The sequence below is a fragment of the Spermophilus citellus genome (assembly GCF_964194105.1).
Source record: "Spermophilus citellus genome assembly, chromosome: 1".
Lineage (NCBI taxonomy): Eukaryota > Metazoa > Chordata > Mammalia > Rodentia > Sciuridae > Spermophilus > Spermophilus citellus.
Window position 1 is genome coordinate 270,903,552 of NC_138182.1, and position 72,089 is coordinate 270,975,640.

At 38.8% G+C, this 72,089-nt stretch overlaps 1 protein-coding gene across 5 annotated transcripts; it reads right to left on the minus strand.

The window, feature by feature from the left end:
* Positions 1-2,102: 2,102 nt before the first annotated feature.
* On the minus strand, positions 2,103-57,614 carry DAB2 (DAB adaptor protein 2). 5 transcript variants are annotated; one of them, XM_081283319.1, is made up of 16 exons: positions 57,229-57,614; positions 42,598-42,654; positions 26,252-26,444; positions 24,794-24,933; positions 23,927-24,025; positions 22,029-22,160; positions 21,382-21,466; positions 20,943-20,965; positions 20,668-20,721; positions 20,194-20,256; positions 14,753-15,406; positions 13,588-13,750; positions 9,118-9,744; positions 8,457-8,566; positions 7,789-7,856; positions 2,108-6,510 (listed from the first exon to the last, which is right to left on the minus strand). In XM_081283319.1, exons 2-15 carry the CDS (start codon positions 42,625-42,627, stop codon positions 7,794-7,796), a joined length of 2,436 nt encoding a protein of 811 aa, XP_081139445.1. In that variant the 5' UTR covers positions 42,628-42,654; positions 57,229-57,614; the 3' UTR covers positions 2,108-6,510; positions 7,789-7,793. The 5 variants fall into 5 exon arrangements, with proteins under 5 accessions (XP_081139448.1, XP_081139449.1, XP_081139445.1 ...); XM_081283322.1 differs by lacking the exon at positions 14,753-15,406 and having other exon boundaries at positions 2,103-6,510; positions 57,229-57,612; XM_081283320.1 differs by lacking the exon at positions 20,194-20,256 and having other exon boundaries at positions 57,229-57,613.
* Between the last annotated feature and the right edge of the window lie 14,475 nt (positions 57,615-72,089).

The following is a 72,089-nucleotide window of genomic DNA, read 5'->3' on the forward strand; positions in this document are numbered from 1 at the left end:
TGTCCCTCAAAAGCTCATATGTGAGACAGTGCAAGAAAGTTTAAAGGAGAAATGATTGGGTTAAGAGTGTCTTAACTGAGTCAGTGAATTAATCCCCCATGGGATAAACTAAGTGATAACTGAAGGCTAGCAGGGTATGGCTGGAGGAGTTGGGTCCCTGAGGGCATGCCTTTGGGGTATATTTTGTTTCTGGCAGGTGGAGTCTCTCTCTGCTTCTGATCATCATCTGAGTTGCTTCCCACTTCCATACTTTTCAACCATGTTGTTCTGCCTCACCTCAATCCCCGAGGAATAGGGCCAGCAGTCTATGCATGGAGACCTCTGAAACTGTGAGCCCCCAAATTAACTTTCCTCTTCTACAATTGTTCTGGTCAAGTCTTTTAGTCAAAGCAGCAAAAAAGCTGACTAATCTACAACTGAAACAGTACTCTTTTGAGCTTAAATTGAAGGAACATTAAAACTTTGTAGACTGTGACTTGGGTTCCGAGTTCCCTTTCAAACTTTATTATGAGTAATCCTCATACTGATGCCCAGCCACCAGTCTTCTGCTTTCTGTAGCTTCCACCTTGTAGGCTGCTGCTTTGCCATTGGCTTTGCTGATGTGGTCCTGTGGGAAATGCAATCCATTGCCAACTTCCAAGGCCCTCTCACCAGAGGGAACTTCACATGAAATCTGGATCATACCTCAAGTCTCAGCTGTCTAGAGAGTCTGTCTTATGATTTGGATGTGGAATATCTCCCAAGGGTTTGCGTTTTGAGGGCTTGGTCCCCAGTACAGCAATGTTCTGAGGGAGGGCTCTTGGGCTGTGGTTGGGTCACAAGAACTGTGACCTCAAGAATGGGTTAATCTTGTGATGAGTTTGTAGCTAATGGCATTATGGGATGTGACTCAAACTTCAGGTGGGCTCTAGATGGAGGAAGTAGGTCACTAGGGTGTGATCCTGCCCCTTCCTCCTCCTTCTCTCTCTCTCTCTGTCTCCTGGATATCACAAAGCGAGCAGCTTTCTTTCTACCATGAGGTTTCTACCTCACCACAGAGTTGAAAGCTGGAGCCAGCCTACCATGGATGGAATGAAATCTCTGAAACTATGAGCCAAAATAAATATTTCCTTCTCTAATTCTTTTTTTTTTTCAGTTATAGCATCACAGTGATGAAAGCTGACTAACCCAGCCCCATAGCTGGTTTTGTGCTCTGCTATTATCCTTTTGACATCCTTGATAAATTTATTTTGAACATTTGTTTTGGAAGAAAATTCTAATGGGAAAACACAGCTTGTCCAGGGGTAGAGAAAATATGTCCAACATACCTCCTCTTCTGTGCTGCCCCAATCCCACACAGGTTTGTGTAGCCCCTGAGCACAGAGCAGGCCGGAGGACAATGTGTAGGAGTTCCGAGACTCCAAGTGAGAGTGAGTGTAGGTGGGTTATGTCTGTAACTGCGTGGGGTGCCATGGGTCAGGGTTGGGCCACACTTCCTGTTTGAACCAGGACCTGCTTCCAATACTAGAAGAAACACGAATAAGTGATCAAGAAACACTGATCTGTTGCTTCCCTACTGTGAATCAACCAGTTACATTAGAAATGATGGCACAGAAGGACAGAAAAGGGTAAGGCAAACTAGAATTTCCTTTCATTTTTCCAGTCCTTGGTTTCTCACAGTGACCTAAAGGTAGAAACTATTGTTAGAATGTACACACGTCAGGAAGTGAAATAAAAAGTTGATGTGTAGTTTCTACTATTTTGTTACGAATAGAATACATATGCAAAAGCTTGCATATATTAGTTACGAAATATAAACAGTATAATTTTGATGATTCCACATGTGAGCTAAAAATCAGTGGTAAAATTCATATTAATAGTTCCAAATTTTGATTTCACTTTACTTAGAACATTAATTAGCAAACAATGGTGAGAAATAAATGTTTGTTGTTTAAGCCACCCAGTCTATGGGATTCTTACTATAGGAGCTTGATCTAGGACACCTACTAATCTCAGTTCCTATGAGCCTTTCATTTTCATTCTTAATGAAGACAGGCTGAGAACAGCCTACATGTGTCCAGGGTTGTTTTTTTTTTTTTTTTTTTAACAACAACAACAACAAAGACAGCTCCTCCAGCCTCTAGCCCTATCATTTCCTACTAGCAAGGACCTAACCCAATCTCTCAAGACAGTGAAGGAAACAAGAGGCAAGTATCACATTAACCATTCCTTTATTTTCCTATTAGCTCCTAAGTCCAATATTCTCATCTCAGATTACCCTTAAAACAAAACAAAACAAAACAAAAACAATAAAACAAAACAAAAAACTTTGATGATCAACCAGAATAAGCAGACAGAGAAGGCAGTCTGGGACCCACCTCAGAAATAGCTCTGACTCAGATCCAGTCCAGTCAGGCCACCCTCTAAGTTTTAGAACAGTATTACTTTCTCTTTTTCCCCCCAAGATAATAGTAATAATTAAAGTTAACCAAATTAAGAGAGAATTGATAGACAACTCCGCAATCAACATCTTGAGGAAAACATAGTCATGCAGATTTTTAGAGTCAGGCTTTTAAAAATATAATAAACCTTTGGTCCGCAGCTCTCATTGAGGTCTCCCTGAAGACTGGCCTGTGTATGATTTCAGTACAAGCTAGAGTTTTAGTAATTAAGCACATACTTCCAGCAAAGCAAGGGCAAACAAGGGGCTGGGTCACTCATTAGGTGGAATAATAAATGGCTGGCCTTCATCCATCAGCATTGCTGAAATTAGGACTTGTTAACAGAACTGCTGTTGGTACACAACCTTGTTCATGACCACATTTGGTAGATCAACTTAGAACATGAATTTTAGTTATTTTTAGAGGAAAGCAATTAGTTAGTTAAAAGCATGCCATTTCCCAGCAAGATTTAGGTAATTTTGCAATCTTCTCTAATGTTAATAGCTTAAATATTTACCAGGGGCTTTTGGGCAGTTCCCATCTTTCATTGGAAAACTTTGTACTGAACCTCTCCATATGGGTCAGAGTCCTCACTCAGCAGGTAATTCCAGGATCAACAAAATTCCTGAGTTAGCTACATCCTCTGTTTTTTTCCCTTTCTTGCTTTCAGCACAGGAAAGACTCAGAGTCACCCTGTTTGGCTCTCTGTAGACGCCACAGGTAACATTTTGTGGAAGGAATCAGAAATCACTAATTGAAAGGATCTCCCTGCAACCCATTTTTACTATAAAATAACCATGGAAAGCTCTCCTTAGGAGAAGGAACAGATGGCAGTCACTTTAAAGCATCGATGCCAGTCTAGCATGAGATGTGACAGGAACAGGTCGACCTCACAGGATTATGGTACCAATGGAATAAAGGCACTTTGTAAAAATGGTGAAGTACTTCACACACAAAAAAAGTTCAGCTTTTAACTTAGATGTATTTGATGCCTAAATGAAACCTCTTTCTAGGATAACAGAGTTCCCTCAAAATGTAGTACTTCTGGCACACAGATATGAATACCATTGCTACTAAAGAGACTGAAGAACAGATCTATCCCTGCTTTGGGAGACACTTTAGTAAATGCCCCTTCTGCCTGGCCAACAGTGGTTTCTAAACCTATCCTGAGAAGAATGTCCTCCTCTTGCATACACAAGCAAGGATTAACCTCCAGAAAAATCTCACGAATTCAGCCCCATGGAAATAGCACCCAGCCTCAACTAGTTAGACACATGGAGAGCACCTGGAGAAGCAAAGTAATAGGTGCAACACATTCTTATCAACATCCTTCTCCAGTTCATCCTCATCTCCTGGATGCTGTTTTTATGTGGATTTTGTTCCCCTACATTCCACCTCACTCTTGTCAGAAAGAGACCAAGTGCTTCAGATAAGGATAAAAAAAAGGCACTACTACCAAACATCCCATAATAGGATGCACCAAAAGATGCCTCCTCCCTACACGTGTCTTATTATTTACAGAAGTTAGGTGCGACACTAAGACATCTACGTCCAAGCAAGGTCTACCTTAGGATTTCCTCTTTCTTCTTCTTTTTTAATTAATTATTTTTTTGAAAAGCAAATTTCTTTTTAATATTTTTAGTTGTCAATGGACCTTTATTTTATTTATTTATATGTGGTGCTTAGAACCCAATGTCTCACACATGGTAGGCAAGCACTCTACCACTGAGCCACAATCCCAGTATCCACTTTCTCTTTCTTGTAGTACCATTGGTTATGTTTTGTTTTTGTAGTGCTGGGAGTTAAACCCAGGGTCTTACCTATGCTAGGGAAGTTCTCTACCACCGAGCAACACCCTAACCTATTCCAGGTCTTCTGGAAATAAATGAGAGCCTTGAATCTTGCACCAGTGTCTTAGGGTGTCCCAAGAAAACACCTGATCGTTAGCCTGCCCACATCACACTGCAGGTCTCCTGAGGAGCTTGAATCTGCCTCACTTGGTCCCCACAGTTGTATTTTGGTGGGGTCAAATAGGACTAAATAAACTGTGAGCAGTGGCAAAGGTTAAATTGGGCCAATACTGTACCAATAATTTTTTTTTTTCTTTTTACTGGACATCAGTGGAAGTTGTTCTGTGCAGGTCTAATCTACTGAACTCCATTAAACTCCCAGGAAGGGAGTGTGTGGAGGCCTGAGAGAAGAAAGTGAGGCATTGACAGAGAATGGATAAGAATTTACTCCTGGTTCAATTTCATGAATTTATAATTTTAGTCATCTTTGTGACAATCCAGAATGTACTGTAACTAACATTGACTCAACTTTCATTGGTACACTTTAAGTCTTAACCAGCACAGACTATCAATATTAGAATATTAGGTTATAGAACCCCCAAAGAGAGATTAATTAACACATGAGCTTTTGCCATTCCAGTTTATTGAAATGAGTAAATTTATAGCTTTATTTGCATACAGAAAAGTGCACAAGAAAACAAGTATGTACAGAACAGTTGTGTGGCTGATCATCATTTTCAAAAAAAAAAATTCAACTACCTAGTTATCTCCAGTTTAGCATGTTTAGGTATTTGGACTTTTAAAGTACTATTTCAAGTCTGTGTTTATATGACTCAGTAGGAAGTCAGACAGAAATTTATGCCATATATAATCAGCTATTACCATTAAACATAAAACCACAGGACTTCAGCTGGACTACTTGGGGCTAATCAACAGAAGCTCACAAGGCCACCGTGTTGCTTAAATCCTGATCAGCTGTCCTCTTCTTCCACCTAAGGTAACATTGTATGTGGTTGAGTAGGACCCACAAAAACCTGAGCATTAAGGTCCAAGAGATAACATTTAAAAAATCCAACATAAATCTTGTTTTGGCAAGAACAAACCCTTCAGAACTGTGCTAATAATAGGACTGAAAATGAACTGGGAAATTTTCCAAGGTTATGAGGAGGAAAAAAATTGCAGACATTAGATTTTTGATGATAACCCCCAATACTTGTCCATCACCTTTTCCCCTGCTATTTATCTTCCTACTAACAAAGAGACTGTGGCTTCAAGAAAGTTTTCCAGTTACATGATAAAGGCCTAGCATGGCCCCCAGTAAGAACTCAGTGTGTCTGGCACAGTTACTGCTCTTCAGAATACTGTCCTTCACTGCTGAGTTGAGATCAATTTCTCTTCCACATTAACTGCTCTTCTGGAATGTCAGCTCAAGAGGAGGGTTGCCCCGTCCACAGGAAGGATACAGGTTATAACTATTTGCAATTCTACTTTCTGGGACTAGCAATTACCAAGGAGAAACACAGGCCCCAGATCTGTGAATCATTCTTTCTTTTTTTGCCCATTAAAGTCTTTGCTTGCAAAAGGGAAGTAATGGTACATGAAGCCAGGAAAAAAAATAGACATGAAAGACCATCAGAGAAAGAAGGCAAAGAGAGGTTAATTATATTTTCCCCTCGTCTGCAATAGCTAACAGGAGATTAGGAAAAAGACAATCTTGGCCTTGGAGAACCTGATCTTTAGAATGAAGAGAAACTATTATCTTTAAAAAAAAAAAAAGATCCTTAGATATATAAGGAGGAGTTGGACTTGCTTCCATTTTATTTTAAAAATTATCTGTCAGAGATGGTCTGAAACAAGGGCCTTGTCCTACTAGAATCTTTAGGTTATAGAACCCCCTAATGACTTTGTGCAGCAAGGACTTGGAAATTTGCTGAAAACAGGGTGTGATATGAGGGACTGTGGTGGCTGCATCTCCCAACCAGAGTGAAGAAAGTAGAATGTCCTGGAAGGTTCTAGGATCACGATAGGCAAGGACTCAGTAGGGAAACTACTTCATTTACATTTAAAACTATAGAGTTTGGGAACTTAATTTACTTAAAGCCATAGATTCAGTTTAGCTTTAGCCTAGACAGAAAGTGAAAGGCATTTTACAAGTGGAAGAGGCAATGAGAAATAAGGCAACAGATAATCCATCAAAGCTGGGACAAGGACAGAAGTCAGGACGCATCTGGCTATTAGCTTTGTCCTTGACTACGAAGGCCAACCTTTATGTTCCTCTGGATAGTCAGCATTCCAAGTTCCTAAAGAAATATGGGGAAGAAAAAAAAAACTTGCAATTAGAAATTTTGGATTGAAAACCATGTATTAAATATAAAGTCACTGCATCTCCTAGGGCTGATGTGAGGATGGAATAAGAGAGTAAATACAGAACATGTGATGACATGATTAACATCAGTGCTCAAACAACATCCGCTATTTTCTCCTATGACCATTCTCCCCATGGACTCTGCTAATTTAACAGGTTGTTATTATTATCCCTGTTAATCACTGATTGTGCCTTTAATCAATTAAACTTCATCATAGGTGTGCATGTAGAGGAAAGCACATAATATACATAGGATTTGGTGTTCTCCATGATTCCAGGCATCCACCTGGGGGTATTGGAGAATATCCTGTGGGTAAGCAGGGATGAGGGAAGAATACTGTTAACCTAATCCTATTGTTGACATCACATTTAGGATATTATCTATTGAACATAATCTAATTATAGATGGATCAAGAAATAGTTTAGTGGCCTTGTTTGTTTCCCCTTCATTCTTTATATTGTTTTATCCCAACCAGTTTTACCCTACCTCCTCTAAAATGGAGATACATGTCTACCTTCAATCTTTCAAGATCAGAACCCAGTTTCTGCCATTTACTATTGAAAAAATAGTAGGTTACACTGAGTCTTCTCAGGGATTTGGTTGCAGGTAGTTATTCCTAACACTTGTCTACAATAAAATCCACTGGAGAAGACGAATCCACTTTCTCACTCATTTCCTCTTTCACTGCATCTAAAGGTGATATTAACAGCTGTCACTGCTTTCACAGTTAATCCCATCAGGCTACACTGCAGGCTAATCAAGATTGTCACAAAGAAAGAAATGGTATCTGTTTAGCAGACTTGTTTGTTGACTTCAGAAAGTCATTAGAACTTGAAGCTTAGAGGAAACAATGTTATTACTAGGATACTTTGTAATCACTTCAATATGAATGTAAAAAAAACCCTAGAAAACCCCAAATATATGTTATATTAAGTTTTACATACAGAACTGAAATATCAAAACTATGAGATGAAATAGAAATTCATTTCCCATAATTATATTATGATTTTTTTAGAATTTTGCTCTCAACTTCCAAGTCTATCGTTATTGAATTAGCAACCTATAGCTTTCCATGTCCAGTATTTCTAAATTACAAATATTAAACTCTTCCTAACTTTAAAATCAAAATCACACCCTTTTTTCCAATGTCATCCTCTCTCACTGTTCCCCAATCTTCACCATGATAAACTTAAATAGCCATTTTCTACTTACATAAGTTAGGCAAAAGGATTTCCAAAAGGATCCCTATGTACATCAGAACATTTGGGTTGAGAAGCCACCTAAGGAGAAAAACCATCCAGGCAACAAATACAATTATAGTTATAAGACAAAATAAATAAATAAATAAATAAATAAACAAAACTTATCATAAGATTTCTTAAATTCCTTTAGAAATCACTTAGGTCATATACCAATCAGACATTGTACAGGTTTACAATTATTTTGTGCCCCTCTGCTTGTAGAGGGTTATATATGTTATTTATTCATAATTAAGACTCAGGTAAATTACATTTGCTTCCCCCAATGGGAAGTATTATTTTATGAGCTATAAAACCATGGGTAGGAAATAAAGATTTTAAATTTTTAAAAAGTTTTAAAAATAGTACTTTGATTTTCTCCCCAAATCCTTTCAGAAGCTAGATTGAATGAAACATGAAGGATGTTCTCTATTTAATAGTTTCTAAGTAGTTCCTGTAAAAGTAGTCTTACCCCAGCCTGAATAGATGGTTATACTGCAATAGTTCTCAGAATTAAGTCTTAATGAAACAGGTTTTATCACCAAAAAGCTATTATGTATTATTAGACATAATTAACTTTGGAGGCTGTAGCTTAATGTTACTTAAACTTCGGAGCAATGACTTTTAGGAATTGATACTTACAGAGGGTTGTGATGAACTGAAGGGATCCTTAGAGAAAGGGTTCTCAAATGCATTGTTAGCAGATTTGGTAACTGGCAGGGTACCCTGTCTGGGAGATGGCTTTGGTGGTTCTAGAAGGTGAAAAATCCAAGCAGTCAGTAGACAAATATAACACATAGCCTCCACAGTTACTATCTCTGAAATTTAGTTCCATACTTCTGAAATTTACATCAGTGGATTAAAAATCACCACCAAATACTAGATCTCTCAATGGTTACTAAAGGAAATTCACCCTTATCAGAAGAGAAAGCTATGTGTATTATCTGAGGTGGAAGAAATTTTGTAATTCTCTTGTTGAAGGCCCTGGAATATTGATGAGGCTTTATTATACATACAGTCCTCCAAATTCCACAATCCATTGCATTTTGATAGCTCTTGGCAGGTCTTTTAAGAACTGTCACTAGAGGGCAGCATTATACTATCCCTTAGAATCTGCCTAGCTAAATGATTGGCTCATAAATAAATAAATAAATAAATAAATAAATAAATAAATAAATAAATCTCCATAACCATTGAATATCAAAAGAAGCCAGAGTAGGGCTACTGGTGGGTGGGGGAGGTCTCTTCTGAGTGACCTGAGGAACCCTTATAGGTACAGTTGGCAGAGAGATGAGTAGCTTACCATTGATCTTGTTCAATAGTTGATTCGCATCAAAATCATCATGGTCTGCATTCTCCTGAGGAATGCCAACTTTATTGTTGAAATAACTAGAGAAGGCACTTGAAGTCCCAGAGGGAGGCTGCTCTCCCTTCCTGGCGGGCACAGCAGGTGGCTGCCGCAGTTGGAAGTCCTTAAACATTTCTTTCACTTCCTTGACTTCTTTATCTCCAAGTGGGTCTAAGGCGGTGAAGGCATCACTAGGAATGTCCTTTGGAGGGCCTGTTCTAGGAGGTGGCTGAGGAGGAGTGACCAGGGGAGAGGACAGCATAGAGGAGGATTGAGCAGACATAGCAGGAGGGAAAATATTGCTCTGAAAAGGGTTCCCCAAAGGACTTGTTGATGACCAATTGTTGGGTGCCACAGCTGTAGAGGAGCCCCAGATGGCAGGGGCTGGAGGGGTATTTGAGGCCCCGAAGGATGAAGGCTGGGTCCAACTTTGAACCACTGGGCTTGCACCAAAAACCATTGGCTGGCTGAAACCTGTAGGTTGGCCACCCATCATGGCTCCTGGGATCATTGACGTAGACTGACTGAAGACCACCGAGGGGTTCCATAGTCCCGCCTGGGCAGGTGTGACTGGCACACCACCTGAAAGAAGAGGGGGAAAAATACTCCTCAGGAGTCAAGCCTGGAGAGGATTCCTGAATTTAAAAAGCACGACTCTCCAGGGAGCATTTACAGAGCATCCCCAGGGCAAATACCTTCATTAAGCCTTGAAGCTAGCATGGAAATAAAGATTAAATTACTCTGAAGGTTAACTAGCTAATACAGCATAACTAGCATTTGAGTGCTGGTTGCATTTTTTAGGTTTACATGGTCTTTCCACTATGTTTTCTACCTTCCTCATTAGAAGGATAATACAATCCACAAGTACTGATCGTAAATAAACTGATATATCTGAAACAACTAGGTCAGAGCCTGTCAATAGCAGGAACTAATTTGTTGAGTGAACATAATTTGTGTTCACAAACCACATTGATTATTAAATAGTTATTTAAGATAATTCATTGGACTCTCTGAGTCATCAATTTGACCTTTGCATTGAGCAGCTGGTTTTTGTCTGGAGACTTATGGAAACCAGCTATCACGTATGTGCATAAGGCCCCAATGTGCGTTCATCCTGAAGAAACCATTTCAAAGTTTCCTTGCTTTTTATTGTTGACACAGCTATATAAAGGGAAGATAAAATTTAGCTGATGCCAAGATAGTTTTAGACTTTTATATGTAAAGATGGAGGAAAAGATATTACCCTAGGAAAGCTGTTTCAAATAAAAGTGTTTCCTGCCATGTGTCACTCACTAAACCTTGCCAGACTATTTAAGTGAGAAAGGGAGGAGAGAAGACAACAGGAAACAAAATGCTCCCCTGGTAAGAAATGGCCTGTGTCAGGGCACGTGATCTTGGGTCAATGGCTCCTTTGCTTGCGTCCTTGCCGAGGTCATTGGGAATTACTTAAATCACAAAAATCCAAATCTCTTAAATTTCACTGTCTCTTGAGAGACTTATTCCTGCATCTTGTTCTAATATACAGGGCATTTTCTTTTCTGCCTCTGGCCAAGTATATTAATGAATAAGTCTAACTGTCACCACTGAAAAACACCCTCAATTCAGCCTCATACTTTTTCATGAATGATGCTGATGTTCTGCTTTTGAAACCTATTTGCTTTGAGGTTTGGAGAATAGCATTCTTTACCTATGAATTTTCTAATCCAAGTAAGAAAAGGCCATTAAACTTGGGCGAGGAATACTTTTGCTTCCAGAGTGATATATACTTTAAAAGAATGTTATTTGGGGGTGATGTAGCCAGATATTCTCACTTAAATCTTCTTAGTATTTGCATCTTCTATGCCTAGGAATGTGGCCATCTGGCCAGAAATAAATTCATTGTTCTCACAGAGTGGCAGGTTTCAGAAGAGGTTCCTTCACTTAATCAATGTTCTTATTTTCAAGGATAAAGAATACAATTAAAATTGGATAAAGAATCAATATTCTTATTTTCAAGGATAAAAAAATACAATTAAAATTGGGGTGGTCACAGTCTGTGACCATAGGGACAAGTTCAGGCACATGGGTACCAAACCCAATACCCTATCCTCTCACTCTGCCTCATTGACAGGAAGGTGCAAGACTTTTTGTTGTTGTTGTTTCCTAAATGGTATATTAATTCAAATTCTAATTTAACTGACACATAAGTTAGACTTTATAACAAATCAATGGACAGGTTCTCTTAGATTCTATAACATAGGCCCTAAAAGCAGATTTAGTTTGAACAATAATTGCCATTGTTTTAAAAGAAATGTATTGAAATTTCATTAAAGGAAGCCAGAGTCCCTCACTAATAGTATCTACCAATTAGATGTGCAAGAAAAAGGAAGTCAAATTTTATCATCTTTTATGTTGAACCACTTCCCATTCCTTAGGAAAACTCATGGCTTTGGTCATAGATCATGTCAGTGGGAGTGGTGTTTATAAAAGAGAGAAATATGATATTTGCCAGGAATTAAAGGCTCTCCCAGGATATGCTTATGCCAGCCTTCATTTCCACCCACCAGATTGTACACAATTGTGTTTCCGAAACATTTATGGCCCAGCTGGAGAAAGTAGGGACAAGAACTAAAGAAAAAGGGCGTGTGGGCATGAAACACTGATTTTATTACCTTCTGAAGCTAGATCAAGACACAGGGCAGCAAGTCAAAGCAGAGGGCTCAGCTTTGTATAATGCCCTCTCCCCACCCCAGCTCCAGGGGAGACAGTCCCCCAGCTGGGTCTAGCGGAAGCCAGACCTACAACCTTCCATGGTTTGGCGGAGTATCTCTGCTGGTGGACAGGGGCTATACTGTAGAGCTCAGTTTGAGTTCCATGTCCAAACTTGGAAGAATCATCAGTATTCTGCAGTTGTATACCCCAAGGCCTCAACAGGGGCACCTAGCCAAAAAGCTTCACTTCGTCTGAATAAATTAACAGTTATAGGGTCCAGCTGTATTTTCAGGCTGACTTGTTAAATATTGGCTGTAAAAATTCCTCAGGGCATTGATATTAGACTACAAAGCCCTGGGATGTGATCTAGTCACAGCACTGCATGCAAGTTCTCTGCCATCCTGTAAGAGACAAACACCTACCTATTCCACTTGAGGGTGTAGGAAAAAGAGCAAAAGAGGAAGGGGAAGACCCCCAGAGACACAAAGTGTTTAGGGAGAGCCTCTTGATGGTGTCAATGCCAAGCAGAGACAGACCTGGAACACATTGGCTTCTTATACTCACATGGATTTCAGCCACTCACTACCCTCTTTCTTGCAATCCCCCTCCAGATATGATTAAACAGATTTACTGTGGTAGATCTAAAATATTTTCCTTTTCAGTTAGGAAAAGAGGGGGAAGAGAGAGACAGAGAGAGTGGGGGCGGGGATAGAGGAGATCTTGGTGACTGATTCTGCAGGAGGCAGAGAAAGCCAAGATCCTGGTCAAATTTATCAAAGGAGAAGGAGAGTTCTTCTTCATTTATGGTCCCTCACCACCTCTCAAGCCAGAGACTATTTGCTGTTTGTAGAGGTGCCAAGAAACAGAAAAACAGAGACCCCAGAAGGACAGCAAAGACTATTGTTGAGGTTTCTGAAAATTGTACCATAGAATCTGAAAGAGCTGGAGGCTGTGGATGAAGAGTAGTGGGACCAGACCTCATCCGGTGTTTTTGCATCATCCTGTAGCAGAGAGGCTTGGTGGCTCATAAGAGCCAAGGATACCTTTATGAACAATGGCACCAGCATGGCCTAAGAATCTGATAAAATTCTACCTCTTTTGTAGCTGTTCTCCTTCCAACTTCAGCTATCCACTATTTACCTCTGACTATTATGACGCTTGGCTAGCAAAATATTAGCAAGGTGGAAGTATTCCAAGACAGATCAGGATGTATGCCTAGGAGTAGAGCCTAGCCCAGAACCTGGCCTTTGATATATGACTACTTTAGACTTAACATCTCTCCTGGGGCACATAATGTTTTAAAAGGGGATGCAGGCATGAAGAGGTGATAGGTCTGCAATCTGTTATGGGATGTAACATGGAAGACATGCACGTTACTATGGCAGACAGGCAAGGCTCTTGCATCTCTTCTCCTCTGTATCACTGAAGCTGATCTGAGCATCACAGTCTCTCACAACTGTCTTCCAGGAGCCATTGCAAATTAATTCAGGTACATGCAATACTGAAAATGGATTTCTTATCACATGCCAACTTCAGAAGCCACATTTCCGTTATAAGACAAGAGTATCAACTGGGAATGGGTGGCACAGGAGTAAAAGTGGGAGAAGGGCTGCCTAGGCGGTCTAATCTTTTATCCATGGAACCCTGTATGAATAGGAAGGTCCTTCCTTCTGTACATTTATTTTATGAGTGACAGTGACAGAGCCACACCTAACTCTATGTCTAGGCACCTACCTAGACCCGCAAGTGGCCCCACTGGGGCAGGAGAGCTTGTTTTGAAGAGGTCCAGAGGGTTGGTCTGTGGGGCTGCAGATTGTCCTGTGGGTGACGTCTGGCCTGGAGGTTCTGAGACCGGAGGATCAAAGATATCTGATGCAAGCAAGTCATTTGCTGAAGACTGACAGGGAGGGAGGAGGAAGAAGAATTATTCAGCATCAGAGAAATACATCTCTGCTATGTCTTTTATTCTTCACCCCAAATTTGAGATCCACAGGAAAAAAAAAATGTTTTCCTATTACTGATTAAAAATCAAATAAAACAAAACAAAAAATAATGGGGGTGGGTGGATAAAAGATACAAATGGCTGCAGTGGACTGACTATTGAGGTCTAGTGACTGATACAATGTAGGATTTGTGAAATGAAACATTTTACTCATGTATACATTTGTATCACTTTGTTCTCCTTGGCTAGAAGCTTAAAGCTGGGAAAAGAAAGGACAAACTCCAATTAAGCATCCTAAAAAACTATGATCATTCTATTGCATTTAAATCAGCCTACATAGAGACGATAAAGTCTTAATTATTATGCAAACCTACATATTCCTATGAGAGTTTCAAAAAGATACCTATAGAAACTACATTTTCAATTGCTACTGAATGAAACTGCTTAATGGTGCTGGGAATAGTACATACTTAAGTTTCTTCTAGAAAATGGGTTAGGAAACCAATGTTTAAAAGAGGAGACAAGCTTGAAAATTTTATCCCACCACCGTGGACATAAATGCAATAGGCTGGGTGTGCAGGGCAGGTGTTAGTGTGGGGAAGAAACAAAGGGAGTAGCCAGGACTCTTGCCCTCCCATCCCAGAACATGATGATCAAACTTACCAGAGGTATAGAAGCATAGCAGCATTAAAAAATGGAAAAACTTGTGTTTAGTTTTAGTGTTAAGAGACAAGACATGCAAATGGAAGGCAGGGTGTGACAAACACTGCTGAGAAGCTTAGAAAGACTGGCGATTAGAGGAAAGTATTCCTGGAGAACCGATCGATGTGCCTTATCCCACCTTCTAGTTTACAGCCACACAGGAAACTACAAGACAGCAGGAAAGCACTTGCATCACACCACCCTCTGGTACCGAACATGCATTCTGCTAATGGCTATGTGGAGAAGACAATTCACCTTAGCAGTCCTTCTGCCTCTTCCTGGTTTGGTACTTTGTGGAGGTGGGATAATGGCTATGGAGTCATGTGCTGAGGACTGGACAGAGCTTTCCAAGTCCTGTTTTACGCCATTCGGTACAGAGAGTCCTTTGGGAGGGCTTCCCACGAAAGGGTTTGGGGAAGATTTGATTTGGAAGCCGTTCTGTTCTCTTTCAGATACCCCATTTTGAGTTCTCACCGCTGGCTGGGTTTGCGTACTTGAAAAGGGCCACGGGCCTGCCTGAGCTTCCTGTTTGCCAGTCCGGTTAGAGATTTGGTCAAATTGCTGACCAAAGTAATCAACATCCCCATTCAGGGGCCCATTACTCAGTGGAGTAGACAAGCTACTCAAATTCTCTTTCTTCTGATCTGGAGATTTGAGAGAATCAAACGAAGAGGGTGTCGATTGGTCTGGCTGTGCAAAAGGATCATCACGGAAAGGATCAGGATTGGGGGTGGGAAAGAAGTTGAGATTGGCAGAAAAGGCATTTTCAGGCGAGAAGGATGCCTGAGGCTTTGGTCGAGGAAGAGAGCAGGAGGTGGTGCCATTTGTTAAGAACGGATTTTCTCTTAAAGAATTCTGATTGGTGTCGATTTCAGAGTTTAGATCCACTAACAGGATATCTTTGCTTTCCTATCACATTTGGAAAGAAAAAAAAAAAGAACATGTGTTAGTCCATGTTAATACTTCAAACGAGAAAACTACATAAAATGACCAGGACTATCAAGATTCCCATTTGAATTTGGTCTCCATAAACTGATTGACTATGATCTCCTCCCATTAACTCCTAGAAAGTGTTTATTAGCTGTGCACTGGTGTGTGTGGGGGGGTGTGTTCCCTGCCCCTCTCTCACCCCAGTCCCTTTTCTCTATGCCTCAACTTTTTTGGCCCTTCATGAAGTGAGAGCTCACCGTTGCTTAGTTCATGTGTCTGCTCAATTTAGTTCATACCCACAGCTGGGCTGAGTTCATTTCCAGCATTGTTTCAATTCATGCCTAACTTGGTGTCTTAAAGAGTATTGATTGTGTCACTCTAAATGATTACCTGAATATGCTGAGCCTAAGTGTCAGAAGTAACTTCATAAACCTGGCCCAGCTTACCTGATGTATACATGGTCTTATCTATTGTACCTCCAGAGTCATTAGCATCACATCTCCAAATAAGTGAATTCACTGGTTAATGCATTCATGTTTTATAGTCCTGGTTATGACAAAGTTTGTAATCTAATGCATTTCCCTATAATTGGTCCATTTCTCTATAATTGGAGAGAGGTGGTTCCTTTACTATCACAGCCAATTGTTATGCCTCTTTAAATACTGAAGGCCCTTATTGAAGATGCCAGTCAAGGTGGGCCCCTCTTTCGCACCACCCTAGTCTCTTCCCTGTACACACTCTTATTGATGTATATCGTTCTGTGAAAGTTACACTCAAGATACTGGTTTCATCTCATGTATCATATATTAACCTCTAGTATTTATACATTTTTTTTCAGAACGTGGCTTCCAGTTGTCTGTGTGATGGCAGTAATCTCATCTATTGAGTGCAAGAACAATTAATGTTTTGCTTTTGTATGAGTTAGAGATGTAGATATAAGACTTAATCTAGAAGACAATAGAATGCCTAATTCTATTTTAGCTCAATTCTTTTTCTGGTATGTTGATTTTATTTGGTTTCTCTGCTGTTATATAAATGTCTTCTCAACATAAAAGCAGCAAATATGATGAATTTGACATATCTTTATTTGAACCAATGACATAAGTAATTATGATTCACCTTGGGATAGGGGTCTCAGTCTAACAGCCCCTCTTTCTGACTGATTTCAGCTTTTAAATTCTTAATTGTGCTAGCCATAGAAGATCATAAACAATAAACTTGCCCAGCTGAAGAGCAAGTTAGAGTTGACATTTAGCATTACTTTGGGGAGAGTACTAAATATTTTGACCATTGGGACAATAACAACTTTAAGGAAATATTAATTTCTCAAACTAGTAAGAGCAAAAAGGGCTCAAGAATGTCTCCTTGGCTTTTAGAGAAAAGAATACATTTTTACCAGTTGAGATGTTACCTTGTGGCCATAGAAAAGACAGCAAAATTAGAGCTAGATGGTATTTATCTTTTGGCTCCCTTTACTGTAGGTATAAAAACACTATTTCTAAAAGCCATATTTTTCCTCTTTGTAACTAGAAGAATTTGTCACAAGAAAGAGCTTGTAATTTAATATAAAATTTAATCAAAGAAATGGATTGGAAGACTTCTTAATGAAAGGATCTGTAAACAATCAAAAGGGAGGATAAAATGTATTTCAGAAGCTTGTGATTTCAATATTCATTCATTATGAGCCACCTCTAGGTGAGGACAGTTGGTGTTCACAGCTGGTAGAGTTCTCCTTTTCAATTATTACTTCAGAAGAAGTTCTTAGGACACCAATCGGGAGCCACAATGTTAGACTTCTGAATAGTCACCCTACAAGTAAAATGTATAAAGCTCGCCTCAGGTTGGGTTTGCTGTTAATCCAAGATTGAGAGTCTAGTCCAGTTAACAGACCACAACCTATGAGTGGACTATTTGTGATCCATCCCTTCTCAGAGCTTCATTCATGCTAAGTTGGACTGTCAGTCCTTCATCCACCTGGCCACCGTGGGAGCATCTGAGACAGGCCTGGATCTCTGAAGTGAATTACAGTCCCTATTCTTAAGGAGCTATAAGCAGGTGGGCAGACAGTCAGGTGTATGCACCAAGACCAGTTTTTAAAATGAGTTCCACAGCTCTCCTCCAGGTAGCTAATCTCACCTATCACACCAGATTGCCAAATTGAGGGCTTCCCTACTATAAGCTTTTGGTGCTATCCTGCCTCATCTGTGTTAAAACATACTTCCTTAAACCAATTTTCAAGATGATCCACAGTAAGACCCAATTTGATTCTGGCCCAACACATTTTCCCTACATGCTTCAACGACCCAACTTAAATTCAGATTCTTTTCCCATTGATCTTTATATTTCAGTTTTACCTGTGTCTTCCCCAGAGCACCTTAGGAGTGTATACAAATGTATAAGTGATACTAGAATGTTGCACCCCGATCCTAGATCCTATCCCTTGTACCCACATTTAATCTCCTTGATGGTGCATCATGCCTGGTTAATCTCATACTACCTGTTTTTTTTTTTTTTTTTTTTGTAGTGCCAAACCCAAGTCCTTGTGCACGCAGGGCAAGCACTCTACCAGCTGAGCTATATCCCCAGCCCCCACCTGTGCTTTCACATGGAAAAATTTTAAAGTTAACAAACACAAACTTCCTCCCCTGCCTCCTCTGATCTCCCTTTTTCAAATAGTATGAAAGCATAATGCTCAAGTGCTTTTCTTAAAAAAAAAAAGAAGTATTTACTAAGGGATGATGCTTAGTTTGCAATATGAACAAATTGCAGAGAGCTCCAGTCACCTCTAACCACTAATAAAGTCTAGGTGACTTAGATTTCTTTCTCAGTATACATCATCCAGAGCATTGTTAAGAGTTAAATATTTTTTGAATATGCTGGTTTTACCAAGTACAGATAAATCTGTGACCTATGAATACAGAGTCAATATGTAAGAGAATGTCAAATTTTAACCAGAATGTTAGCCCTGTTAGAAAACTAACAGGGGTTAGCTTTCTCTTACTTATTAGCTACCATCTATTTTGATGGTATTTTATTATTTTAATTTGTTGCTAGTTTAACTAAAACTTGAATTTCTACAAATGAAAAGTTCTTAGAATGTAAGAAGTCTAATAAGAATGAGACACAGGATCATCCATGTTGTTTTTCATTTCCCTTTGCGAATATTCCAGAAGTCTACCAAAGTAGATTCAACAGTAAGTGCTTTCTTGCCTCTTCCTCTGCAATTCCACATCATATCTTGAGTGTTCTACTCTCTTTCAATATCTTGTTTGAGAGTTACACTTGAAAAGTAGGTTGCACAAGTATCAATTTCCTTTGGGGAGGGGACTACTAATAGTGGAAAGAGCAAAGTTGTTTAGGAATCCAAAGGATCTCAGAGCTATGAAAGACCTTTCAGGGTCAGCTAGCTTAGGATTTCAAAAAGTTTATCTGTAGAACAGGAATAAATGTTATAAAGAATGAAGGGCTCTATAGACAATTGAGGCAGGAAAATGACTTAAAAAGACATTAAGTGGATTTCTCCATTGCAGGCTTCAGAAAGTCCTTAAGATGCTATGGTGCAGTGAGATTCTTACATGGTGAGGGCAGAGAGGAGTGCACGAAGGCCCTGCTCCCATACTCCTCTCACTTGGGTGCTTATGGAGTGAAGATTCACAGGCCTGGAATTCTCTGCAATACTTGGGAAGTTATTGGTATTTTATTATCTTAACTTGTCACCCTTAATTAAGAGTGGCCTTCATTTTGTAGACCTGTCTGATAATTTCTTCATATGAGAAAATCCTAGCTAGATAATTTTTCTCATCATTCTAGACTAATTCTGCTTGTCCAGTTATTGCCTTCTCTTTCTTCATATCCAAGTCTAGAATCTCCCTTCCTCAGAAGCAGTACTTGAACCTCTAAATTTGATAAATACCCTGTAATTAACATGTTAATATGCTTTGTGCTTCATTTTTTAATGTTGGTCTCCCTGATAGACAGCACATTTTATGGTACTGTGCATTTTACTTACTGCAGTGCCTCGCAAAGAGCAAGTACTCAAGAAGTTACATAAACAATGTAAGTTGCTAGAAGTCATTTGAAGTTGCATCAATCATTTCATTTGAGATCTGTTTTAGAAGTTCTGAAGACCAGGGCTTAAGTCTTGGTTCTGCACCTCTTTATTGGGTACATAATGTTTTTTTGTTGAATCATCATTTTCTTATCTATAATATTTGGTACATATCTAAATGGTTGATACATATTGATTAATGTTGAGAAGATTTACATACCATAATGTTCTATAAAAAAGGGAGCAATTTTCTAAAAAGGACATTTTTTGGTTGAACATCACTGAGCCTTTTATTTACTTGAATTCTTACATCACAACAAGCTTTTGCTGCTACATTGCAATTGAAAAGAGTGGATGAAAGGCCAGGAAGCTTCATGATTAATCATCTAAATAGACAGACTTCCTTCAAGTAGGGTTAAGTCAAGGATTATATTCAGCTTCTCCTTCTGATCCTATGTCATACCAAGAAGGGTTTTATTGCCTGACCTCCTGCTCCTTCAATTGAACCTTTAAGCAATGTTAACATACGAATTAGTGCTGATAGGTTCCCACGGTGACTTAAAATTCAAATTTTAATAGTCTCTTACACTTTGTGTGGAAAAAAATCAGTCATCACCTTTTTAGTTTCAATAAAGATGCTCAAGATTTCTGGTAAATTACCAATTTGAATTAGAGATGTCATTTCCATTACATTGCAAATTTAAAAACAAACACTTACTGTTGGACTATTTAGGTCAGGAGGTGTAGACATGTCCCCAAACAAATCCATGTGGTCCACACCCTTAAAAAAGTATTTGGATTAGATTCACATGTGTCTACTAAAAAGATTACTTTGTATAGTGTTGTAATAGTCTGTCTCCTAAACTAAGATTTAGGAAAATAGTTGTCACAATTTGATTTTCATTTAACTCACACATATTTGATATTATATTATTTAGGTCAGGAAATGTAGACATGTCCCCAAACAAATAGATCTGGTCCACACTCTTTAAAAAGTATTTGGATTAGATTAAGGTGGTCTACTAAAATGATTATATTGTATATTGACATAAATGTTACACTAATGTTTATAAAAAGAGTTGTTGTCATTGGATTTTCATATAGATCCAATTCAGAACTGGTATTAGCAACATCTATAGGAAGGAGAACCCATGTTCAGGTGAGTCAGAATCATAAATTATCACATACATACCAATTTCAGTTTGGTCCCTTGATCATCAAGATTCATTAAGGTCTCACTCCCATTCTGAAAAAAATGGGAAATAGTTAAGGGTTTAATTGATGAATTTTCCTTTTACTGTATTGGCTTATTATGCAGTTATGACTTTGGCACTGATCATTTAACTATATGTTTTCCATGACCAAGAAGTCACAAATGCACAGTAATAAGGTAGAAAGGGAGAGGATTTGGGCAAGGAGCAAACAAGGGCTTATACACAATTCATAAGTGGTGGAAATTCTCTTTACCTCTATGGCTTTGTTGGCTTCTTCTGCCTGAAAAAAGATAGAAATTCAGAGACATTAGTATTTGTGGTTAAGAAGAGTTAAATAAAAGAACAGATATACTTTCAGGCTTATGAGCATAAGGCAATTAAGTCTTGCCTATTTTACCTATATCCCCTCTTATCTTACAGAAATTACTGAAGTACTAGATTTAAATTGAGGAGCTAGATTTGACCTAGGTTGTCCTGTGTGATTCCTGTGACCAACATGAAACTTGTAGGGATTGGAAATCAGAAGTACCTGTCTATAAAATTCACCCATTGCCTTAGTGGGAAGAACCTAAGTTCTATGCTTTGAAGAGTCCTATAAAAGCCCCATCTACAGATAGGTCCTATATACATAGTCCATTAAACATGATCCTGAATGTGGTTACAAATTCCAAGAAGCCTGTCTTAAGTAGGACTTGCCTTTTTCTTCTCTTCTTCCTTTTTCTTTACATTGTAGATTACTTGAAAAAGGTCTTTAAGGTCAATGACTAATGGCTCAGCCTAAAGCAAGAAAAACAACAACATTGTTATCAGCATTTTATTCTTAATATTTTCTGTGTTATCTCCATCAATTCGGTTTAGTATTGGTTTCTTAAAACACACACACACACACAAAAACCAAACAAACGAAAAACCTCCTATTCCCTTCTCCTAATATATAGGGAGTCACCCCCACTCCACACCACCATTACACACCACCATTACCCTTAGATACATAAAGGAAGCAGGGCTAGTGAGTATTTAGACAAAAGAAGAGGTGCCATGACTATTTTCACAGTCCCTTCAAGGTTTCTGGGAACAACTCACTATTGTTCTAAAATCAGCATTGACTTTAAAAGAACGTCTGTTCTCACAAACTTTGTGCCACATGGGTATCAATGACTATTTGTTAATCCAAAGACTCTTTAATGATACTAATGCTCTGGGTCATTATTTTACTCTGGGTCATTATTTTACTTTCATTCATTTGATTATTCCCAGCAAGTTTTCTAGTTCTGTGACAGATACTTCTCTGCTCCACAGAGGATCAGTCCCCAAGGATGTCTCAAGGTTCACAGCTTACCTGTTGCCCAGTTTTTATGGCAAAAAACTGATGTTGGCCTTCTCCTCCACACACGTAACCAAACGCCCGGTTGTCTGTCACGTCACGAGCAATGAAAGAAATCTTATTTACTGGATGCTCATGCTCTATCACCTGAAAACAAACATAAACAATGATTTATTGAGTAAACTAGGGCTAGGGGTGTGACCCAGTGATATGAGAATCTATTTCTAGGCATCAGACACAGCATGTATGAACAGGTTAAATCATCTGTATAAAGACTTTTTAGTCTCTAGGTAGAAAGTTAGAGCTACATGAATCCTTGCTAGAAAAGGCCCACAAGGAAGTAGGAACAGAGAACAAAAGTGGGAAGAATTTTCCTTCTTAAAATACTGAAATTGAATATTTCAATCCCAAAGGTTTGATGCCACACAGCAAAAAATGATTGAGGATAAGGATACCAAGAACCTCTAAAGGAAAGAGGGAATGTGTAACCCTTAAGCCAACCCAAGTAGGTCTGCTTTCTCAATTCAAAATCAAACTTATATCCCCAGGGTTCCTTGGACAACACCTCAGAATGGCCAAGGAATCATTCTGTATAGTATTAGAATAAGGATCCCCTGGTTTTTTTTTCTGGAAGTTGTCAAGTGCTGTCATCAAGTATTGATCATGGACTTGTCCTAGATGGTCTATGTCATTATCCAGAAGTACATGAGATGGAGAGTTCATTTCTCTTGACCCTTTCCAGCAAATGCAACAGGATTTGGCTCATCATGTATATTTATATATGGCAGTATGTGTCTTTTGTTTCCAAATGCCTAAGATCACCAAAAGATCATATTTTAAGGAGAGACAGAGAGAGAATGCTCATGAGTGAAACCTGCCTCCATTCTCTGATGGGCTTGAGGAAACAAGAGTTCAGAGTTGAAGGAAAAGGTTGGGCATTTATTTCAGAGGTAGAGCACTTGCCTTCTAAGTGTAAGGTCATGGGTTCAATCCCCAGTACCATGGGGTGGAGTGGGGGGAAGGGTTGAAGAATAATGATGGAGATGGTAATGTCAGAGGATCTGAGCCCAGCAGGCTGGGTGAGCATGCACCAGGGAGCCTAGCTCTGAGTGTGATGGTGGATTTTACAGACTAGACAATGGGCATCTCCAGGAAGGGGTGAATAGTAACTAGAGGTCTTCCCACAGTGTGTTAATACAAATACAGTATTGTACACCAATGAAAATGGGCTATAAACAATATTTTAAGTGGATGAATCTTATGTTGAGTAGGAAAAAGAAATGCCCCAGAAGACTTGAAATAGGATAGCTTTTTGTTCAATAGCAAAACTAAAACAAAACAAGCACAATTGTTCACGTGTCATGGAAACAGTAGCAATATCACACACACTCACACACACACACACACTCACACACACACACTCACACACACACACTCACACACACACACACACACTAAGGAAGGTTACTTCTGTGAGGGAAAAGACAGGTGGGGAAAGAAAGCTAGATGTGTTTTTAATAATATTTCAGCTTTAGTTTAGTTGATAAGTTCACATGTGATCAATATATTAAAAATCAAATGAGAGCTTTGCATAGACCCATGAAAAAAATTACAAACCAGGAATTAGGGTTCATCTAGTTCTGTATGTTTGAGGTCCAAATAATGTGGTATTTATGGCACACCTGTGTTCATAGACTTAGATTCACATCTCTTATAGGAAATAAATTCCAATACAGGGTATCTTGACTCCACCTTCTATTCTGTTTTCTGCTTATTATTTCTGGAGAAGTAATACTTTTTTTTTTTTAAATAGAACTTTGAGAAAGAAAAAAAAAAGGAAGCTGAAATCCAAGCAGCACATAATTTGTCACACTCAGGTGCTCAGGTAGTTGTCAGCGAATGTGAATTCTTACCCCAGTTTTCTCATCAATTATTTTTATCCCAGAAAGGGAAATGTTGACCCAGATCCTTTGTTTGTGTTGTCCCTGAGACCGTCCAGCTGCTGCCATGCCCTGATGAGATTGAAAAGACAAGAAAAAAAGAAATTTAAAATATCCTGCAGTGCTTAATATTAAAAAATTAAAAGATAGGGTTGTTTCCAACTTGGTTTGCCAGCTATGATAGGATGAGGTGCCTTTCATCTGGGATAAGAGGATGGAGTCAAAGACCATTGAGCAGGCATCTCTCAGCTGGGCAACTCAAACAAGTCACTGTAGTTCTCCTGGTAAAGAAAAGGGGACTGGACTCAAAGATCTTCAAAGATGCTCCTTCTAAGTCTTATATTGTCTAATGAGTATTGCCTGTTTAATCATGTCTACATAGTGACATAGTACTGAATTTAAAAATTTAAAACTCTGCAGGGATAACACTAAAGAACACCAATTTCTAGGTAGGGTCCTGAATCTTTTCTGGACACTTTCCAGGTGAAAAACAGGGTATCCCATACCCTCTGCACAACATCAGACCAGGCACATCCTTGCACACAGGTTCTATAATCAGTGAATGAGAGAAGACTGTTGGGCTTGGTTCATTCAAGCACTGAGTCAGCCAAAGTGAAAGGCATCCAGATCCCTGATATCTTTGATGAAACCAGGTCTCTAGAGCAGTGCTTGAAACGGACCAACTAACTCAGGGTTTCTCAGAAAATTAGACACAACCGGATCACTGGTGGGATTAAAAAATTTTCAAATCACTGAGATACAGGTATCATGAGCTTTGAAAATAATCCTCTCTGCTGGTCATTTAACATAAAGAAGACAAAAGCATTCTTCTCCTTTTACCTTGAGTTTCATCATGGAGTCTTGGCTCATCTTATCCCCTCGTGCATCTGGCACATCATCAATTCCAATTAGCTTGGCCTTGTATTTCACACCATCACCTTTGAACCTTGCCAAGAGATACTCATCTGTCTTTTCAGAGCCTGAGGAATGAAAAAAATATAAGATAAAATTTTATTTAAATACCAGTCCTGGGTAAGACCAAATGTGCTCTGGAATCTCCAAATTTTGAGAAGCATTAATCTTGATTATACTATAATTTATCTTAAGTGGAATATTTTATTCTGTCTTATTCTTTCTTCTTTTGAGCAAAATCATGCTATGTAGTATTGAATATGGAGTTGGGGTGGAGATAAAATAAATTCTGAAAAATAGAAAATTCATGAGGGGAAACCATGGGAATATGTAAAGTGAGAGTTGGACTTCTTCATCTGAGTCTTTTAAAATTATTTTATAAGGATTCTATTTTTTAGTGAGAAAAATAATTTACTAACATACAATTTACTAACATTTTGAACTATCAATAAAAAGGGAAATATAAGTAATTTCCCTTGATAATAATTAAGGTAATTATCCCATAAAGATATCTTATTTTGCTCCTTTTAAAACACCTGTGCAGTCTCATTCCCAGAACTAAAGGATAGTAGTAAAAACCAAGCAAGTCATGGCATATTCTCAGGCTCTGAATGATTAAGAATGCTGTAATTTTTTAAAAAAAAATTATTCTGATTTGTTATACATGATGGTAGAATGCAGCTCATTTCATATTACACATATAGAGCACAATTTTTCAAGACACTGGTTGTACATAAAGTACTTTCACACCATTCCTGTCTTATTCAGGCACTTAGGGTAATGATGTCTAACTCATTCCACCATCATTCCTACCCCCATGCCTCCTCCTTTCCCCTCCCTCCCCTTTGCCCTATCTAAAGTTCCTTCATTCCTCCCATGTCCCCCCTGCCCAATCACCATTATGTGTCTGCATCCTCATATCAAAGAAAACATTCAGCCTTTGGTTTTTTGGGACTGGCTTGCTTCACTTAGGATTATATTCTCCAATTTCATCACTTTCTGGTGGTACTTTAGATCAAAAGAAGAGGGTCTAACAAGATACACATTTTGATTTTTAGAAATAGCGACTTCAATAAAACCAAGTGGTTGGTAGATCATTGAAAGGTAACTGGTGGTTGTATTACTAACTGAACAAGATCCATGAAAGTTTCCAGCAGGACCTAAGTTGGTGCAATCACACATCTGAAGACCAGTCTCATTACACATGAGGTGAACCTATCCCTTCTGCCAAAATACACCTTTGCTGTTTAGGGAAAACTGAGACTACGCTAATGAGGCAGTCAGCCAAGAGGCAGTACTCATGGTACCCCAAATCTCACATTTTTTAAAAGGCAGAGGTAACCACCTCTAGTTCCCTTTAGTGGCCTCCGGAAGACTTTTCCATACCTTTCTTCTTCTCCTTCTTCGACGGTGCTTTTGGTGCAGCCTGTTGGTCAGGCTGACCACTGGTTGTGCTCGTTTCTACTTCGTTAGACATGGCAAAGAAGGACAGCAGCAAACCCAGCACCAGTGGACACTTAATGACACCAGGCGATCCCCGATGGAGAGGTCTCAAATGAACATAACCTACAACACACACCTGTGGGCATATAATACATATGAGGCATGATGAAGTCAGAACACAGAAAACCCAGAATCACTATAGCTAGTGATTCTCCTTCACAGCTCTGTGTACTCAGGTTATTCCTTCTTCTCTGTTAGCATGAACTCTGAGAGCAGGGAAGTAGGTAGTAGGTAAGTATGTTTAACAAACCTTTCCTTAAATACTTGGTATCTGTTAAAATTTAATGATTATCTAGCTGAATAGCTTGTATTAGAACTTCAGCATAAAAATCTAGTATTTAAGATAGGGATCAACAAACTTGCTGAGTTTCATAGCAAAACAGAAATACACTGAATGCAGAGTCAGCTAAGATTTTAACTGGTTTTAAAATTGAGAATTGTGAATTTAATTCATAAATTTTTATCTACATAGACAGTGACAAGAGTGGGGTTATGGGCTGGGGATGTTGCTCAATGGTGGAGTGCTCAGAGGGCATGTGCAAGTCTCTAGGATCAATCCCCAGACCACACACTCTTGCCCACATGTGCACACACACAGAGTTATGAATTTATCTTAATCATATTGATAAGTATTTTTTTAAATACTAGGATTTTGCATTTGATCTCACTGATCTCCAAACACCACACTTTAAAAGGTGTCCATTTTTGACACTGACACATGTACCAGAGAACGAATGCGTGCCAATTGTGCAATTCACTGACTTTAAATACTTATATGCTATTATTTAGCATTACTATCCTCAAATAGTTGTATTATATGCTCTCATAAAGTTTTCCCATGCATCATAGTTTAGATAAAAGAGGGAAAAAAAGTAATTGCAAGCCCACAGAAATGAACTAATGTTTCAAAAATTTCTTTGACTTCTCACTAGCCAAAGTGTCTATACAACTCTAGGGAGAGCTAGAGTATGAAGGTCAAGTGCAAACCAAAGGCAAATAAAAGTCAGTCATTGTTCTATAATCCTGTAAAGACTACCTCTGAGCTAGAACCACCCTAGCACCACTACCATGAAATCACTCTTCATTCTGTGTCTATACTGCCAATTGATTTGAGCATTTAATGAAAAGGTCAAACCCACTGCATGGGAATGTATGCTACTTGTTAGACATCTTAAGGCAAAAGGTACACCTCAGGTTTTATTCAAGGGCTAAAAAGCCCTCTTCATAAATTTCAATGTGTTTTCTTGGAGGTCAGCATTTACTTCTTCCCCCTTTGAGTTTTTAAATGACCTTTATAGTTTTAGGAGTATATACATATGGATTATATGTATATAATCCATGTATGATCAATGTTATCTGAATTGTTTCATTTGGAAATTTAGTAGTTAATTTCGCTCAAATTCATCTGACTGGTAGGGAGACAGTCTATTTATAGTTGCAAGTCTTACATAGTAGAAGACTCGGTCTTACTTGGGCTGGACTTTTGGATGTCTTGATTGGTTTCAAGATATTTTGGGGCATTAGGCACTATTAGTTTTTTTTTTTTTTAATTATATTAACTCCAAAAATTTCACAGCAGCTTTATGAGCGTGATGATCAAGCATTATTTCATTTTCCAGAGGAAAAGTCAAGGCACAGAAATGTTAGCACCCGCTAAAGTACAGAACCAAGTTTCTGGCTCATCAACTAGCTCAAAGCAGAGTTCTTTAACAGGCACCGATGAATCTCATCTTAGAAGCCATACTGTAAACTGGGTGTAGTGGTGCATACCCATAATCCCACCTACTCAGTAGGCTGAGGTGGGATGATCACAAGTTTAGGGCTAGCCTGGTCAATTTAGTGAGATCTTGTCTCAAAATAAAATTTAAAAAGGACTGAAAGTGTAGCCCAGTGTTCAGTAGAAGAGTGCTTGCCCAACATGCAGGAGTCCCTGAATTCAATCTCCAGCGACAAAAAAAAAAAAAAAAGTGCCACATAATAACTATAGAGATGCTCTGTTATATATCATAGTAGATATGTATAAGTTGTAACTCTGAACATATGGAATGTGACCTTATTTAGGAAAGGAATCTTCGCAATTATAGTTAAGATTCTGGAAATGAGATCATCCTGCATTTAAGAATTTCCCTAAATCCAATAGCAAATGCTTGATTTTAAAATGTGCAAGTCTCTAGGTTCATCTGTTGCCCCAGCTCCTTGGGATCCCTTGAGCTTAAGAGTTTGAGATGAGCCTGAGAAACACAATGAGAACCCCATCTTCAGACAGTAAAAATAAAAATGGCAGAAGGAGATTTGAGGCACAGTGTCTCACAGAGGAGATGATATGAAGATAAAGGCAGAGACCAGGGTGATGTATCTACATACAAGGAGAGCCAAGTATTGCCAGCACACACCAGAAGACAGAAGAGGAACATAGAATGGGTTCTCCTTCAGAGCTTCCTGAAGGAACCAAGGCCATGATGTCCTGATTTTGGATGTCTTACCTCCAGGACTGAGAAAAAAATTAGCCACCCAGCTTGTGATAATTTGTTATAGCAGCTCTGGAGAAATAGAACACTTCCATTTTGGATGCCTTGATTGGTTTCAATGGTTTCCAAATTGGTTCCTTGGAGACATGGTAAATAAATCCCCTGGACATACCTATATCCTTCAAATTCTGGGCCAATAATCATTTTCTTAATTCAGAGATTTTTTTTCCCCCAAGAACAGTGGATATTTGCCCATGTTAACCATGTCAGAAAGTGAGATTAAGTTCTGATCTAATGAGACATAACAGTCTTCATCTTCTCTTCCCCACAGTGAGTCCTCACTTTAACACATTTCTCAGATCTCATGTTAGAAATAAGGGGAATACTTCAGTGAGACCTAGTAGCCCCTCTGATTATCATCTAGTAATCTGTTTTGGAATTAAAAATCTACAATTGATGACCTTGCACTCTCTGCCTTTTCCTATTCCCTTCTCTTCAAGGATTCCTTATCTCAACTTTCCTCTAGGGTTCAACTATAGTTGCTGATGTGTCTCCTGACCAAATCAAACTAATTTGCTTTCAGTACTTTTGAGGGTATACTTTAGCATATATCAGAAATGAGGCTATACCTATGAATGAGGCTATTTCCCCCCTACTCTTTGCTCTTATGTTTGGCCAATTAAGATGACATGGATTTTTATTTTTTTTTAGAATTAAGTTTCTCTAAATAAATAAACTTGAAAGCTTTCCACTCAATTCTGTAGTAGCTCTCCCTTGAATTTAGGACAAAGATTTGACTTTTTCATTTTTTATTTAAGGCTCTTAAATATTTTGCTTCACCTTAATTTTTTTTTTCACTCCTGTATACCTACCTCAAGTTTCTCATTTCTTTAGAATGGTTTATGGTTTTGACTTGAATTTTCTGAGATGCCCCTTACCCAACATCTGTCCCTCCTCCCCAGTTATTTATTTGTCCCTAAGGACAATAGGTAAAACCTAGCTCTTAAGTTTCCCCCCTTCCCTCTACACACACATGACCATCACCTTATTTTCATACACGTCTGTCTACCAGTTTGTCTACCCTTGAACTGTCATCTTCTTGAATGTAGGAGACTCATTTCTCATTTCTCAAAGTCTGGCATACAGAAGCCATTGTGGGAATGGTAATAAGGATGGTTGTAGGCATGCATATTTTCTTGCTTGCTTGATATTTATATAAACATGTATGCATTACTTATTTCTTATCTTTCCTTTTTAATATAAGGTTTTGTCTTTAGGTAGCAGATTATTCAGATAGGACTATGACTAAATTCTAGAAATGTTTAATGTAGCCCAAAGGTACAATTTTTTTTTTTAATGTAGCTTCCTGGTTTGGGGACAGGGTGAGAATATCTTTCTTTGAATGAAGGATAGTTTCAGATTGTTAAATGGAAACACTTGCTTTGGTGCAGAAGGAGTGGTTCAAATGTGTATGTTTTCAAATGTATATGTCTTCTAAGGAAAGAGACTTGTCATGGATGCTGAATAGCTGAAGGGGTGGTCTGTGCCAGTTATTAAGTTGGCTTAGCTTCAAAATCCCCTCCTGTACCTTGCTTTGCGAGGCTGGACCTGGGACTCTGCAAACATTTTTCCTTTGCCATCTGGCTGCATGTGAGCTGTGCCAACAGCTGCTAGAAAGAGACTGCCAAGCTGGACAAGGGACCCACACATTTCCATCTGCATCAGGTGGATTTCTCCTCATGGCCCAAAGCTCCTGTGAGTGTGATTCTTAATTCTCACAGAGGTTCTTCACCCTAGCGGCAAGTTTCTTCCTATAGCAGTGGCTGAATACAGTTTCAGCATTTCCTAGACTTGCAGAACTAGCCTCACAGTGGTCTCCTCTGAGAGCATCAGTCCTCTGTTGCTCTCTTTCCAGCACCAGCATTCCAGGTCTTCAGAACACAGGGACTCCAGCTGTAGCTGAGTAGCACCGCTTCTCTTAGTAGCAGGCCAAGGAGACCCTGTCTTCCAAGTTTATAAGCTTTGATGATTCCAGCATCTTCCTTTTGATCTCTAGCCCTTAGGGTGGTGGTTATCTTTTGTATTCTGCTTATCCAGTGATGATTTTATGCTCCCCCTTTACCTTCTCAGTCATTCAGCTGACAATTTCACACCTGGTTAATAGTAAGATACTTTAAAATAGCTGATGTGGACTGGACTCTAACTGATACAATGCTAAAATTAATCTGTTTTGATTTTATAGTTGAAGAACTATTCTTCAGGGTAATCTAAATATTATGAATCCAAGTGTGTAATTTAAGAATACTTCCCTCTTCCCCCACCTCTCTCTCTCTCTCTCTCTCTCTCTCTCTCTCTCTCTCACACACACACACACACACACACACTCACTCACACACACTCACACATATATGGGATCTGAACTGAGCTACATCTGCAGCCCTTCCTTGTACGCTTTTAAAAAACTACATTGTTTGGGGGATTTCAGGGCTATATCCTATTCTTTCTTTTGGGGATAAACTAGGAGCATTTGTGTAGCAATTCCTTCAAGTCTATCTTGCTCAAGTCAGCATTATGGAGAATTCAACAAACACACGTGGGCAGCAGAGGCAAGATGGCTAAGAACTGTGTGGAATCATTGGCTGAAAAAGTAATCTGGTCCTAAGGCTGGAAGCCTGATATCATACTTCAATCTGGTCCTAAGGCTTCATGTTGGAAGCCTGATATCATACTTCCTTGTAGGAAATTAATTCTGACAAGAAAAGAAATCAGAGGGGGAAGTATATGGAATTAAAGGAATTTGAGAAGTGCCACAAAGCACTTTGACAGACATGGGGAGGGAATACCATCACATGGGTTTATTCATAAAAGTAATATAAGACATAACAGCCACATAACTCAAGACAGGTATCAAATATAGTGTTGGCAGACTGGTCCAAAAGAAAGGGTTTAAAAAGTAAGAGGTGCCATCCTACTATAGGTCTATACAGCAAGAACTTCTCAAGGAATAAGGGGGGAAAAAGAGAGAAAAACTTTCTTTGGCAGAAATTCCCTGAAGAAAATGGATGTGTATTTTGAGTTGCAATTACCAAGTGTAAATCTTCATTGTAAGCTATGTAGTTGAAAGTGTATCTCTCCCTACAATCATCAGAAGGTAGACTGCCCACATGCTCTGAGACTCAAAGATGAACTCCTTTCTAAAAGAAAAACATTCAAAATATTGAATGATTTTAACAAGTATGCATAGTCATGCATATATTGGAGGGATACATGTTCACCCTCTCCCAAGAGGCCTTCCTTACCATCTGTTAGTTAGCTTTCCATCACTGTGACAAACTACCTTTGAAAAACAACTTAAAGGAGGAAAAGTTTATTTTGGCTCACAGTTTCAGTGGTTTCAGTCCATTTGGCTCCATCACTGATTCCTGTGGTGAGATAGAACATCATGGTGGTGAGCATGTGGTAGAGGAAGAACTGCTTACCTCATGGCAGGAGGAAAGCAGAGTGAGGAGAAGAAGGGGCTGAGGACAATAAGTACTCTTCAAGGACACACCCCCACTGACCTACTTCCTTCAACTAGGCCCCACCTCCAGAAGTTTCCACCACCTCTCAATAGTGCCACCAGCTGGGAACCAAGCCTACAACACCTGAGCCCTTGCGGGGTGTTCCAGATACAAACTCCAATACCATCTGACATGCCGTAGGTGGAAGAAGTCTAGTTTATAGACTTAGATCCCTTTGGGAAGAACAATCAAGCTAAATTTAAAATTTGAATGCAAAATCCTTCCAACAGTATTATAGAGTTATCACTTGTGCCTATAAAACCTTTAAAAGATTTATAATGAACTGATTTTTGGAAAGGGATCAGACCTGCAAAAGGGATCTGAGGGCCAAAGTATGTCCTAATAATTTCCTTCGATTACTTTCTCAAACTAAGGAAGTGTTGCAGAAAGTATCTAGATTAGGTTAAATTACACTTTGTTTTAAAGCTGGAGTATGATAAGAAATTTCTCATAAAGGGGAACGAGTGAGTGTAGGACAAGGAGGAAGTATACAATCTTTCATTTGTTGGGTTGAAGCCCAGGCCTTTCTGATCAAGGAGCACAAAATCAGTCAGGAACCACACAGAAGGGAGTCATCATAAGACAGGGATTACAAAGCAAAGCTCAAAAACATATACAGAGTCACATGAATAGTCCTCCATCTAAACAGAGCTGGTTTGTTATTCTAGCTCTCCAAGACAGGCTGTTTCCCTTCATTATAAGATGAAACTGAGAAGAAGGATGAGACATCTAGAAACAAGCGGGACTCTAATGTTATTCTATATCCTTGACTCCTTCTTAAGTCTTCAAAATAAAATAGAAAGCTCTAAATGAAACTTTACTAAATCAATAAACTTTGCTTCCATTTGAGTGAAGCTACCTAACTTAGATTTTGGACTTAGTTCAAACTTCCCTGAAAAAATGTGGGGATTTCCCCCTTCCATGACACCAGAGTCAGATGACCAGAAGAGATTTTGGAGCTTGCAACATCTTCCTTAGTTTCTGAGAAGGCTCTGGGAGATGTATACCAGAAGACTGTGTGAGTCATCTTGGAATGTCTATGTCCTTTGCACTAATAAAAAGCCAGCTAAGGTTTGTTTAGCTCTTAAAGTGATTCATGGAAAATATTTAGTATTTGCACCCTAGAAAAGCTAGAATGGTGGACCATGGTCAACTTGGACATTGTAGGAACAAATTTGGCTGACATCTTTTTCTATCTGCTCATCCTTCTCACCAGTGCGACTGTACTGCTATCAGCAATGGTACTACTTGAATAATTCCAGGGTTCCGAAACAACATCATAACACAAGTTTGTCAGTCCCCCACCCCCAAGCATTCCTTCTATCCTAATTATATTGAGCAGGCAGGAACTGGCTTAGTTGGTCTCAAAATGCTGATAAAAGGATAATTTAAGTTAACAACTTAATAGAAGCCATTCCACAGATGGTTACATCTGTTTTTTAAAGTTTAGAGGAATGGAATAAACACCTAATACTGTCAGCCTCCATATCTTCTGGTTTCCATCTTTGGGTTCAAAAATTGCAGAGTAAAAATATTCAGGAAAACATGGCATCTGTACTGAACATGTACAGACACTTTTTAAAATTATTATTCCCTCAACAATGCACTCTAACAAATATTTATATAGCATTTACATTGTATTAGGTATAATAAATACTCCAGAGACAATTTAATATATAAAGGAAGATTGCATGGGCTATATGCAAATACTATCCTGTTTTTAGAGAATTGACTTAAGCATCCAAGGATTTTATTATACAAGGAGGGTCCTGGAACCAATCTCCTATAAATACAGAAGGACAACTGTATACCAAGCATTTACAACATTTATCTTGAAAGCTCTATCAAACAGTGTCCCTATTTTATAAGCAATGAAATGGATGCAGCAACAAAACATACATCCCTAATAAGCTGACAAGTCCAAAACTGAGTATAATCTGTGCTCCCTTTTCTATTATATGTTTTTCTTGTCCTTTTCCCCCTTATTCCACTAGTTTTAACCTGTATTTTCAAAAACTCAAAAATCTCATTGACTTTAACATGCCAGTTAAATTTTCAGAAGGAATCACATAAAATGACAGAGGGGAGGAAATTAAGGAGACATAAGAACAAAGCCACATAAATATCTTTACTTAGGGCACCCAGTACTTTGTACAGGACAGAGGACATGTTTTCTTGTTCTTTGGAACATTATGTCTGCCTTAGCTGAATGCTGAATAGGATGTGTGAAATATTAACCTTTAAGACAGACCTCAGGTCCAAGAGGGCAGCAAACAGCCTTCACCACTATCTTTGCAGTAATCTTTTGAGAACAAGACACATTGCTTGAAATAGGGTAGCAAAGTTAGGCTATTTCTGACACTTTCTGCAAAGCCTTCTTCCCTTAACTATTTGGATTCCTAAGTGTTTAGGAAGGTATTCTATCCTGCAAAGGTAAAATTGAGCAGAAATAAGATTTTTGCAGGATATTAAGCTGGTAAATGCTGAAAAGGAGCCATTGGAGTATATTATTGTAAGTGCTGACACTGCTCAGTAACAGGGGCCTCAGTAACAGGGCATGCTTGTGTCAATTGGTTATACATGGTTATGAATTTACAGTGAGTATATATCATTGTTTTTAATTCTTGGAGTACATCCTGCAAGATTTATCATTTAAAACACTGAACCAAATTTTTTGCCTATTTTTAGAACTAAGTCAGACCAGAGTTGAGTTCCTCAGATGGCTAATTTGGGGAAAGGGTGAGATAGCATAGCAGCTAAGAAGCTTGGGAGTCCCATCCTCCCAGGACTCACTATTGTCTAGCTCTGTGGCTTGAGGTGACTCACTCAAAGTTTATTTTTTCATCTTCTAAATGGAAATATAGCTTGCTGATCTGTTAGGAAAAACCAATAGGAACTTAAATAGGGACTCCATGCCTCATGTAGGAAGTGCTTGATAAATGGCTTCTCTGGTTGAACCACAGGTAGGTTTCATGGAAGCCGGGCATGTGTTTCACGGAAGCTGCACTGCATCCAACATAGCTTTTCCACTTCAGGTGTTTAAATGCTTTCAGAACAAGAAACAATGAATAAATGGCTATTGAGTAGAAACACGGGGAGGAGTAGGACTTCATTGATTTATCCAGTTGAAAAAGTGAGACGGTTTGCCAAAGTGAGAATCACCTTCTTCCCAACTCTGTGTTCAGTGCCTACAGAATGTAGGTCCTGATGGGAACAGAACTTGGGGAACACAATCTTCTCTAAGTTACCTCTCAGAGGAGATTTCTGATGGACCTTAAGTTAAACCCATGTCTACATCGTTGTCAAGGAGACTTTAGATCACCCAAGAAACTTTTACTGGGAGTTATTAAAACACTGAAGTCCATGCACACCCAGACTAATTAAATCAGAATTTCTGGGGAAAGAAACATCATATATTTTAAATATTTCCATGTGATTCCTTTATACTGACAAGTTTAAACTCTCATGATCTATAACAACTCTTTGCTCCCTTAAGGAAATACCAAGTGGGTCAGACAATTATTGAGTTGAAAGAAATCTAGGGAATAATTTAGTCAAAAGATTAGGAGGGTTGAGGGGTGTAGCTCAGTGGTAGAACTCTTACCTAGAAAGCACAAGATCCTGGTTCAATGCCTACCATAGCAAATAAACAAATTAATTAATATTAGGAAAGAAAAGATTAAGAAACTGAGGGTTAGAAAAAGTGTATGATTTGTCTAATTATTAAATAGTAGATTTAGTACCAGGAAATATTTGTTACCAGGAAACATCTACATCTTAGAATGAGACTCTCCTGTTCTATTCTTGGATATTATATATGTTAGTTTTTAAAACTATTTTTAAGCAGACTGCACAAAGCCCAACATATGGAGGCTGAATGCCTCTAGGTCTGGTAATGTAGTTCATTCATAGTTTTTGCATGAAGCCTTGGGTTTAATCCCCAGTACACCACACACACACACACACACACACACACACACACACACACGAAGAAGAAGAAGAAAGAAAAATGCCCTCCATTTAGTAGCTGAAACACAAAAGAAGACAGCTTAGCAAGGTATTTTGAACATGGTATTTTTCCTGAACCAAAACAGAAGAGGGATTTTACATGGTCTAACCATATGTCATTAGACATACAAAAGTCTGGGTAGCATAGTTGGTCAAAGTGGCCCATTGGTTTAGCTGCTTTAGTTAGGTCTGAGATATAATCTCAGATCAGAGAATTTAAATTTATTTTGGTACATTCTCTATTATTCAGTATTTAGACCCCCACCCAGGATGATAGAAAGTCTAAGTTCTGGAATTGGCAACTTTCAATATCTTTGACTCATTATGACCTTTTTAAAATTAAGAATATCTCCTACTAGAACTTAAAGAATAGTCATTATCATGATGAGTGTTCAGAAGGAGCTGAATTTTACAGAGGCTTTAGGCACCCACATCAGGGTCTATCTCTAGATTAGGCAGTACACCCACTCACTGGGAATATCTGGCCAGTGTTCACAAGTTGAACTGAAGAATTAAGTTTATGATTAGATCTCCAATTGTATTTTACTCAATTTTTTTTGAGTAAAAGACTCTTGTTTGCATGATTAATTCCACTTGAATGGAAAAAGGTAGTATAGTTTTTATAATCAGAATAGGCTCTCACTTCCTAGCAGAGCTGAGTATAAGTTAATACACTTAAATGAATAAAAGCTGGGGTTGATTCTAGAATCCCTTTTTACATTCTCTGAGGTTCTAAGAAAGAGTGGAGGGTAAGAGCAGGAAGAAAAGACTATCATTAAACAGAGACATGAGGCGGGAGGGAAAGGGAGAGAAAAGGGAAATTGCATGGAAATGAAGGGAGACCCTCATTGCTATACAAAATTACATATAAGAGGTTGTGAGGGGAATGGGAAAATAAACAAGGAGAGAAATGAATTACAGTAGATGGGGTAGAGAGAGAAGATGGGAGGGGAGGGGAGGGGGGATAGTAGGGGATAGGAAAGGTAGCAGAATACAACAATTACTAATAGGGCATTATGTAAAATTGTGGATGTGTAACCAACGTGATTCTGCAATCTGCATTTGGGGTAAAATTGGGGGTTCATAACCCACTTCAATCTAATGTATGAAATATGATATGTCAAGAGCTTTGTAATGTTGTGAACAACCAATAAAAAAAAAAAGAGTGGAGGGTAAGTGTTGGCATATCCCTGGGGTCTTCCAATATGTGTGCATGGACACCTGAGCTTGTGGTTGAATTGACAATAGAAAGTACACTCATCTTTTCTTGGATATCCCAACCACTCATTGTGGGAGAAGAAATTAAATTCCACCCAAGTTCTCAAGTATGAGATCCTGTAACAGAATAGAAAAACTGGAATCCAACTTTCTCCTTTAACTCACTTCTACAAAGAGAAGGAAGTGACGACATTGAAGTTTTGGCTTATGGGAACTGCAGAGGTTCGAACAATCACTCTTCTTTTGTTGCTTTGTATTGCTGGTATAGATCTCTGGGGCTATGCTCTGTCAGGGTGACCCTCACATTAGGCACTATCTGGACATGGCTCAACTAGGCTATGGTACATTCTCTCTGCATATCTCCGCTGAGCTGGATAGGATAATTGGGATGGAAAGGATAACAGGGGGTTTCTGCTCTAGTATAAAGTATACTCCAACACAGCTTTACCAGACCTTCGCACTTCAAGATTATGAGGCACTGACTTCCTTCATGATCTGGTATTTGTTCCTTTATATGCTATTGTCTCTTTTGTAGGAAGAGAGATTGTCAGGGTAATGAATTCATCATTGAACCCAAGGTCATGTTATGTACCATCTTGAGCTGAACATCTCATTAGCTCCTTCTTTTTCTATTTAGACAGATACCAACTCATTTACGGAACAGGACAATGAGTGATTCCCATTAATTCTGAGGAAAGACTATTAGGAACCCATTATTCTAAAAGAAATGATAATATGGCTTTTTGAAGGGTGAGATGGACTTGGCAAAGGCTTCCCTGCCCCATATTCTTTGGGCTTTAGACCTTGTATGTGGCTGGGAACATGGTGAACAAGTTTGTATAGTGAGGCAAAGCATTTCTGGGAAATGGCCAATGGACTGAAGTGGTCTAACAGGAGATGTGGTGGGTGGGGAGAGCCCTTATGGGTACAAGATGAGCAGTTTATAAACTACTAAAGACTGAACTCAAATGTCAGGGCTCTCACTTAATCCAGACAAGAAGATACCTTGGCACTTTCAGCCCAGTACACTGACTAGTGGGTGGCATGTGTGAGCACACTGAAAGTCCTGCTTGACCCGAGGGCCTATGCGGACGTGATGGATCTCTGCTAAACCCTTCCTCCCACCTCCCATCACACCCTGAGACATTACCCACAGGGCCAACCATGAGCAACACCTGCCTTGGTCACCTTAATTCCTTCTTCATTGAATGAAATTCACCAGGTTTTTAGTAGAAGCTCAGTCAGCTGCACTAAGTGGCTATGATAATGCTGGAGACACCATGCCACCGTGACGCTGGCAGAAGGGTTCCCTTCAGAGTTTGTATGTCTAAGTTTAAAATGGAGTAACCAGGAATAAAGGGGAAAAGATAAGGGAAGGGAGATTTGAAAAGCAAAAAGACTCATAGATAACTAGAGTAGGTGAATGGGATAAATCAATTTAAAAAAATTAAAAACTATATTCTGTATTATTAGATGATAAAGTATAATGTTATGCTTCATGATCTTTCCCTTCCACCCTACATCCAAGGGAAGAAAATGTCCTAAAAAATGAGAACAATTAACATGAAAAATTTTAGAGTTTTTAATATTTAAAACAGATTAAACTACTGACAGAGAAGTCTCCATAATTTTTTTATTACAGTGTTGTTGGGGCAGTGATTCAAGGATAACCATTGTGGAATAGATTAAAAAACCAGTAAACTCATGAGCTTTACTTTATATTTATTATCTAAATGTACAATGGATATTATGTTTAATCCTTGCAGGGGAAAAACACTTTGTTAGTCATGGATCCATTTGATTACTAAGCCAACAGTCCAACATTATTTATACCTTTTCCAACAATCCCTCATGCCTTCTCTTCATACAGTTATGCAAATTGACCAGCAAGTATTTGTTTTTAAGGCTATCCATCCTAAGTTAGGTTAGATACATCTACCATAACAAACTCCTTTTCCTAGTTTCAAGGTAGTTTTTAAATGAAAGCATATAAAATGGTAGTAATTTGATTCCTAGAATATCCAAGTTTTGCTTTTTGTTGCCATATGAAATCCTGATTTAAGTCCACATGGATGTGCTGTGTATTTAGCATATGGATCTCAAAATACAGTTGTTCATTCATCTGAGTCCCTCTTGACTTCACCTATGATGTGTATGCAACCAATCCTGAGAGTTCAACATGTTTTACTTTATACTCAAGTATCATTATAGCAGTCAATATGAAAGTCTATGAGATATGAGAAGAGTTTAAGAAAGCCTGTTACTTAGAAGCATCTGTGTTTTAAACATTAAGCTGTACACTAGTAGCATTATTTTATGATATATACCACACCAGGGCATGTTAAAAGCAGGCAGGTAATCTTAAACTTTTCCTCTTGCAAAAACCAGTGCAAGAAATACTGCCTGATATTTGGTTTCTTCTTTAATGGTGTGGCTGAATTATATAAAATTCCAAAGTGGTTTCCCTTTCCAGGCAGAGCCCCACATTTATATAATCCTCAAAGGCTTTCCTTGAGTGTTGCTGTACCTTTATACAACTCAAGTTTCAGAGACGTGCTGACTTTTGAAGAGTTTAAAGGAAGGAGAATCCAGCTGCCTTGTAACATCAGCACAGAACCGTCAAACTGGGATGTCTATAGTAAACGTGTACGTACAGGTGGGACTTAGGTTCTATTGCATTTCTGCATATAGATCAAAACTCTGAAAAAAAAAACCATTCTTGGATTTAAATAGACTAAACATAAGATCAGGTTAGGTTTTCTGGTTCTTATATGCCATCTCTAGATCTTAGGTGGCATTTTTGGTAGAATATGCCCTTTGTTTTGGTGTTCAATTACCCTTAGGGTTGGCTTTAACCTTCCATGAGCAACTTACCATTGGCTCACATCTCCATGTCTGATACAATCTATTCTAGTTAGACAAGATTTTGCAGCCAACAGGACATTTAGGTTTCATCTCCAAGAATATTGGTGGCTTTGCTAATTCCAATGTTAAATGATAATTTTTAAATCATTTACTTCTGTCTTGTGTACTCAGTATCTCAATTATCATTGTCAGGATGGCTCTTCATGATTTCACTGATTTGTTTTGGAGCAGGCCTGGTTACTTTCAAATAAGATGAAAGAAAACAAAAACATTTAAAAATATCAAAGGTGATGGGAAAAGTGGTGTGTGCCTATAATACTAGATACTTGGGAAGCTGAGACAAGAGAATTATGTCAGCCCAGCAAAAGAAAATAAGTTAAAATAAATTAAAAATAAAAACAATTAGGGACTATCCACTTACTTATTGAATTTCAGGTTGACAAAGAATCAGAAACTCAATAACGAGCCCATTCTTCCCTTAATACCTGTATTCTAGCACACTGAAGCTCAGGAAGAGTTTCCAGAATACTTCTAAAAAGCCAGGAGAACTCTTCAGGAAGAAATAAGAATGCTAGTGTCATTTGCTTACTTCTTGATTCCTGTTCAAACGAGACAGGTGAACAGACTGGAAATCCCTAGATCATGTTATGTTGTATTATACAACTTATCTTGCTTCATGAGGTGAAATATTATTATTATCTTAGTCTTGAAAATTTAGAACAAAAGGTGAAAAATATTTTCCTGAAATGGCTAACTTAACTTTGTTGAAATCATGCTTAAAGTTATTGGAAAAAAAAAAATCTCTAAGAAACTGTTGCAGAGTACAAGATGGGCCAAGTTGGCAGAAATGTACAATCTCTAAGTTTGGAAGGGTAATTCAAGAAACTCTGAAATTGCAGGACAGAACCATCCCTGTGATCCTGAACAATGCTGCTAATCAAAAACAAACAAACAAACAAACAAACAAATAAACAAAAAACCTGAGGAGAGTTCATTTTCTACACCATCTTTGACAAATTGCCTAACTGACCTCTACAAGTAAAAGTAAACTGCATAGATGCAGCCTTTCAGAGAAGTGATACTTCTTAGGTAATGAAGATACAGCTCACTGGCCTTCTTTCTTAGTTGTAAGAACACAAAGAAAGACCTCAAGTATCACCTTGATCTCTATGAGTTTCAAAAAGTTTGTTTTAAAGAGCAACTTTGAAGATTTTCTCATATGTCTATTCCATTGGATTCTTGAGCCATGCCTCTGCTAGTATTATAACTATTAAGGGTTAAAGAAGGAAAACAAAGTTTGTACCAGCTATGTAAAAACAAAATTATTTAAGAAAACTATCCTGGTCATACCATTAGACAACATTTTCAAAGGCTCAAGACGTAAATGCTAATTTTATTTAATGCTTTTTCTGTTTTTAAGATAAGCTCCTAACGTGACATTTACCAATAACTTTGGGGACCCTAGAAAAACACTAACCCTTCCTTGTCCAACATAATAGACTTCATAATTTTTATATGGATATCATTCTATGAAATTGAAATAATTAGTGTCTTTTAATATGAACTCATATCCATGCAATGCGTTATTCCTTATAAACATTTTATTGTTAACCTGAAAACTCAAGTTTGGGTATTTTAAAAGGTCATGCATAAACTAAACAAATCATCATATCTTGTGGTGTCACATGAGTTTCTACTTCCCAAAAGGCTTAATTTATTTGAAAGAATAATTTTATATGTTAAGTTTAGTTTTTCTGGTTTTCTAGACTATAGAGATTTATTTATTGGACCTACTATATCTGTGTATTTTAAAATGAGTTTTTCAAAATCATCCCCAGCTGCAGGTACTTTTTAAAGTAAATCTAACCCTGGGTCACCCTCTGTTCCTGCCATAATATATGAGTTTGATTTACATTAATAATAGATACTGTATTGTCTAACAGTGGGGTTTAACTCAAAACACTACAAGTTACACTGCAATTTCTAGTATTGGTTGAATATTTGCCCTTTTTATCAGGTTATTATTTACAAAACTGCCTTGCACTCAGGGACACGTGAATCATTTAAGGCTTCACTTTGGAGGAAGAGATTGGTCAAAAATTTGACTTACCACTGAAATACACTCCCAGAACAAGCACATGGGATGAGGGATCTTCCTTCGAGAGGCCTGTTTAATACACACCATTCTTATCAGATTTCATTTCCTATTTTAGATGACTAATCATGTGGGCTCCACTCTGGTATATAGTTCTAGTGCAAGATGAATGGATAGGAATTGTTCCTTAATAAATGCCACTTTTCCAGGCTTCAACTGGACCTGTTGGAGCTTTTTGAGACATTCTTATTTGTACTGAACCACAAAAAGTCTTCTGTTTAGACTACGCAGGAATGTCAACATCAGTGAGTCACTATAAAGGAAGCTTCCTTGGTTCATAAAAAAATGTAATATTTGATCAAGATGTTTCATTAGCTTTTGTGTTCTTTCAGAGCGGTCTCCTCGATTCTCTGAATCACTACTTGACTTGTGCGAGATCTTTTACCTGCTAAGCAAATGACAATTCAATACTTAAGGAAAACATGGATGGGCATAAATGATTAGTTAGGGGCTCTATTTGTAGCTTTTTGGCCCCTGTTATGATTGTTAAATAAGAGTAAATTGAGTCAGTTCTGGAAGCATTAGGCAAATTCACTCCGCAGTGGCATATGCTATTTGCTACTCCTATTATGTAGGCATTTTAGCATCAAAGAATGCAATTAGATCATTTGTTTCCTTAGCTGAACTCTATAGCCCTATGCAAAGGCAAGTCTTTGAAAGCCCCTATTAAGTTCCTAATCCAATCTTTATTAAAAATACTCAATATTGTAGACAAGGAGGTTAAGACAAATCCTCAAGAAGTAGTGATCATACTCTTCCACACCCCAAAGAAACCTTATAGTGCAGCAAAATCTGAAGTCAGGAAAGCACCTTCCAATGCTGTGTTAACTATGTTGTCTTCCTTAAGTAACCAACTGTAGAAACATGTAAACAATTAGTTCCACCAAGGAAACCAGCATGAGAAATAACACCAAAAAAGTTTCTTTGTCCTTCCAAAACAAGCAAAATTTCGCTTTTAGGGCTAAGAACAGACATGGATATGAGGACAGTCTCTTTCTCAGTCAGTCTCTCCAGTGTTGAAATTCCCTACCTAAATTCCAATTTATACTCTCATCTAAGAAACTCCCTCTGTGGGGAACAAAAATAATTGCCACCCCTGTTAACTTTAGAGTATGTCCCTGATTTCATATTTGTGTCTTGTCTGTCTATACAGTTGGTGAATAATTACCTACCCTAGATTTTGCTCTGAGGCCATGACTATTAGAAAAGTAAAAAGGCCTTCAAATATGTCCCTTTTTGCTTGGAGTACATGGGATCTGATTCCTGCTTAAAGTCATTACTATTTAGAAATTGTAAATAAAGTTTGTCCCTAAATGCTAGTGATCCTTAACACTGTTCAAGTTATTAGTCTTCATTTCTACTATGTATCAGGCATTCCTTTAGAGCTTGGAATATGTCTGTAAGCAAAATAAAGATCTATTCCCTTACAAGGTTTATACCCCAGCAAAGAGAAAAACATAAATGTATGACAGGCTTTCTGAAGACCATCAATTCTATGGGCAGGGGGCATGGGGAAGAGCAGAGTCAGGTTATTTGGGAGTGTAGGGTTGGGGATGGATTGAGCAAGTTCCTTAGAAAACAGGAAAATTGTGGGGCTGGGGATGTGGCTCAAGCGGTAGCGCGCTCGCCTGGCATGCGTGCGGCCCGGGTTCGATCCTCAGCACCACATACCAACAAAGATGTTGTGTCCGCCGAGAACTAAAAAATAAATATTAAAAATTCTCTCTCTCTCTCTCTCTCTCTCTCTCTCTCTCTCTCTCTCTCTCTCTCCTCTCTCACTCTCTCTTTAAAAAAAAAAAAAACAGGAAAATTGTATTTTTAAAATTTAAATGTATTGAATATTTATTATATACCAGGCCTGATGCTAAGACTCATTTGATTCTCTGGGGAAAGTATTGTCATTCCTGTTTGACTTGAGGAGCTAAAACACAGGTGTTAAGCAACCCTCTAAATTCTCTAATTCCTATGCCTTAACCTTTTCAGAACAATATAAGCAAAAGAGAGAACTAAGCTGGTTCTTCAAAGATAGGCTGAGTTTCATTAGCCAGAGGAGTTAAGAGCAATGGGTAAAGGATATTCATGGAAGGGAGCTAAGACACAGGGCCCTGGGGTTATGCTGGGGAAAGGTTGAAAGGTGGGTCAGGTTGGATTAGGGTGGGTTTACAGCACTCTATTTCGTTTAGACATTACTGGGAAGACTTTGATGCCTCCTTGAACTCAGATTTGTCATCACCCTAACCTCCACACCATCACTCAAAACCTCAAAGAGTCAGATGGCTTTGTAGTATAATTGTTGCATGGACTTGCCACTTTGAGTGATCAACACTGCCGGCTTCTTTTATTTAAATACTTGGCTAAACTTGCGGAAACAAAGGCTTTTAATTGAAAGGTTAAGGTCTAACAATCTGAAATGTCAGATTCAAGGTTATCAAGCTATGATGGTTGGTGACCCTCAAACTTCAAATAAGCAAGTATCCTAAAAGATGGTTTAAAAAAGCCAAAGGCCATTATATTTTCCTTCGTTCTGAAATCCATTTCAAAACAAAAGGACTCCCCTAATCTCAGTTTTATAAAGATTTTTTATGAGTAAAATGATATTTTCACACATCACCACCTTCAAAACAAAAACAAAAAGCATCTTTTGTTAAAGGCAGCTATTGACTAAAATAGCCACATTATTGTAGCTCCTTGTTTGAAGCAGAATATACAGCATTTCACATTTTATGTCTCTTATATAACTATTGAAAGTCTGAAAGAAGCTGGGTGCAGTGGCACATGCCTGCAATCCCAGCTCCTGGGGTGGCTGAGACAGGAAGGACCACAATTTCAAGGCCAGCCTCAGCAACTTAGTATGATCCTGTTTCAAAATAAAAGATAAAAATCTAAGCTAGAGTTGTGGCTCAGTGGTAGAGCACTTGCCTTCCATGTGTGAGGCACTGGGTTGGATCCTCAGCACCGCATAAAAATAAATAAAAGTATAGTGTCCATCTACAACTAAAAAAAAAAAACAACGTTTAAAATAAAATAAAAAAGGCTGGGGGTAAAGCTCCATGGCTACAGTACCTCTGGGTTCAATCTCGTGTCTCACACACACACACACACACACACACACACACGAGCCTAGAAAGATCATGACCAAGGAAATGCTGATTAGGAAGAGTGACAAATCCATGCTTCTTATATTTGGAATAGGTGACATTAGGGTGACATGTGCCTTTCTTTAATTTTCAAATTAAATTCCTTATGGACATATTCATTTGTCAAATAGCAGTATTTAAAAGGTAGTTAGGGCAGGGGTGCAGCTCAGTGCTAGAGCCTGGTATGTTTGAGGCCCTGGGCTCAATCCACAATTATATATATAAAATATATATATTTTTAAAAAGAGATAAATCTATAGTCGATATTCTAAGCTTCATTCGATTTTGAATTCATGAAATTCAAAAGCTAAGAGAAACTACAAAGAGAACACAAGCACATTGAAAGGATAGAGAACACTCCTGTCATCCGCCCCCATAATATCATCTCAGACATTGTTTGATACATACCTATCCAACACTGTTGGTGAAAGACCCTGATAAGTGAAAAATTCAACAGTAAGTTTTGAATCAAGTGATAATTAGATTTTGAAAAAGCTCTTTGATGTTAGGATTTTGAAGTTGGCCAAGATATAGTCTAACACTGGCTGTCACCCAGCATTCTTGGACACACTGAGGACTGTGTGGACAATAAAGAGTTGGCAATTTAATGTCACTATTTTAAATAGCCTAACGTATATCACATCTTAACCCACCACACAGCTTTACAGGCAAATTAAAAAAATCAGGTTTCTTTGACTTGGGCTGAAATTGTCAAAGAAATTAATTATCTAGTACTGAGCCAAATGCCTCATTTATTTCTGAATTTTTATTAGTCATTTAACAAACTGATTGATAGACACTTTTAAAGACAGAAACAGAGGAAGAATAAAAAGCAGTCCTTGAATGAAATATCACTGCAATTATTAGCCAAGTGATTATACCCCACCAGGTTGGAAGGTATGAGTAATGAATACTCCATTGATAGAAGTTAAATGAAATGGAAAGACCACAGCATCTGGAGAATTTCAGAGAATTCAGAATTTCTGCCTTTCCCCAGCCCTGAATAGATATAAAATAGAACAACATATAGATATTGCTTTTTCTAAATGGACTTAAATTAAAAATGGAGGGGAGGGGTCTCAGAAATGTTTTACTTATACCAACAGATGACAAGCCAAGCCGAAGTTTTCCATTTTGCTCACTTAATGATAACTTTGAGTTGATATCATAAATGAGAGTGGCTTGAGTTACCATTCACCTGGTTATCTTGTTATTGCTTATTGGACACCTACTATGTACAAAGTCTCACATTATGCTATGTATACAGTAACAGAGTAGGCAAGGTTTCTCCTCTCAGGGGGCTTATAGAATAAGCAGCAGAGAAAGAAAAAATAAGTGGTGGTTACAACTGATGCTAAGTATTTGGGAGGAAATGTTTCTGATTAGAGTAGAAAGCTTCCTTGCCAATAGTCATGTATAGAAAGAGAAAGCTAAATTAGCACTACTTCAGTGGATTCTATATAAATTGCTTTCTTACTGAAATTAACCTTAGAAAGATACCACATTTGTCTAAAGGGCTAATTATCCTTTTCAACAGTTTTTAAATTTTATGATATATACTTAAAACATTAATTAGATGGAGGATATTTGTATTTTATGTTTGTAAGCCTCCCACAATCATCTTGTAATATAGAGGAGCATTTTCATGACAGTGCCAGGGAGAGGGAAGAGCTGTCAAACACAGATGGTTGTTAAAGAGTACTACTGAAGCCAGGCGTGGAGGTACAGATGTATGATCCCAATGACACGGAGGCTGAGGCAGGAGGATTACAAGTTTGAGGCCAGCCTCAGCAACTTAGTCAGAGGCTGTCTCCAAATAAAAATAAATAAATAAAATAAAAAGGGCCAAGGCTCTAACTCAGAGGCAGAGCATCCCTGGGTTCAATCCCATGTACCCCTCAAATAAATAAATAAATGGAAAAGGAAAAAAAAAGAGTTTCAATGTTGTTTCCTGCAAAGTAGCTTTGAAATACAAAGTTCTGAATCAAAACTATTTTCTTAATCTCCAGAAGGAAACAGCATGCTCATCTGGTGTTTAGTTTTGTCACTGTGGAAATGCAGGCAATTCCGAGGTGAGGCAAAATTCTGTATGTGAGAGCCACACATATGTTGTGGCGCTCTTAATCACCAGATCTAAGAACACAAGTGTGTCAGATCAAGCCAAGCTACTGAATCTCAGATTTAAGTGAAACAATATTACAGAAATGCAACCAGGAGCCCCCACAGCTGGAGTTAGTTAAAGAGCACTAACCTAGTTATAAGAGCACTACCAAGGGAATACTATGTAGCACTTTGCTATGTCAGACTTCATAAAAAAACATGGTCTATGTTAGCACCCCAAATAGTAACTTCCACAAATTTTTGCTGAATGAAGCTTTGAAGACCAGGTGTTAATGCAACCAGGGCTGCATTCATTGTTTTTATGAAAATGTTCTTGTATAGAAAGCTGAATATTTGCTTTGCTCTACACTAACTGGGAACAGACTTGCAGAACTTATTTTGTACACAGTAATATTGTCTGTAGCTCAGCATGAAGCTGAGATTTTATCTTAGGTTGTTCACATGTCTCCTGAATCTGGAAAACCTCTGTTTTCATAATTACCATTTATTTTCATACTTCTCTTCCTCCCCATTATTATTTTTTTACTGAGTTCCAATATCTCTCCCCCACCTTGCTTTATTGCCTCAAAGTTCCCCTGTCCAAAAAGCTGTGACACTTTGTATCACATACACTATTCTTCATGATTTCCAGACTCACATTACAGTGTATTTTGATCATTTCCACACGTACAGCATAGGTGTTCCTTACTATATTTAAAATACTTGAAGTCAAAGAATCTTTCTTTCATCTTCCCAAAAAGGTTCCAATTGAGAATCTAATTGTAGGAAACTCTAGTTGTACCTGATCCACCTTTATGGCTTAGTTTTTTAGACTGGCCTCAGCTTTCCTGATTTTTTATTAATCAGATACTAGGGTTTGATTCCTCCACTCATACTCAAGCAGAGATTCAAGTCCTTCCTACTCTGACTGCAGAGGGTACATCTACACTAGCACCTGCTCACTAGCCACACTTGTCCCTTCGGTTTCCAGCGAACAGACCTGGATGCACCTTGCCTTCTGAGGTTGCCTCCTCAGCCTGTAATACTGACTGCCTTCACCTACTTAAATCTGTCATTTGAAATCCACTCGAGATGAGTGGTCTCTATTGGCCTCTCACCAGCTGTACATTTTTCCACATTAGCCATCAGTATTGCCCTCTGATTCATGTAGAACGGCTTCCCTCACTCAGAAAAGCTTTTGAAGTCAGAGAAATATTGGTGCTACTTCTCTAAATGCTACACTGCCTGGTAAAGAGTACTGCAATTTAAGACATTAAGAATAATACACATTTCCCTTCTGCCCCTTAAATTAAATTATGCAGCCTGGCACAGTGGCACACACTGATTGTTCCAGTGACTCGGGAGTTTGAGGCAGAAGGTTCTCAAGCTTAAGGCCATTCTGGGCACTTAGCAAGACTCCAAATCAAAGCAACAACAAAAATAAATAAATAAAAAGGGCTGGGGGCTCTAGTTCAGTGGTAGAGTAGCCCTGGGTTCAATCCCTAGTACCAAAAAAAAAAAAAAAAAAAGATAAACTAGGTTAAGCAAATATTTTCTTTCCTGATTTTTCAGTGAAAAGCAGATTTTTCTGCCACTACTAAGCCATCTCCATTCACTCATCCCGCCAGCCTAACTGAGTTAACTTATCCGAGTCAGCATGTTGTTTTCCTCCTTAAGTGAGGCTACCTGCTTGGCAAATAAGATCTAAGTTCTTGCCCTGACTTCCATGGCTTAATGTAACACTTCTCAGCTCTCTACCACCTATACTCTCCCTTGGCCAAACCGGCCAGTCAGGGCTCTCTGGGCACAGCTACACTAGCCCAGCTGTGGGATTTGATCACGTGTTTCCTCCTATGATGCATTTCTCACCCTACCTTTGACTTCCACTGTTCCTTTAAGGTCAACTCCATTATCACAGCAGTGACTTAACTGTGATAAAATCACATGTCAGTTGAGTAGTTGTCATTTTCTCTAAATTTCTAGTAGGCAGTAACTGACATATGTTTGCTAGCAGAGAGGAGGTAAATATACATATCAAATTTTCAATTACAACTACTTTTTAATCATCAGGCACTTTAGATAGCTAGATAAATCAGAAATACCTCCCAAAATAAATTATTAGACAGGTAAGCCAGCAGTTCTGCATCAAGATTTCCTTCAGAAGGCAACTTGGGCATTAAATAAAATTAGTCATCATTTCAATTCAAGCTATATGTGTGCTTCCTGAAGAGCTTCACCAGGAGCTCAACCTTGGTAGAAATCAATATTGACCCTCCTTATTATCAACCATAATTATTATTAAGAGCCTGTTTTATTAACATTATATACAACCCCAAATAAAAACAAATAACTAGCAACAAAATCCAGTGTTGAGGTAACTGAAGCACATTTGAGGCTTTCCTTTAAAAGACAGATATTTGGACACCTCCTGTGTAAAATCATTGCCTTTACTGCTTTTCTGACCTAGAGGACAATTATATGCTTCCCTGATGGATTAACACTGCATCTCAAAGTCAAACTAGTTCAGCATTCTTCGGATGACTATTTTAGCCCTCTTGTATATGCTCACACACATTTGGCTTATTTCTATTGCATTTAAGAATAAGAAAAAAGCACTTGAGCATCTGAATTACATATTAGAGAAGATTAGAACAGATTTTGTCCCCCTCATAAGACACATGAAACATGAAAAAAATTGGTGAACTGCTTAGAACAGAGGGCAGCTGTGTTTAACATATTCTCAAGAAATGAATTGTTCTTTCACTTTCCAGTTTTTCAGGTGTGGATTAACTCTAGAAGTTAAGAAGACTCAATGGTCCTGCTCAGATTAAAGTGGTACCTTAAAAGTCAACATTTGTGGACTAGAGGTGCAGCTCAGAAGTGGAGCACTGGCTTAGCATCTGTGAGGTCCTGGGTTCAATCCCACCCCCACCCCCACCCCCACACAATGTTAACATTTGTGCATTCCCTATTGGTTTACCAAGCACTGCTACATTTTCTTGCTTGACCCCCTCACATTTAATAATTTCAAGATATAAAGGAAAGCCTAAATATATTCATCTCTAGAATTTAGCTTGTTTAAAACTCACCAAAAATAAGAACAAAATGATTTTCCAAATATCAGCTTAGTTATTGCACTGAGCACTGTAGCTCAGAACAGGTATTTGACTGAAATGGCAGCCATTCTGAGGCAGTTTTGTTTTATTTTCCCTTTAATTTTAATTTTTAGGCAACTCATTTTAGGATGGGGAAAATGAAACTCAGATGTTCCATGTCTTGTCTTATATAGCCAAGCTGGCTTGTGGACACAGTCATTTGTAGCTCAGAGCCCAAACTCTTAACCACTAACCTATGCCTCTCCTCAAAGCCAGAGCTCCAATTTGCTACTCCTGGATCACAGCCTGTGTTTTTCAGTCTGAGGTGTGATCTCTGCTAAGCATCAGTCTCCGAGTAACACCAGTCATCCTTAGGACTGTTTTGCAAGGTGGATGTGGCAACCAGGGGTCAGAAACACTTGGAAGCATGCCTCATTCCAATGCAGGTCTGCTTACCTCTAGATTCTGTGTGCATTGTCTTCAATAGAGTTTCTTCTCAATTTCTACTCATTAGAATTTTTTTTTCATTGCCAACCTAGTATTATACTTCATATATAGGATCTTCCTAAACAGTCTGATGAACATCAGGGTTCAAATCAAAAGACCTGTGCCTGAATCCTGGCTCTACCACTTGATGATTTACAACCCTGGGCAAGCTGATAGCTACTGATCATACTGGAGTGAAGAAATGGAGATATCTTTTCTCTCACAAGCTATTTAAAATCAAAGCCACATTGGAGAATGGAACTGTGCTTCATAGGACATAAAGCTCTATAAAAATTAAGTGAAGTTGATTCATTTATGGGGAAGCCTTTATCTTACTTCTGGACATGGCATGGAAAACAAAATAAAGGGCTTTATGGGCTAGAGAAAACCATCTGGTTCAAGGGAACTGATTTTGTTTTCAAAAAGAAGTAATTGGGATAGTCTTTTAATAAATGGAGATTAATTGTACTTTTAAAAAATACTCGGTGGAGGAGAAAGAATTGAGAGGTGAGGTGATAAGATAAAGCCAAAGAGTACATTGATTCTCCTAGGATCAAGAAAGTAGTCTTTGGAATACTGGGGAAAATGTCCAAGGTCTCTGCTTTTTCCTCTTTCTACATTCTAAGATTTAGTTAAATTGAATTATGTTTAAATAATTTTGCTTATTTATTTTCATGGCTGCAGGAAACCAAATACTTTGTTACACTTTTCACTGAACAACTGAATCATAAAACAAATGAATGATAAAAGTTACTCTTAGATCACATTTTTTGTTTTGTTTTGTTTTTGGTACTGGGGATTGAGCTCAGGGGCATTCAACCGCTGAGCCACATCCTCAGCCCTGGTTTGTATTTTATTTAGAGACAGGATCTCACTGAGTTGCTTAGTGCCTAGCTTTTGTTGAGGTTGGCTTTGAACTCACAATCCTCCTGCCTCAGCCTCTCGAGCCACTGGGATGCCACCACACCTGGCTCACGTTTTTATAGAGCTTTATCTCTTAGGACTTACTTGTAATACAGCTGGATGGGCCCTTCTGATAGTTTTTGGTTCAAGAGAGCTGGGATAGGGCCCACACTCTGAAAACCACTGTCTCAAATGTGTTTTCTCTAGTTGTAAAATACATATAGGCTTCCTGAGAACCCAATCTTGAATGATTTTGTTACATGTGAATTTAAGTATAGCAGTTCATCTGTCACATAAGGATCTAAGTCTGTTTTGGACACTTTGCATCATGTTGCTAGGAAAAAATATAAGTAGCTTTTTTTTTTTTTTTTTTTTTTTAAAGAGAGAGTGAGAGAGGGGAGAGAGAGAGAGAGAGAGAGAGAGAGAGAGAGAGAGAGAGAGAGAGAATTTTTAATATTTATTTTTTAGTTCTTGGCGGACACAACATCTTTGTTGGTATGTGGTGCTAAGGATCGAACCCGGGCCGCACGCATGCCAGGCGAGCGCGCTACCGCTTGAGCCACATCCCCAGCCCAAGCTTTTTTTTTTTTAACCAAGAGAAAATGTTAAACAATATATCCATCACCCAAATTTATTCCAGATTGAATAGTACTTTTTATTCATTTATTTTTCTGCAGCAATGGGCATCAAACCCAGGGTCTTACTTATGTTAGGTAAATATTCTGTCTTTGAGCCCTGGAACAGTATTTCTCCAACTTTCTAGAATTGTTACTTCCTATTTTACTCTTTCCCTTTACTCTGTGGTTACCTGAAAAGCTAAGTGGCACTCATCATACATTCTGCTTCCTGGTAACTTCCCTACAATTTAACACTCAGTCACCCTACTCCAGTTACTCAGAATTCTTACCAGCTTGCGTCAGTGAAAGGTCACTTGCCCTGAGCTAGCTTGTAAGTTAGGACAAGAGAACAATTACCAGGCTACTTTTATACGGAGGCAATAACTGATGTTTCTGAAAATTTATAAGCCTTTATGTTTTGCTTTCTAGTTGATATACAAACTAGTAAAGATTAGGAAGTTAAGTGCTGGGATTAAAATAAATTTGAGGGGTGGGGGAAAGCAATGTAAGTAGAGAAGAGATTCTACTTCACTTAGTAACTTCCATTTTTAGATCAGGAAGTAATTTGTTCATATTCTGCTTGCCCTGGAGAGGCAGGCTTCCTTCCAGGGTAGAAGAAGGATGCGGGAAGGGGAGTAACCATGGCAACCTGCCCAGCTATGTGGGCAAGTAGAGTATGGGGCCCCGCATACACTGGGAAGAATTTTCATTTCCAGCCAAGTCACTCCGTTTAATTCTGGTGGTCCCTCCCTGCCCACTTCCATCTAGAATGCTGACTTCAGGGGGAAGCCTTACTCCTTCTCTGCGGGGAGTCGGAGAGAGTGTGGGGAAGACTTCAATGAGACCAGAGGTTATTCTGACCAAACCAAACTGCAGGCTTCCAAGCTGAGAACAGAGAGTAACTCCCTGTCTGTTCTAGCGTGAACACAAGCAAACACACCGGCTTTGTTAATATTAAGTGCTTGAATGATTAACATTTTCAGGTAAGTGGGTGGTATCCAATTTTAATAAAGAAATTCTCCATTTGCCTTCAATTTTCACAAAGACACAAATTTCAATTGCTTGGGGGACAGAAAGAAACATTTCTAAAGCAGATTGAATAATGTATTTTAAGTACATTAGATGAACTTGTCTTCCAACAACCCCAGGTAAGTATATCATTCTTCCTCAGATAAAGGAGTGTAAGTACAAAAAGGTCATGCAAAATGTGCCTAAGGTCATTTACTAGCAGTTATACAGATAGTAGTTGAACCTATGGAAAAATACTCCAGAACTCATGTTTTCAACCACCAGCCAATTGTGCTAGGAAGAAGGCGATAGCATGTGAATGCTCGGTCACTGTGTCCCCATCCAATATCAATTCCCTCATCAGGAATTTGAATGCATTTTTGTCTCTGAGATGAGACTTGGTAGCCTGCTTTCCTTGATTTACGTGATCAATCCAGTCAGGACACCTTATCATGATTTAGGTTTCCCTTAAACACACGTATCCGATGTCAAAGCTATTTCATCTAAATGTGACTTGGCCATCCTCTGTGCAAGTCAGTGGCACTGCTTCAACTTTAGAATTACACAGCAGCTCCAGAAAAAATTTTAAAAACCACATCTATTCCTCAGGTGTTTCATATTGCCAACCTGGCTCCCATTCTGGGTCTGTCTGAAGGGTAGAGAACTTTACATGTTCAGTCAGTTACCTAACTCTCCCTGGTCAGTCACCTTTCAAAGGAGGCATGAGTTCTGGATGAGCACTAAGGCAACTTAAACCCAGAAGAGCTCCCTCTTCAGTAGCCATCCCATGTATTTCAGCATCTTGCCTGTCTTTATGAAAAGTAATAATAGATTCTCCAAGTTGAGAGAATGAGGAAAGGAAATACACAATGCCTTCAAAACTATTAGGTTGAAGTATTGGTTGTAGCAATCTTAGGTTTATGGACTTAGGAGGACAGATAAGAAATGAAGCAACAGGTTTTAAAATGTTCCACCATAAATCCATGTCTCCACAAAGCCTCCTGCTGGCCACAAGCCATTCAGCAAAGCATATGTTTTCCTGTTTTCTCAATCTTCAGATAATTGAGGCATGGCTCAGCAGGCCAACAAATACCACACTGGTCAGAAGCTTCCAGAGGTCCCTGTACCATCATCATGCCAACAAGTGTCTTAAAAGCAATAAATATCTTTTAACCCAAACAAAATGACTGAAATCCATTCCAAACTGTGGAGTTGGACAACAAAATAGGTCTAAAGTTAGGAATTTGGATTTTTGGTTTAATCTAAAAAACTATAAAAAGTCTTTAGTAGAAATGCAAACTCTGAATTTTGTCCCTCACAAATCAGGCAAGGCTTTTCAATGACAGCCATATTATATCTTCAGGTGAAGATCAATCCTGTTGTGCCAAAGACCATCAGAATGGCAGAGATAAGCATGAGACCTCAAAGTTGGGAGACATTTCTCTACCATTTTCTTTCTCTAATCATACATCAAAATGTAAGAGGGTATATAGGCTTGGGGCATTCAGCTCCTGGGGCAGTCATTGATACAAAGAAATAGAACTGGGAGTAGAAAGATTAGGAAGTCAGTCACCAACCATGGGAAAAAGAATCTGGTTGGCATTGGCAGGAAACTAATGAAGCATGTGGAAGCAGTGGCTCCCTGAATACACATTGGGAGAAACCACCAGGCTTCTTCCACGCTTCCCCTAGGACTCTGGCCATGTTGCAGTCATTGATTTTTCCCAGACACCCAGCAGTTCAAAAGAGGTCTTTCCTCAAAGATGAAGGATTGCTCAAATCTCAGAAACTCCCGAGTTCTCAAGGCAATAAACTTACAGTGTCATTGAGGCCTATCTTCTTTCAGTAAAGAGATTGATAAAAGCTGGGGTGGGTGGGGCACCTAGCCCAGAGAAGGGCACAAGCAAGAAGAGAGCCTGGTGACAAGCCATTTGTTAGCTTGGAGGCTTTACCATCCCCACCTAGTTCCTCCTTCCCCAGAAGCCAGTAGTTGCTGCTGTATGGGGAGTCAACCTCAAGATCTTCAGGGAGATCCATAATATGTTCCACCAAAGCCATTCCAGGAGCCCTTATCGGACATCTCAAAGACATTTTTGTAGCTGCCTTCTTTCCTGCCATTACTTCTGTTTGAATTACGTCTTACCTCCTTCTCCTCCATTCTCCTACTTTGCCTGATTAGGGCCAGAAATTTTTTCATTAAGTCACTTTATAGAGCAATAGCAACATTTACTATTCATGGGGCCGCCCCTCCATAATTTTTAAGTCTTTCCATGTGTCTGGAAGCTTGTTTCTGCTCTTCTCATTTTACAGTGTGGCTCTCTTCCTTCCAAACACAAGCTAAAAAGAAAGAGGAAAAGCTGGGTGGGGGGGGGGAGGCCGGGGAGGGGGTTTGCTGTGGGGTGGAGATAACATCCAGATTCTTTAAGTGTTTTTAATCCAGTTAAATTTCCCTTTGGACTCAAACAGCTCCCTGCCGAAACTGACTGTGGACCTCAATTCCAGCCTAAGAATGAAGTCAAGAAGGAAACACGGCAGAAACAAATAACAGAGTCAGCTCTATGCTATGAAAACCGCTATGTTGACTGGGGCTCCAAGGTTTTAACCCATTCATTTTTTTCTCCCCCTTTTCTCCCCCCTTTCCTTAATCTTTCCAACCAGTGTATAGCAGTGGAGCAAGCACCATTTAAAAGCTTCGGGATTTAAAACAAGTTTGTTAAGTCCCTTGGGCACATACTTTCTTAGGAATGCTGGTGCAAGATAAAGTTCACATTTTAATGCCATATGTTGTCAGTCACCGGGAAAAAGCTCCTTATAGGCACAAACCAGGTCCTGAGCCTTTGTCATAAGGCAAAAATAAACACCCTGGGAGGAGTTAATTAGGCGGTCAGCAGCCACACCAGCGTCCTACCAGGGCTGCCCGCAGAGCTTTTAAACAAGCACACCACATCACACACACACACACACACACACACACACACACACACAAGGAGGCGCTTGTTAAATGTCATGACGACGGGCAATCTGGAGTCCGACCCCCAAAGGTAAATGCATTCTGTGAAAGCATTCCACAGATGTCAGGCCCCCCAAACGCTCGCTCCCCCAAGTACACTAATCTCTAAGATTCCCCACAGCCCAAAGTCTTCACCCGAGGCTGGGGAGCCAAGGAGAGAAGGAGATCGGAAAAAGAGTAATGATAATAATAATGGAGCCAAAGGATAAAAGGATCCCAAAGCTACTCACCGACTAGCTAGCGCCCCGGCGAAGCTGGGAGCATGACTTCCCCGCGCCGCGCCGCGCCGCGCCGGAGCCTCCAGGCAGCAGCGCAGCCGACCCGGTGGGCTCCGCTTAAATAGCCGCCGGCCGGGAGCCTGGAGCCGCGGGGCCACTCCCGGCGAGAGATATGGTTCTAATCAGATGCTGGCAGCGGAGGACTCCCCTGGAATGTGCCGGGATGTTTTTGCTGCCTGGGCTGGGTAACTCCCCCTCAACGTGTCGGCCGAGTCTTCCAAACTTAACTGTTTATTAACTCGCGCCGCAGCCACGCCGAGCGCCCGGCGGCCAGCCCCGCCAGCTGGGGGCGATCGCAGGAGCCCGAGCCCAGCGCCGGAGAACTGAGCTCGGGACAATCAGGACTCCCAGACCCCGGCGGGCGGGGTGGGGGAGGGTGCAAATAAGGACAGGAAAGGGAAACGCTACAGGAAAGGGGTGGGGTCCACGCAGATATATTTCACAAATCCGTTCCTTCGAGCGATGTGGCCTGCGAAGCCATCCTAACCTTTGGGGCCCTTTGAACAAAGGAGCTGCCTTTACTCCCGACTTTCCTGACCAGGGGCTGTGGGTCCCCGGCAAGGAACTGCTATTTCTAAAGTCGAAAGTGCCAACGCCTCCTTTAAAGAAATCTGGGTCTCTCATTGCAGACGTGGATGCGCTTAAAATTGGGGGGAAATCTATGCATAAGTAAAACACTGTGTTCATACATGAAATACAATCTTGCCTATAGAGATACGACGTGACCTATTTAAATAAGCTATATTTCTAATACGAACATTGTATATTGGCTTCCTTTACCATAGACTCGGAACATGACTTGGTCAGCACTGATTTTCAGTATTGCCTTTCCCTCCATGAAAAGCGCGAGATGTAAGAAAGAACGTTTCAAAATTCCATCTCTGTCAGTAGAAGGCACTGCAAGGCGTATCTCAGTGTAGGTTTACAAGCTAGGAATTCATTTTCTCCGTTATTTTAAAATCAGGAACAATTGTAGAATCGCCACAGAAGTTTTATTGCTTTTTAAGAATTATGAGATTATTCTTATAAAAGGCATGTCTTCCTTTCCCCCGACCCAAAGTCGGAGGTAGAGTGTAGTAAATATGAAAATGCCAAATTGTGACTTGGAAGGGAGGGGTTATTGATTTTATTGAGTAAGTAACACAATGGATTTGCATTTTACCGCTGGAACCTGAAGGTTCAACTTGGGCTTATGGGACACCAAGGATGTATTTTGTGGTCTTTGCCTATCCCGGACTGCAAAGCCACTGTGTAATTTGGGGTAACTCGAAGTGAGTGGCAGTCCTTGCTTGCAAGTAGGTCAGGCTTGGAACATACAGTGTGCAGAAGAAATTGAGGGGCATCACGAAGCACAGCTGGCCAAGAATACTTCCTTTCTTAGCCTCTACTCTTTCTGTTATGGGTCTTATCTCCCCTACCTGGGCATGCAAAGGCAGGGGGACTGGTGCTAAATTTGCAATATTTCTCTGAGGTAATTTACTATTATTTTTTGAATGCCTTTGTGTGAATGACAAGAGGTATATAAAATTTAGCCCCATAAAAGTAAGTATAACATTTAGGCAAAGAACTTGAATTTTGATGCCTCTGAAAACATGATTCATTCTTTCTAAAATCTAAAAGTTCAGAGGAATGGTTTCACTTCTGAAAGCTAAGCAACTGGGGGGGGGGAGCATCTGATTTCAGGCAAATAGGGGTTTTGACAATGCAGAAGAAATAGGTCTCTTTGACCTTCAATATGTAATATTTTCTCAACTCAGCTGGAGTTATATCTCAGTGGTTGAAAAATTGCCTAGCATGCCCAAAGCTCTGAATTCCATCCCCAACACTGAAAAGAAAAGGAAAAAAAGTGTACACCCAAATCTAATTTTTTAAAATTCTACGACTCTTACTAAGAAGTGTTAACATCAGCATCACAGAAGACAGAAATAAGAGAAAGAAAGAAAAAGAGAAAAAAGAAATATCAACTTATGTTGTTTACTATACCCTACCAAATGGTAGATTTGCGTTAGAAGCCAGAGAAAGAAAATTATTTCATTTGCTGTGAACTCTAGTTTGAAGAGAAGATTTTGGTGAAAACAGTTCATATGATCACACATACAGCTTAAAATGGACACCTCTTGTTTTACACAGAAATCCTGAGTTGACAATGAGGAATTCTGGTTTGAAGAGTATTTTTATATCTCTAGGGTGCTGATATTGCTTCTGGAAGTAATCCAATGTCCTGCTCACATTAGGTGTGTGTGTGGGGGGATGAAAGTAAATTTAACTCGTTTTATCCCAGGAAATGCTGTTTCCTGTCACATCTAAGTTGTCACTTTTCACGAGCTTTAAAATGAATATCCCTGCATCTGGAGAATAACACCAAAGCCCACCCAGACGTTCACCTGCCTGAACCGCAGTCTTTTATTGCCACCACTGAAATTCATGTTTAGAAAACTAGGGTGAAGAAAATTCAATGTGGTGTTCAAAAAACTATGACCCCCCCCACCATTATATATAACTATAAAACATCTATTAAAAAAACATGGGGAAAAAAAGAAAGAAAAACTATGTTCTCACATGACAACTGTCCCTTGCACCAACACTGACTGTGAGGGAGAAGGAGAAAAAAAAAAAAAAGAAAAAAGAAAATGGACTGTGCTCCCAGCCTAGGAAAGGGGTAGTTAATCCCGTGATGGCTTGCTGAAGAATGCATGGTTTATTATTAAAGTAATCTCTTAAGATTTTCCTGGAATGTGCTTCCACAGCAACTCTGCCTGTGTGAGCTATCCTATGTATGTGTCTTTTCTTCCATAATTAAGTTGGTTTCTTTCTTAGCTCACGTACCAAATACTTTCTCATCTTTTTCTCTTCTGCCCTCTTCTCTATTCCTCTTGTTTTCTTTAATCTTCTGATTTTGAAACTTGCCATTTCCTATGAACTATAGATAGCACTTAGGAATTGGCCACATGGTAAACTGTCTGTGAGCCTTGATGCCTTCCTGGACACTTACAGATGTTCAAATCAAACAAATCAACTGCTGGGGATGTACCTTAGTGGCAATCACTTGACTGGCATGTATAAATCCCTGGGTTCAATGCCTAGTACCATAAAAACTAATAAATCAAGCTAATCAAGCTGAGCCCATGGTGCCTGTCTGAAGTTCTAACTATACAGAAGGCTGTGGCAGGAAAACCACCTGAATCCAGGAGTTTGAGGCCAGCCTGAGCAACAGAGTAAGACCCTAGATCCCCCGTCCTCCCAAAAAAGGATTGGTTGAAATGCAAAGGTCACATTGTTTTTTTCCCCTTTGTCTATATCTTTAAAGAAGAAGGAGAAGAAGAAAATGGCAATTGCTCCTGGAAAATGTTCTTTGACCTTGACTACTACTGCATATTTAACATTGCAGAAGAAATTGACCATATCAGATTTGGCTGCTGGCAGGGTAGGACAAACAATAGGAGATGTTTTGTTTTGTTTTTTTTTTTTATTTCCTATCTACCTACTTACCTGTCAAATCTGAAGTATTCAGAGGATAATATCATTGAAGACTGCCTTTTTAAAAAAAAGGTCTTATTGGCTGCATTGACTTGTCTTCTTGTTTACATTCTGACAGCACCTTATTTGTGATGTGCAGTATTAGTGAAACTCCAAGGGGAAAACATGGTGCTTGGAAAAATGGGAACATTGTGAATAAAGGGTAGTTTAAAATTCAATGTTATAAATTGATATAAATGATTACACTTTGCTACCAATACAAAACTTTTATAATGAGAAGTTGTAAACTGGCAAAAGTGTTTTTATACAGATTATCATTAAAATATTATTTTTTGGAAAGCAAGCAGGGAAGAGTTATCAAAATTAAAATACACCTGACCCTGCAAATGAAATAATAAAAATATATATAATCCTATAAGAATACTAATATAAATTGTTATTGAGAGAACACTTGTACAGTTCACTATTCTGGGAATAAGAATCTATGACCTAGAAATAAAACATATATAATGTAAAAGGATGTCAATTGCTGCATTACTACTAGCAGTAAGGACTGGGAAACAAAGTATGCCCATCAGTGGGGGAATGGTTGAAAAAGATAATTCATCCATGCTGTGAAATCATAGGCAGTCATTTAAAATTGGAGTTCAGTCCTGTAATATAGAAACATCTCTATAGATTTTGGTTGAGTGGGAAAAGCAAAATATAGAAAAGAATTTGAACTATGTATATATTTTATTAAGACATAAAGCAACACCTACTCATATAAGCTTGAGTGTATGTTTGTGCATGTGGATGCAAGATTATAAAGGAGACTAGAGACTATAATACAGATTACTAGGTTTTGATGGAGATAAGGGTAAATGAGAGAGCAGAAAGGATGAGTATCATGCAAAAAGGAGAAAATAGCCCATATGAAAATGTAGATAAAGGTATATTTATACATCAAAGTGAAATAACATGCACGCTTTTGTGTAATGCAAAAAAAAATACACTATTTGATGTTAAGGGAAGGGAAGGGAATAAATATAAAAGAGATTCCACACAATAGTCTTCATGAAGCTGCACCTCCAGGTCTTTCAAAAGAGAAGAGTGTCCATGAGTATCCCATTGTCTGATTCAGCCTCCAGAGTAATAGTTTTCAAAGTTTAACATTTAAATAGTCACCTTGGGAGCTGGTTACAAAGGATAATTTCTGGGCCCTGCCACAGAGACCCCTGTGGAAAGCTGTGTGTGTGTGTGTGTGTGTGTGTGTGTGTGTGTGTGTGTGTGTGTAATACTTGGAAATGTGAATGTTTAGTGACACTTCTGGATGATTCTGATGCTGTAGTTGTGAGGACCACACTTTGAGAAATGCTGAATTTCTCTTGAGATCCAGAGGGAATCTATTTTGTTATTCTGTGTGGCAGGTGAGATTCACCATAATCAGAGCCACCAAGATTGAGAGGTGGGTGCCACCTGACATCAGCCACCAGCTGTTGTCTCTCTTTTTGGCTCTCTGAAGCCTTAGACTGGGTTCTGACTCTGGCAGTGGTGGCCCTCAGCACCTATCAAAGATTGTTTTCAAAGAAAGATCTGGTATCAGCCATTTGCACTGATACATACCCAGACATTGGCATCTTCGATCCTGTCCCTTATCATGGAATGAAAGATGCTATGCATTGTAAAAGGGTTCTCAGCCATCTTTGTAAGAACAAAGAGAGATTTTCCCTCCTATGCTTTAGAAGATGGAGACAACTGTCACCTCTACTCTGCACCAAGCTTAAGTTACCCCTCAAAAAAAGAAATATATTGCCAACTTTTTGGACAACCTTTACTATATGTGAGGTCATACTATATCTCGGCCTCAGAGTGACCACTTGAACACTGATATTGCATTTTATAGATATGATTGCCTTCATGATAACCAAAGGAGGGTAGGATTCAGAATTTAATCTGGTGTGCAGTCCTGGCTGAATAACTTTTATTTTTCTTTTTGGTACTAGGTTTGGGGACACTTTACCACTGAGCTATCCCCCAGTCCTTTCTATTTTTATTTTGAGATAGGGTCTCTCTAAATTGCTGAGCCTGGCATCCAACTTATGATCCTCCTGCCTTAGACCCCAGAGTCACCTGTGTGCACCACCACACCTGGCTCTGTCTACATCTTACTAACAGCAAGATAGGCTGATAGTAAGTCACCTCTTTCACCTATTTCTCATGAACTAAATTTCCCTACAGCCTCCTCCTATTTTGGCTTTTGATGGGAAACAAATGAAAACATTCATGAAAGGACTTTGGAAAGTTTAAAACTGTTAAAATGAAATAAATTATGTAGAAAGCATGTAACCCTCCCCCACATTATTGCCAAAAAGGTTTTGGTCCCAAATTATTTCTATGACCAATATCAGAAATTCCATCATCACTAAATCATACGTTTAATAATTCTGCTACTCTAGCTGTAGTGAAATTTCGTAGAGCTGACTCCTTAAATGGGATAGTTCCAAACCCCATTTTTAAAGATCTCATTGAGGATTACTTTAATGGGTCAATTTCATCCCATTAAAGAGAGATGAGTGAATTTCTGCTGAAATGAGAATATTAAAAAGAGGGAGGAGGTAGAAAATGAGAAAATTAGCACTAAAGACTAATTTATTTTTGAAATCTGTTGCTCCTACTGAGAAAGAGGGCTGATTATCCACAGACAGGCTTCCACTCAACCCCCACTGTGCACTCGGTGTGTTGAGGTTCATGGTCTGGCTTGGTAGCCTCAGCTCTGTGTTGCAGAGCTGGGGATGGAACCCAGGGCCTTGCATTTGCTAGGTAAACACTCTACCATTGAGCTCAGCAGCCTCAGTTCTATGGTGGAGCAGCCACTATGAATCAGAATATCATCCACTTTATTCATTAATGCTCAGATTCAAAATTGACTCTGTTTTTTGAGATGAGTTATTGCCATATTGGCCAGGCTAGCCTCACACTCCTGGGCTCAAGTGATTTTCCTCCTTCAGCCTCCCAATTGTATGCCACTGATCCCCGCTAAAAGCCACTTATTATATGGAGAATGGAGGGAAGCCATTTTCTGAAGTTCAGGGTGATTTAAGTCCTCAATTATTTTGAAGCATATGCATATATGTGTATTTGTACACAAGTATATTTTCTGGCAAGATGCTTGTAGATTCTATTGTATTGTCAAAGAACCCTGTCATGTCAAACAAAGCTAATTCCTATTGTATTGTAAACTGACAGTCATTTCACATTCTTCCTGTACATTTTTATCTGAGGGTTTTATGTAAGTCTTTTGAACCAATCTATATTTTTCCTTATAATATGATCCTCAAACAGAATAGAGCAGATATCCTATTTCTAAAGATTAAGAAATGTAAGTGCAAAAACCAGAGTTATTTTGTTTACAGAGTTAGAGATGGGGCTAGAACTATTACAAGTTGATGGTCTAGAACTGTGTGGTTTGTGCGACTATGTCTGAGCCATCATTCTGGTGGTTAGTGACAACTCTTAGAGTTCACTGTACCTAATGTTCTTCTTCCTGTGACTGGAAAATAATTTTGTTATGGATATTATTTCAGGAAAAAGATACTGGCAAGTGGAAAGGTGTCCAGAGCAGAGTCACTGGGACAGGGATGGGACACTCTAGGCAAGAAGATCATCTAAGAGCTCTGCTGATGGGGCCTGACTGCAAAGAACATGTATAGTCAGGACAAGAGTGGTCTTAGGCCCCGAAGGTGGCGTGGGGAAGGGATATGTGTGAAGAGTCAAGATTTTATCTAACAATTGAAGGCTTGTCGTGAACAAAAAGTGGATTCTACTCCTGTCTTTGGAGGAGAAACAGATCATGGAGTGGGCTGAATGATGTCTCCCCCCAAATTGTTGTCCTCCGGAAACCTCAGAATGTGCCTGATTTTGAAATAAAGTTTTGCAGGTCTAAACAGTTGAGATGAGGTTATGCTAGTTTATATTAAGTCTTGTCTGTGTCAATGAAATCTTTTTTATGTGTATTAAAATACTTTTGGGTCAGAATATCTCTAATTTTTATTATATTTTTTATGTTGTACAACTCTGGATACTGTGTGTCTAGATAGGAACCCCAGCTCCACACATCACTAGCTTTGTGACCCAAGGAATATTGCCGAAGTGTTGTTATCAGAAGTACAAAATTAATGTGTCTTGGTAGGCTTTATGGAGTAGCTACGACATAGTACAGTCCTGAAGATAATGTGAATTTGTCCCAACATCTTAAAAATATTTTGAAAGTAACAAGTAAATTTGAAAATACGCTTACCCTAAAAGTCAGAAATTTCACTTCTAAAACAATCTTATGAGAGCTCCCCCTCATTTGCTAAGAAATATGTTCAAGTGCTTAGGAGAGAGAAAAAAAGAGCAACTTATTAACAGAAAAACAGACAAATAAATTATGGTGCATGCATCTATGGAAATATATTCTAACAATAATAGGAACGATGTGCATGGGAGGCCGAGAGTTGCTTGTATCATCCTGGATGGATTGAGTAAGCAAAACAAATTGCATAAAACATACAGCATGATGTAGCCAGGTGCTGTGGTGCACGCTTGGAATCCCAGCTATTAGGAAGGCTGACGTGGAGGGATCACAAGTTTGAAGCCAGCCTGGGCATCCTATTGACCCTGTCTCAAAATACATAAATAAAAATAAAATGACAGGGGATGTAGCTTAATGGCAGAATGCTTGTCTGGTGTGCCAGAGGCCTTGGGTTTGATCACCAGTACTACAAAATTGACTGAATAAAAAAAATGGTGGTGATAAATCACAAATTCAAAAATGGTGTATTATTTTACTTTTATGTCTATTTATAGATAATTTTCTAAGAACTTTAAAGATATTAATTTATTTTACCTCATAAAAATTTTGTGAGCTAAATCCTATTATCTCAGTTTTGCAGACGAGGAAACAGAGGAAGTGGAAGAGGGTCACAGAACCAGTAAATGGTAGGGCTATGCTCCAGACCCATGTAGTCTGGCTCCAGGCTACACTGACCCTCAGAACTATACCAAGAGGTGAAAAGGCTGCAGGAGGCATCAACTCAATACTGCGTAGGATGTGTATTGACCACATTCCACTTACTTGTTCCTTTTTTTTTAACTTTTATTTTTTTTCTTTTTTCTATTGGTTGTTCAAAACATTACAAAGCTCTTGACATATCATATTTCATACATTAGATTCAAGTGGGTTATGAACTCCCATTTTTACCCCAAATACAGATTGCAGAATCACGTCGGTTACACATCCACATTTTTACATAATGCCCTATTAGTAACTGTTGTATTCTGCTACCTTTCCTATCCTCTACTATCCTCCCTCCCCTCCCCTCCCATCTTCTCTCTCTACCCCATCTACTGTAATTCATTTCTCTCCTTGTTTATTTTCCCATTCCCCTCACAACCTCTTATATGTAATTTTGTATAGCAATGAGGGTCTCCCTTCATTTCCATGCAATTTCCCTTTTCTCTCCCTTTCCCTCCCATCTCATGTCTCTGTTTAATGTTAATCTTTTCTTCCTGCTCTTCCCCCCTGCTCTGTTCTTATTTGCTCTCATTATATCAAAGAAGACATTTGGTATTTGTTTTTTAGGGATTGGCTAGCTTCACTAAGCATAATCTGCTCTAGTGCCATCCATTTCCCTGCAAATTCCATGATTTTGTCATTTTTTAGTGCTGCGTAATACTCCATGGTGTATAAATGCCACATTTTTTTTATCCATTCATCTATTGAAGGGCATCTGGGTTGGTTCCACAGTCTAGCAATTGTGAATTGTGCTGCTATGAACATCAATGTGGCAGTATCCCTGTAGTACCCTCTTTTAAGGTCTTACTTGTTCCTGTTGCTGCTACAGTATGAGTTTCCGCTTTCCAAGATCCTGTCTTTTCTTTGTCCCACTTTGGTTCCTGTTATCTTCTCCTTGTGCCCATGACTTCATTTAGAGGCACTTTTCTTGTTTTGATTGCAACCTCAGCACCCTTTCCAGGCTGTCTCCGGTGACTCTGTCTCAAGATACATACATAAAAATAAAATGACTGGGAATGTAGCTTAATGGCAGACTTTGACCATAAGGGAAAAAGTCCTGTCTTGACTCTGAGCCTGAGTTTGGCCTGAATGGGCAATGGTTGGTAACAGAAAAGAGAAAATGGGAAGCTGTACGTTGCAGCTTAGCACAGCAATGAAATGTGGCTGAGAGAGGTTTCCCTGAGAAAGGATTTAAGAGAATTTAGGTGGCAGTGGGGGTGGGTAGTAGCAGACAGCAGGTTCATATGTGTTTTCTAGCTACATGTTGCTGGTTTTAGTAGAATACTTGTGGAAGATAAGAAAAAAAATTATAATAACCAATGACCCTCCCCCCCCTTTTTTTTGAGTCCCACTAAGTTGTTGAGCATCTCACTAAGTTACTGAGGTAGGCCTCTGTTTTGCAATCCTCTGGTCTCAGCCTCTGAAAGCTGGGATTATAGGTGTGGATCATGGGACCCAGGTTCCCTTAAATGATTTCTACTTGGCTCCCAGATATCCAATCCATCTAAGTGAAGCTATTCTGATTTTCTTCTCCAGTGACAAAGCAATCAGCCACTCTAATTAATATTCAGACTGATTCTCCTCTCAGCCTTCCCTAATGAAAGGACCTTCTCTTAGGCTGGTCTAGGGGAGGAAACTACAAGACTAGCCACTATTGGTAGAGGAGCCCAAGCCTCTGAGACTGACTCATCAGCCTGCTGCTAGACTGCAGTTGCTTTGATCTTCTGTGGATGAACTGAGCTTACTACTGTTCATTTATTGGAGAAATATCACCTGAGAATAGGATGTGTAGCTGGAGATAGGACTCAGTGGTAGAGTACTTGCCTGGCATGCATGAGGCTCTGGATTCCAGCCCAACATTGAAAAAAAAATGCTAGGTGTCAGTTTGGGATGAGGGAAAATCAGAGCATAGAACTCTTAAAATTGCCTCTGAAAATGTGTAAGTACTAGAGGCATTTTGCTGAGGTCAATCAGGATATGTGTAATCATCAACTTTAAGATACATGTTTCTGACAAGTAGACACTTTCTGTTATTATGGTTTATAGTGAACATTAGGCAGTTTTTAAAAACTAGTGTTAGACATTAACCACACCTAGCACATTGATAGTGTAGTCTCCAGTCTCTCTCTCTCTCTCTCTCTCTCTCTCTCTCTCTCTCTCTCTCTCTCTCTCTCTTTCTCTCTCACTTGCTGTCTCTCTTTCAGTTGTAGGCAACAGTAGGCTAGCAATTAGATCTCTGAATTTAAAAGCCCTGATTTACTGTGTTGGTTTCTGTGTGATAAAAACTCCCCCTGTGGATCATTTTTGAGCTACCATGGGACAGTGCAGAATGTGGAATCTGGAAGAGATGAGCACACGTTGGCTCTTGTGGGCAGCAGTGCCGGCTGTCCCCCATGCTGACTGTGAGATCTGTTCTAGTCTCTTTCCTTCCTAGTATGTATGTTCACCATTGGAAATCCTTTTTTCACAACATTGCTGGACAATAAAATAGGTCAAGTCAATAATTAGTCAAATACTTACAAATGAAGAATCTACAATGAAATCTGTGGGAATATATTGTTTAAAGACTTGGACCAAAAAGACTAGAGACCCAAATAGAATGATGGCTTTTCATAATTCGCATTGGAGTTTAGTGGAGATAGCCTGGGACTGAGATTGGAATATCTAAATTAGCATCCCAGCTCTGCTCTTAATTATTTGTATAATTTTAATTTTATTTAGAGTACTTAACTTCTCTGTAACCTAAATTTCTTGTTGGAAAATGGAAAATGATGTTTGTGCTCCTGGTTCATTTTGAGATTAAGTTATTTACTAATGGATTACTGATGGATATAAAATAACGAATCTCTGACATATACTAGATTGTAGAGTAACCATTGTTATTAACTGCAGAAATAAAAAGAGACATTCAGATTCTTTTCATTTTAAGATTTTCTTATAATTTCTTTGTGTGTGAGTGCATGTGTGTGTGTGTGGGGGGTACTGGGGATAGACTCAGGGTGCTCTACCACTAAACCATATCCCCAGCCTTTTTTATTTTTGATTTTGAGAGAGGGGCTCACTAACTTGCCCAGGCTTGACTTGAACTTGCCATCCTATTGCCTCAGAGAGTCACCAGGGTTACAGGAGTGTGCCATCCTGTCTGATTTGTAAAAAGAATTCTTAAACTCTTGGGACTCACATCCATTATCTAGTAATGAGTATAACAGGCACAAAACACCTGACTATAGAACAGGTGAGTACTGATGGTAAAACCAACCAACCAACCAAAAATATAAAACAAAACAAACAAACAAACAAACAAAAACTTAAAAAAAAAACACCTCAGAACACTTTTGTGTATTACTCTTTTTGTTTGATGTTTTTCAGAACCTTCACTTTGCAACTGGGCCAACCCATCACTGTCTCACGTGGATTACTTAAATCACCTCTAAGTGTGTTTGCGCTCATACTTCCCATAGTCTGTTGTCAATAGAACAGCTGGAGATCTTCAGACAGAATGAAAGGGTATATGCTGTTCATATCATTCAATTTCAAGGTCTAATTTCTAGTCGGTTTAGAATATAGACCTTCAGTATTCTCCTTTTCTTTTTCCATTGCTGGGGGCTTTACACATGCTAAACAAGTTCTGCACCACTGAGCCATACCCTGGCTCCATACCTGTCCTATTCTATACTTGGCTTGTAGACAGGCTAAATTTATTTCTGCTATTTGGTGCTTTTAAAAAGACAATTTCTATGAGACACAGTGGGAACTACCTAGCCAACAATGGAGTTAACTTTAATTACATTGGGTCTTATCAAATCCCTTGATTTATCTACCAGTTTATAAGAAATGCACAGGTAGAGGACACCACCAGCTTTCAGCCAAGTTCAGAATGTGGCCCATCTACAGATGCCATTAATAAAGTGCAGTAGGGTGGACTGAGAGAGATTAGAAAATATTTATGAAGATTTAAACGATAAAAAAATTGTGACTTTATGAGTCTCATAAATTCTGATTCTAACCAATTGATAAAAGATATTTTGAGACAGAAATTGCAATTTTGAAAGTTATCAAGAAAGAATTGTTAAATCTGAAATGTGTGAGTATGCATTTTTTATGAATTGGAGATGTATAGTGAAATATTTATGGGTGAAATGATATGAAATATTGAACTTTTCTTAAAATAACCCACCCATGCCCCAAATTAAAGGGACATAAACAAAATAAGATTGATGAAGCAGAGTAATTGGTATATGTGTACTTAATATATAATTCTCTCTATTTTTTTATATTTGAATATCTCATAATAAAAAAGATGAAGATCACACTTTCATTAAGTTTTGCATGAACTGATTGCCTTCCTTCCTTCCTTTCTGCATCATTTTCCATGTGCAAGTTGCTAGCTGGGTCACAAGGAGGGTGCTGGAGATAATAATTTGCAAACCCATTCCCTGGGATTTCTGATTTGTATCAGAGAACTTCACACAGTAATGCTCCCATGACTGAGAGAGTTTGGCTCCCTGTTCCCAATTCCCCTTCCCAGACATCTGTGTGTGCCTGGGGAGAGTGTCCTGGGATAAAGGATCAATTGAGTCATATTAGTTACTCTCTCCAGTGTTAAGTCTTGTCAGAATGCACAATCCAGGGCCTTGTTAGTTCCCTCATGCTCCCCAAGTGCTTATTTACCTGGGTTGCTAACTTCAGTTTGAAGTCAGATGGTTTGTGAAATAACCTCATCTCATTCTTGTCTGTTTCTCAAGGGGGTGGAGAGTAGGATGAGAAGAACAAATAGGTCCAAAGTCTCTTTGGCTTTCGAGCCTTAGATAGAGGCTTATATCGCTGTCATGTGCTTGTCTGATGAGAGGTTCCAGAGTCTTTCTTTTTCCTGGCTTTAGAATATTGGGAAATCAATCTACAAAGTTCTAAGGCATTCTTTCAGGGACATCCTTGGTAGTCTGGACATGTCTCCAAAGGCAAATCTATGTTGGGTTGGCTCTGCTGATTTTGGGGGGAGTGGGTTCTCTTTGTCTTTTGCTTAACCATTAGTAGGACCTCCCATTGAGGACAGAAACAGGAATGAGACAGAACTTGGAAACAACTTGGATCTTGATGAAGATGATGTTGATTTTGAAGTATTTGCATGCGACTTCATAGTTAAATAAACTTCAAAAATATTCTAACTTGACTCTCATATCTACTTTGCAAGATAATAGATCATTATAATTGTCTCTGTCTTACAGATGATAAGATTGGATCTTAAAGAAGGAAGGAACTCCTTCAAGTATATGTGGATTGCTAGTGAAGTTGCTAAGAATCAAATAAAATCTTCTACCCTGTGCTCTTTCAACAACTCTGTTAATCACGACCTCTTAAATATTTAAAAAAGAAAGAAGGATATAGCTATTATGCATTTAAATTATCCACAATTTCTCCATTACCAGAGATGCTTGGCTTTTACTCTTTGTTTCTGTAATTGCATATAGATATACACACAATGTGAATGTATATATGTAAATGTGCATTTCCAATTATCTCTAAGGATTATAATGCAAATCACTTTGCATTATAATTCTATAATGTTATATTTCTATTATATATATATATATATATATATATATATATATATATATATATATAATACTTTCATTGTTTTGGAAAATTACTTTTTGCTATTTGTAATACATGGTGTGACTTAGACCTCATCTTAATCTTTAGGGCTTTCTTTTCCTAAACAAATTGATTTCTTGTGACACAAAGACATAATTATTAAGCCTGCCGCATTATTTGGACTATTGTCCATCTCAGAGTGGTATTAAGTTAGCAAACTTAGGCTCTGTGAGGAAGGATTGCCCAGAAGAGATGTGAAGGAAACATTAGTGCTCCTTCATGGCCATCTGGTTCTCCTTAGCTGAGGAATGCCCACTGGTCACAGCAGCGTTGAACAAAACTTGTAGAAAGAGATAAAACCTTCAATCCAGGCTAAGGAGAAAAATGTGAGGGAATAGAGGTAGGGCAGGCAAGAAGGTGCTGTTTACAGAAAAAGTAAACCCAGATATAAATCAAGTAGAAAACTTACCCTTTGAATTGGAAAACATTTGAGGCTGAAATAATCATTTTGAAAAATTCATCTTACTCATTTTTATTGAATAGTCTCCAGACTGAGTTGCCAGATAAGTCTGAACTCAACAAAAATTCAAGGATTTTTAAGAGGAAAAATATAATGTTCACCAAAGAACTGAGTAGAGACATTTCTTACTTTACTCAATGGATCTTCTTAAAATATAACAGAAGATGCCCATTCTGAAGAACACAA

Bases quoted from the DNA above. Each gene is read 5' to 3' on its own strand.
- DAB2 (XM_081283319.1), bottom strand. From the start codon at position 42,627: ATGTGCTTGTTCTGGGAGTGTATTTCAGTG. The intron at 24,026-24,793 runs GTAAAAGGAGAA...CAATCTCATCAG, and splicing joins ACTCCATGATGAAACTCAAG to GGCATGGCAGCAGCTGGACG. The intron at 20,257-20,667 runs GTATGTATGTGA...TACTTTTTTAAG, and splicing joins AAGGGACCAAACTGAAATTG to GGTGTGGACCACATGGATTT.